We start from the raw sequence: 57,807 nt of genomic DNA, 5'->3' as shown, positions 1-57,807 counted from the left end.
CTAACCAAAAAAAGCCCAGGGCCAGATAGATTCACAGCTGAGTTCTACCAGAAACACAAAGAGGAGCTGGTACCATTCCTTCTGAAACTATTCTAAACAATTGAAAAGGAAGGACTCCTCCCTAACTCATATTTTGAGGCCAGCATCATCCTGATACCAACCCTGGCAGAGACAGAACAAAAAGAGAAAACTTCAGGCCAATATCCCTGATGAACATCAATGCAAAAATCCTCAATAAAATACTGGCAAGCTGAATCCAGCAATACATCAAAAAACTTATCCACCACGATCAAGCCAGCTTCATTCCTGGGAGGCAGCTCTGGTTCAACATGTGCAAATCAATAAAGGTAATCCATCACATAAACAGAACCAAAGACAAAATCACGATTGTCTCAATAGATGCAGAAAAAGCCTTTGATGAAATTCAACATCCTTCATGTTAAAACTCTCAATAAACTAGGTATTGATGGAACATATTTCAAAATAAGAGCTATTTATGACAAACCCACAGTCAATATCATATTGAGTGGGTAAAAGATGGAACCATTCCCTTTGAAAACTGGTACAAGACAAGAGTGCCCTCTCTCTACACTTCTATTCAACAGAGTACTGGAAGTTCTGGCCAGGGCAATCAAGAAAGAGAAAGAAATAGAGTGTACTCAGATAGGAAGAGAGGAAGTCAAATTGTCTTTGTTTGCAGATGACATAATTGTACATTTAGAAAACTCATGATCTCTACCCCAAAACTCTTTAAACTGATAAGCAACTTCAGCAATCTCAGGATACAAAATCAATGTGCAAAAATCACAAGCATGCCTTTACACCAACAGTAGACAAGCAGGGAGCCAAATCATGAATGAACTTCGATTCACAATTGCTACAAAGAGAATAAAATACCTAGGAATACAGCTAACAAGGGATGTAAAGGACCTCTTCAAGGAGAAATACAAACTACTGCTCAAGGAAATAAGAGAGGACACAAACAAATGGAAAAACATTCCATCCTCATGGACAGCAGGAATCACCATCGTGAAAATGGCCATACCACCCAAAATAACTTACAGATTCAATGCTATTCCCATTGATATTCTTCACAGAATTAAAAAAATTATTTAAAATTTTATAAGGAATCAAAGACGACCCGGTATAGCCAAGACAATCCTAAGCAAAAACAACAAAGCTAGAAGAAACACACTACCTGACTTCAAACTATACTACAAGGCTACAGTAACCAAAATAGCATTGTAACTGGTACCAAAACAGGCATGTAGACCAACGGAGTAGAACAGAGACCTCAGAAATAACACCACACATCTACAACCATCTGATCTTCGACAAACCTGCCAACAAGAAGCAATGGGGAAAGGATCTCATATTCAGTAAACAGTGCTGGGAAAACTGGCTAGCCATATGCAGAAGACAGAAAGTGGACACTTCTTAAGCCTTATGCAAGAATTAACTCAAGTTGGATTAAGTACTTAAATGTAAAATCACAAACCTCAAAAACCCTAGAAGAAAACCTAGGCAATACCATACAGGACATAGGCATGGGCAAAGACTTCATGACTAAGACGCCAAAAGCAATTGCAACAAAAGCCAAAATTGATAAATGGGATCTAATTAAACTAAAGAGCTTCTGCACAACAAAAGAAACTATTATCAGAGTGAACAGGCAACCTACAGAATGGGAGAAAATTTCTGCAATCTATCCATCTGACAAAGATCTAACATCCAGAATCTACAAGAAACTTAAACAAATTTACAAGAAAAAAAACAAACAAACCCCATCAAAAAGTGGGCAAAGGATATGAACAGACACTTCTCAAAAGAAGACATTTATGCAGCCAACAAACATGAAAACAATCTCCACATCACTGATCATTAGAGAAATACAAATCAAAACCACAAAGAGGTACCATCTCACACTAGTCAGAATGGCAATTATTAAAAAGTCAAGAAACAATAGATATTGGCGAGGCTGTGGAGAAATAGGAATGCTTTTACCTTGTTGGTGGGAATGTACATTAGTTCAACCATTGTGGAAGACAGTATGGCGATTCCTCAAGGATCTAGGACCAGAAATAACATTTGACCTAGAATTCCAATACTGGATATGTACCCAAAGGAATATAAATTATTCTACTGTAAAGACACATGCACACGTTTATTGCAGCACCATTTACAATAGCAAAGACATGGAACCAACCCAAATGCCCATCAATGATAGACTGGATAATGAAAATGTGGCATATATACACCATGGGATACTATAAAAGGAATGAGATCATATCCTTTGCAGGGACATGGATGATGCCGAAAGCCATCATCCTCAGCAAACTAACACAGGAAAAGAAAACCAAATACCATTTGTTTTCTCTCATAAGTGGGAGTTGAACAATAAGAACACATGGACACAGAGAGGGCTACAACAGACACCAGGGCCTGTTGGGGGTTAGGAGTGAGGGAAGGGAACTTAGACGATGAGTCAATCAATGCAGCAAACCACCATGGCGCATGTATACCTATGTAACAAACCTGCGCGTTCTGTACATGTATCCTTTTTTTTTAGAAAAAATTTAAAAATGATACCATGTAATACCTTTTGTATTCATTACAAACCCCTTAGGCAGACTCAAGATAGAATTCTAAGTGATATGATAGATATGATAGTTTCTAACTTACAGTTGCAGGCTTTGTCACAAATGTTTATCAAGCTATAAAGATGTTTAAAGAAATTCTATAAAAGAAAAACATAAAAGTGGCTATTTCCTCCAATCTTCAGATGGCAGATTGTGAGTCACTGAATCACCACTACTGGCACTAGTAAACTCATTTCAAGCATGATAATTGGCCTTAAGTAGGCTTGGTTCTCCCTCCAACTCCACTTTCAGTGCTTTCATCCTAAAGGTGGGTTCTCAGAAAAAGAAAAATAATAACCTCGAGGTGTAAGGAACAGACGGAATTACTTCCTTTAATGTGTGGCATTAAAAAACAAACACACTCACATTTTAGAGTGACAGGCATCTGTGGAGAAGATCTGTGTAGGTAGGGGACCTTTGATGCTTTGAGTGTAGCAGGAAGTTTTGAGTTAGGGAATTGTGTTTGTCTTTGTTTTTTGTAGAGAGAAAAACAATTGCATGGGGTGGGTCCAATTTTCAGACTAAGTAAATTCTATGCTCTCTTTCAGCTCTAAAATTCTATGGCTCTAAATGTGAATCAGAGAAGTGAAATAGAGTAAGGGAAGTGAGACTGAAGAAGATGGTTCACAACTCAAGATGAATGAAAGACGAATCTAACACCTGAAACCATAAAAATACTAGACGATAACATCAGAAAAACTCTTATAGACATTGACTTAAGCAAAGACTTCATGACCAAGAAGCCAAAAGCAAATGCAACAAAAACAAAGATAAATAGATAGGACTTAATTAAATTAAAAAGCTTCTGCACAACAAATATAATAATTAGCAGAGTTAACGGACAACCCACAGAGTGGGAGAAAATCTTTGCAATCTATACATACAACAAAAGACTAATATCCAGAATCTACAAGGAACTCAAACAAATCAGCAAGAAAAAAACAAACAATCTCATCAAAAAGTGGGCTAAAGACGTGAATAGACAATTCTCAAAAGATATACAAATGGCCAACAAGCATATGGAAAAATGTTCAACATCCCTAATGTTCAGGGAAATGCAAATCAAAACCACAATGCAATACCACCTTACTCCTGCAAGAATGTCCATAATTTAAAAAATATAAAATTATAGATGTTGGCATGGATGTGGTGAAAAGGAAAAACTTTTACACTGCTGGTGTGAATTTAAACTAGTACAACCACTATGGAAAACAGTGTGGAGATTCCTTAAAGAATTGACAGTAGTTCTACCATTTGATTCAGCAATCCCACTACTGGGTATCTAACCAGAGGAAAAGAAGTCATTACACAAGAAAGATACTTGCACAAGCATGTTTACAGCACCACAATTTGAAATTGCAAAAATATAGAACCAGCTCAAATGCCCATCAATCAATGAGTGGATAAATAATTAGCGATATATATATATATACGCACACACACACACCATGGAACACTACTCAATCATAAAAAGGAACAAAATAATGGCATTTGCAGCAACCTGGATGGAGTTGGAGACCATTATTCTAAGTAAAGTAACCCAGGAATGGAAAATCAAACATTGTATGTTCTCACTCATAAGTGGGAGCTAAGCTATGAGAATGCAAAGGCATAAGAATGATACAATGGACTTTGGGGACTTAGGGGAAAGGGCAGGAGGGAGGTGAGGCATAAAAGACTACACATCGCGTACAGTGTACACTGCTTGGGTGATGAGTGCACCAAAATCTCGCAAATCACCGCTAAAGAACTTCTTCATGTAACCAAACACCACCTGCTCCCTAAAAACCTACTGAAATAAAAAATATACTTTTTAAAAAAGAAGATGATTGAGAAATACAATGAAGGAGCCAAGAAACGTCCCTCCAGTGCATTGGTCAATAAAGACTTGGTATGATGCATTAACAACCAATCCCCAAACCTCGATACCTTGAAATAAAACAAAGATTATTTCATGTATGTGTCCATTAGTGTAGGCTGTGCTCATCACATTCACCAGGTATTCGGACTAATAGAAGAGACATCTTGAAAGTTGCTGATTACCACACTGAAGGAAAAGAAAGTTCTATGCAATCTTACTGGCAATTAAGTGCTGTAGCCCAGAAAGGACATCTTACTCTAGCTCACAGTTCTTTGACCAGAACGAGTCACATTCCTCCCAACCAACCACTAGAGGGCCAAGAAGAACAATCCTACCATCCATCTTCCCTGAAGGTTGGAGGTCCATAATATTTCCTAAAGAGCATTATTGTCTACCAATTCAGCTTCTTAGGGTCTAGGTCCACTCGAATAAGGGGACTATATATCTTTCCTTATCCCATGGCCTAGAGTACAACTGACTAACAAAAATCCCTAAAAATAGCAGAAACTGAAGTTGCCACCTAAAGCCAGTCTTCTCATTTTTAATTACTACAAGTCTCTTGCTGATTATGGAAAATGAGATGATATAACAAAATCATCAGGTTATTCTCAACCAACACTTTAAAGCCCTATGATTCTCCTTATGTTAGCAGCATGCCTGGTAGGGCCCAGGGACAAGTTAAGTCCCACCATTAGCGTACCAAATCCCAGTACTTACATACTTACCTTGATGTGTATATGCTGCACACCAAGGTAAATTACAAATCAAACATATTCTGATATTTAAAAACATACTTGAACTAATAGTCATTTTAAAGGCTTACTCTCTGGGTATAATTAAGCTTGAAATCATCCAAATATTATTATTTTCATAGCTGCAGCAAAGCAGCTGAATTTCACAGAGCTAACAATGCTGTCTCTATGCCGAATACTTAATAAGCCAGAAATGAGGCAAAAGGTGAGCCCGATGAGCAAGCAGTATACTCAGTGATACACAGGACCTCCAGGTCAAAGGGTTATACCACGTTGAATATCAAGGGAAAAGACATATTCTTTCAGAAATTTCTCTCTGCTTCAGTCCACCAACCTCTCATGGAATTTATTCTCTGTACCTGTGGGAGTCACTTCAATGTTATGAACCAGCAATCGAGACACCTTATCTGGTCCAGCAATGACAGCATCATCATCATCATCATCATTATTATCATTACAATCATACACAGTATTTACTATGTATACACAAATCTCTTGACATAGATTATCTCGTCTAATCCCCACCACAACTATCTGATGCAGATGTTATTATGCTTGTTTTATTTATTTTTTAGAAATTTTTATTTTATTTATTTCAATAGCTTTTGGGGGAGCAAGTGGTGTTTTGTTACATGGATAAGTTCTTTAACGGTGATTTGTGAGGTTTTGGTGCACCCATCATCTGAGCAGTGTACACTATACCCAATGTGTAGTCTTTTATGCATCACCCCCCACTCCAACCCTTTCCCCCAAGTCCCCAAAGTCCATTGTATCATTTCTATGCCTTTGTATTCTCATAGCCTAGCTCCAACTTATGAGTGAGAACACAGAATGTTCAGTTTTCCACTCCCAATTTACTTCACTTAGGATAATGGTCTGCAACTCCATCCAGGTTGCTGTGAATGCCATTATTTCATCCCTTTTTATGACTGAGTAGTATTCCGTGGTATACATATACCACAGATTATTTATCCACTCATTGATTCATGGGCATTTTGGCTGGTTTCATTTTTTGCAATTGCAAATTGTGTGCTGCTATAAATAAGTGTGTTCAAGTATCTTTTTTGTATAATGACTCTTATTCCTCATTTTCAAGAGAGCATGAGCTGTGGTAGTATAGGGAGAATGCAAGATTGCCCTAAGGTCTCCTGGATAAGTATTCGTATTTCTCAGGCTAATAGTCAAAACTATCACAAAGTTCAGCTGGAAGTTTCCTTCTCCCTGTGGTCCTTCCCCAATTTCACTGGCAGTCCTCCCCCAGAACCCCTGTGAGATAAAGTCAGAAATGACTTCTCTGGGCACCAAGAGTACCTACAGGACTCTTCCCACTGCTTCTACTTTTATATTTCATTTTGCTCTCTAAATTCATCTCAGCTCTAGGTAAGGTTAAATCCTTCTCCTGTGATCTGGATTTTTAGGTTCGCTAGTGGGTTTGTGTGTTTGGAGGCAGACTTTTCCCCCTCTCACACTTTGGGCACTCACAGTTTCTCAGCTGTCTCACGGAGTTTGCAGCAGCAAGCCACCTCTTTCAAAGGTTCTGTGAATTCTTTTGGTTTTCCTGGTATGTTCATGCAGTACTTCTTGGAGGAAAATTTCACTGTGTGAATCTCCACATGCTGTTCTGTCTGTCTGTGTGGAAACTGCAAGTTAGTCCTGCCTCTATCCACCATTTTCCAACAATCTGTCATTAACCATTTCAAAGTATAGAATTCAGTGGCATTTAGTACATTCATAATGCTGTGTAACCATCACCTCTATCCAGTTTCAAAACACTGTCATCACACCTAAAAGAAAACTCCATACTCATTAGCAATCCTTCCCCATTCCCTTCTTTCCCCAGCCCCTGGCAGCCACTCGATTATGCCTATTTTAAATTGAGGAAACTAAAGCTGAGAAAAGTTATACAGTGTTTCCACCATGATTCTGATAACAGCTGGTGAACACAATACTTGAACCCAGGACTAGTGACTCCCAAGGTCATACTCCTCCCATATACCTGTCTTTTATTTCCCAAGTGCTTGGGCAATCAGCTGCACTTAAAAAGCCTTTACAAATAGAGTTTACTAATGTGAGTAATATGTGATTTTTTAAAAATAATAATTGTCTCTAAAGGTGAAATGGATCAAAGCCCTTAAAAGTGAATCTGTGGTGTAGTAACTGTTAACATAATTGTCTTATTTTATTCTCATCCCCTTAAAGAATAAAATTGATGAACAAGTGAGGATGCTGGTGTAACTCCCTAACTTAGTTTACAGTCTGTAAGCAGAAGAGTGAGTCTAAAGTGCATGTCACCAGACAGTGTTTCTCCTAGCATTTCACTGTTGCATTAATCAACAAGTTAAAATATAAACAATGGCTAACCTTGGGTTTCAAATTTAACATTCCTTATCCCTTAGACCAGGTCTATCCACTGTGCTGGGGACTCCCAAGCCAGCACTGGCTCATACTGATTCATTTTGATTTCTGCTAATACCAGAGTCCTGTGTGGCAGAGCCATTGGCACCAGAAATTACAAGTACGTAAGGTAAGTAACCAGATATAATCTCTGGTTTCTTTGGATGAGGAAAGTGGGGCCTGGATTTTTCCCGTTTTGTTATTGTGCTCCAGGGAAGAACCACCTTATCAGAAAGCAGCTTTCTCTGTCCAACCCTGGAGGAGCTATAAAGCTACTCCTTGGCCCAAAGTATAGGAGTAGTAAATGTTTGGATACTTATAATGGGACAATATCATTGATTCAACCACTTAATAATCTACCCAGCAGTATACTTACCTGTCTTCCATGTACACAGGTAAGTATACTGTTGGGTAGATTATTAAGTGGTTGAATCAAATGGGAAAAACTTGAATTTTTAATGCAAGAGGAAAAGTCTTTTTTTTTTTAGTGCTTCCATCAGCAGCTTCTAACATTGTCTGAGATCATAGTTTTTGAAGGGTGACTACCAAATGTTGGCATTTGGCACAAGTGGGAAGCAAAAGGCAAGCCCCTTTAGAATTTGACTAATCTCTCTGTCATGTCATCTTTTTTTCTGTTGTTAAAAGTGTTTCATGCTTCATTCTATGCATTATGTCAAAATTTATTGATTTCCATGTGATTGGCACATCTTTTTTACTAATCCCCCTCCAGGTAAATTCACAAGATTATAAACATCAAGGGTTTGAAAATCATTTTTAGATATTCAGGTCTATGCCATCTGTTCTGCAGATGGAGAAACTGCATCCTTGGTTATTTCTTAGAGTTTCCCCTGCATCCTACGGAACCTGCTATGGCCTTGTAACTGGCACAGAGGACCTAAAGCCTGGGAGAATTTTTGTTATTTGCTTGTTGTGGTTAGGAACGTTTGAGTAAATGAGGAGCTGCTGCTAGAGGACAGAAATCCCAGAGTATGGCCCTCCTTGGACCCAAGTTTCTTACCAGCTGTGCTCCTTTGTTCCCAGGGGCTAAGTAGGCACCTTCACCCACCCCAACCGCCATCCAGCTGAATCTCTCTCTGATTACTCCTGAAATGTCACAACCCACTTGAGGATAGGGTATCATTGTGCAGTCTGTGCTAACCAGTATTCTGAAGTATTTTCATGCACTAAGGTGTAGGGGTGTGTGTGTGAGAGAGAGATAGAGGGAGTAGGGAAGGAGGAGAAGATGGGGAATGCATAAATAGAGGGCTGGATACAAATCTGACAGTGCCAATGGCTTCCTAGTAAATGCATAAGTGAGTCACACTGGAAACGTTAAACATTGGCTAATTGATACAATGCTAGCCTCAAATATAGTATAATATGCATTTTCTTGACACCAACAAATAAAATCTCCGGGTCAATAAAATAAACTCAGAAAATAAGACTCTTGCCCGGAAGTTTTCAACTTTCTAGGTTCAAGGAGCCCTTGCCGTGGTGTGCGATTTCTTCACGGTTCCCCCAGACCATAGTTTCTCTTATTAAGTAGACAAAAACTTAATAACTATTTGTGTTCTAACAACTTTGTAGTTGTTTAAACAATATACAAACCAAAAGAAAAATAATATTTTTATTTCATTCTTAATCCCAACTACTTAATAATAAAGTTTATGTGCCTCCCTGAGCACTGCACAACTTCTCAAACCTTGGAATCAGATCAAACATGAACCCTTCATTTCTGTTCCACCTCAGTTTTCATGCAATACTTGCTTTTTGTCATAGTGAGAGGTGACAGCTTGCTGGCAGTCCTCACAGCCCTCGCTTGCTCTCGGTGCCTCCTCTGCCCGGGCTCCCACTTTGGCGGCACTTGAGGAGCCCTTCAGCCCACCGCTGCACTGTGGCAGCCCCCTTCTGGGCTGGCCAAGGCCAGAGCCGCCTCCCTCAGCTTGCAGGGAGGTGTGGAGGGAGAGGCGCGAGCCGGAAACGGGGCTGCGCGCTGCGCTTGCCGGCCGGCTGGAGTTCCGGGTGGGTATGGGCTTCGCGGGCCCCCCCACTGGGAGCAGCCGGCCGGCCCTGCTGGCCCTGGGCAGTGAGGGGCTTAGCACCCAGGCCAGCAGCTGCGGAGGGTGTACTGGGTCCCCCAGCAGTGCTGAGACCCACCGGCGCTGCGCTCGATTTCTCACCGGACCTTAGCTGCCTTCCTGCAGGGCAGGGCTGGGGACCTGCAGCCCGCCATGCCTGAGCCTCCCACCCCCTCCATGGGCTCCTGTGCCTCCGGAGCCTCCCTGACGAGCGCCACCCCCTGCTCCACAGCGCCCGGTCCCATCAACCACCCAAGGGCTGAGGAGCATGAGCGCACGGTGCGGGACTGTCAGGCAGCTCCACCTGCAGCCCCAGTGCAGGATCCACTGGGTGAAGCCAGCTGGGCTCCTGAGTCTGGTGGAGATGTGGAGAAACTTTATGTCTAGCTCAGGGATTATAAACACACCAATCAGCACCCTGTGTCTAGCTCTAGGTTTGTGGATGTACCAATCGACACTCTGTGTCTGGCTGGTCTGGTGGGGCCTTGGAGAACCTTTGTGTCCATACCCTGTATCTAACTGATGTGATGGGGACGTGGAGGACTTTTATGTCTAGCTCAGGGATGGCAAAGGCACCAATCAGTGCCCTGTCAAAACAGACCACTCGGCTCTACCAATCAGCAGGACGTGGGTGGGGCCAGATAAGAGAATAAAAGCAGGCTGCCGGAGCCAGCAGTGCCAACCCGCTCAGGTCCCCTTCCTCACTGTGGAAGCTTTGTTCTTTCGCTCTTTGCAATAAATCTTGCTACTGCTCACTCTTTGGGTCCACACTGCTTTTATGAGCTGTAACACTCACCGCGAAGGTCTGCAGCTTCACTCCTGAAGCCAGAGAGACCATGAGCCCACCGGGAGGAACGAACAACTCCAAACGTGCCGCCTTAAGAGCCACCTTAAGAGCTGTAGCACTCACTGCGAAGGTCTGCAGCTTCACTCCTGAGCCAGTGAGACCACGAACCCACCAGAAGGAAAAAACTCCGAACACATCCGAACGTCAGAAGGAACAAACTCCGGACACACCGCGTTTAGAACTGTAACACTCACCGAGAGGGTCCGTGGTTCATTCTTGAAGTCAGTGAGACCAAGAACCCACCAATTCCGGACACAATAGCAATTGTCAAACACCAGCTTGCGCAAAAAAAAAAAAAAAAAAAAAAAAAAAAAAAAAAAAAAAAAAAAAAAAAAAAAAAAAAAAAAAAAAAAAAAAAAAAAAAAAAAAAAAAAAAAAAAGATATCAACGACCACAGAAATACAATCTACCATCAGAGAATACTACAACACCTCTATGCAAATAAACGAGAAAATCTAGAAGAAATGGATAAATTCCTCAACAAATACACCCTCCCAAGACTAAACCAGGAAGAAGTTGAATCTCTGAATAGACCAATAACAGGCTCTGAAATTGTGGCAATAATCAATAGCTTACCAACCAAAAAGAGTCCAGGACCTGATGGATTCACAGCCGAATTCTACCAGAGGTACAAGGAGGAACTGGTACCATTCCTTCTGAAACTATTCCAATCGATAGAAAAAGAGGGAATCCTCCCTAACACATTTTATGAAGCCAGCATCGTCCTGATACCAAAACCTGGCAGAGACATAACCAAAAAAGAGAATTTCAGACCAATATCCTTGATGAACATTGATGCAAAAATCCTCAATAAAATACTGGCAAACCGAATCCAGCAGCACATCAAAAAGCTTATCCACCATGATCAAGTGGGCTTCATCCCTGGGATGCAAGGCTGGTTCAACATACGCAAATCAATAAATGTAATCCAACATATAAACAGAACCAAAGACAAAAACCACATGATTATCTCAATAGATGCAGAAAAGGCCTTTGACAAAATTCAACAACCCTTCATGCTAAAAACTCTCAATAAATTAGGTATTGATGGGACGTATCTCAAAATAATAAGAGCTATCTACGACAAACCCACAGCCAATATCATACTGAATGGGCAAAAACTGGAAGCATTCCCTCTGAAAACTGGCACAAGACAGGGATGCCCTCTCTCACCGCTCCTGTTCAACATAGTGCTGGAAGTTCTGGCCAGAGCAATCAGGCAGGAGAAGGAAATAAAAGGTATTCAATTAGGAAAAGAGGAAGTCAAATTGTCCCTGTTTGCAGATGACATGATTGTATATCTAGAAAACCCCATTGTCTCAGCCCAAAATCTCCTTAAGCTGATTAGCAACTTCAGCGAAGTCTCAGGATACAAAATTAATGTACAAAAATCACAAGCATTCTTGTACACCAATAACAGACAAACAGAGAGCCAAATCATGAGTGAACTCCCATTCACAATTGCTTCAAAGAGAATAAAATACCTAGGAATCCAACTTACAAGGGATGTGAAGGACCTCTTCAAGGAGAACTACAAACCACTGCTCAATGAAATAAAAGAGGATACAAACAAATGGAAGAACATTCCATGCTCATGGGTTGGAAGAATCAATATCGTGAAAATGGCCATACTGCCCAAGGTAATTTATAGATTCAATGCCATCCCCATCAAGCTACCAATGACTTTCTTCACAGAATTGGAAAAAACTACTTTAAAGTTCATATGGAACCGAAAAAGAGCCCGCATCGCCAAGTCAATCCTAAGCCAAAAGAACAAAGCTGGAGGCATCACGCTACCTGACTTTAAACTATACTACAAGGCTACAGTAACCAAAACAGCATGGTACTGGTACCACAACAGAGACATAGATCAATGGAACAGAACAGAGCCCTCAGAAACGATGCCGCATAGCTACAACTATCTGATCTTTGACAAACCTGACAAAAATAAGAAATGGGGAAAGGATTCCCTATTTAATAAATGGTGCTGGGAAAACTGGCTAGCCATATGTAGAAAGCTGAAACTGGATCCCTTCCTTACACCTTATACAAAAATTAATTCAAGATGGATTAAAGACTTATATGTTAGACCTAAAACCATTAAAATCCTACAAGAAAACCTAGGCAATACCATTCAGGACATAGGCGTGGGCAAGGACTTCATGTCTAAAACACCAAAAGCAGTGGCAACAAAAGCCAAAATCGACAAATGGGATCTCATTAAACTAAAGAGCTTCTGCACAGCAAAAGAAACTATCATCAGAATGAACAGGCAACCTACAGAATGGGAGAAAATTTTTGCAACCTACTCATCTGACAAAGGGCTAATATCCAGAATCTATAACGAACTCAAACAAATTTTCAAGAAAAAAACAAACAACCCCATCAAAAAGTGGGCAGAGGACATGAACAGACACTTCTCAAAAGAAGACATTTATGCAGCCAGAAAACACATGAAGAAATGCTCATCATCACTGGCCATCAGAGAAATGCAAATCAAAACCACAGTGAGATACCATCTCACACCAGTTAGAATGGCCATCATTAAAAAATCAGGAAACAACAGGTGCTGGAGAGGATGTGGAGAAATAGGAACACTTTTACACTGTTGGTGGGATTGTAAACTAGTTCAACCATTGTGGAAGTCAGTGTGGCGATTCCTCAGGGATCTCGAACTAGAAATACCATTTGACCCAGCCATCCCATTACTGGGTATATACCCAAAGGACTATAAATCATGCTGCTATAAAGACACATGCACACGTATGTTTATTGCGGCACTATTCACAATAGCAAAGAGTTGGAACCAACCCAAATGTCCAACAACGATAGACTGGATTAAGAAAATGTGGCACATATACACCATGGAATACTATGCAGCCATAAAAAATGATGAGTTCGTGTCCTTTGTAGGGACATGGATGAAACTGGAAACATCATTCTCAGTAAACTATCGCAAGGACAAAAACCAAACACCGCATGTTCTCACTCATAGGTGGGAATTGAACAATGAGAACTGATGGACACAGGAAGGGAACATCACACTCCGGGGACTGTTGTGGGGGGGGGGGGGGGGGACAGCATTAGGAGATACACCTAATGCTAAATGACGAGTTAATGGTGCAGGAAATCAACATGGCACATGGATACATATGTAACAAACCTGCACATTGTGCACATGTACCTAAAACCCTAAAGTATAATAAAAAAAAAAAAAAAAAAAAAAAAAAAAAAAAAAACACCCAGCTTTGCAAAGATATGACGTCAGCAAATGGAACACAGTCTTATATAATATTAAATATTACTTTCAGCTAATACCATAGTGTTCAACTGACATCAAGAATCACTGTGCTTCTTCAAAATTTTAAAATAACTCAGAATGCCGCTGCAGTTTGGGAATGACATGCCTCACCTCATGTTTTGACCTCTCATGATCTATTGTCCTACTAAACCAAAGCGGACACTCAATCTCACTTCAGTAAATTATATATTTGCATTTTACAACTTTAAAGAAGGGGAAGCAGTATAAAATTCACAAAAAAGCATAGTAGTTTCTAACCCTGTAGTTAAAAATCAGTCACTTTTATACAACCAATAGTGATTTCCTAACTCATTTAGTAATTTTATGTTGCTTAAGTTATTTTACTTGTTTTTTTCACTCAATTTCACCCATTGACATCTACCTTCCTAATTTAGTCCTATTTTCTTATTTTTATCACTTATTTCTTTTATATTTAGTCAGCTTTACTGAGGCTTTTCTCATTAAAATAATAATTTATTTTAAAACTTCCAACAAAGGAATGGCCAAATTTTTATTAAATATCTATGCTGGGGTTCAATCAGGCTGGTGGGAAAAATATTAAAGATAGTTATGGAGATAGACACAAAGCTTCTTGGAAGGCGAGAAGTTTGCATAACTTCAGTAATAGATTGTTGAGGCATCTGATCTTACCTTTAGTTAAAAAATTAAAGTAGTAAAAGGAAGCAGGTGTTTACCTAGTACTTTTACTCATATGATTTAAACTAACTTTGATGTACGAGTGCTTAACTGCTTTTTACTCAGGAAGTCCATAATATCAATTACCCTCTAATGGTGTTGACTCAAGCTTCTGTTAATTAATCTTACTGAATAAATGTGAGTCTGACTAGCTGATCAGGGATAAGTCGCAACTGTTTACAGGACTCAGCAGGCAGCCCATAAGTGGCTCGGACCCTCAGCTGGACTGGCAGAGCAGAATATCTGTGTGTCAATGTACGTTTATTCATCCATTGCTGGGTCAGGGGTCTGCAAGGGACAGACTCCCCGCAGCTGCTGCCCCCTCGAGAGGAGCACTGCCGCAGTTGGTACCCCGTGTAAGGGGCACTGCCACAGTAATGACTTACTGATTACTCACTGACTTGACCGTGCTGGTTCTTTCTTCACCTTCGTTTTCGGGTGGTTCGTCGCGTTTCCTTCACAGCATTCCTCACAGTTCCTCACACAGTGCCTCACATGGGGCACCAGCTGGGGCAGCACTCCTCTCGAGGGGGCACCAGCTGTGGGGAGTCTGTCCCTTGCAGACCCGTGATCCAATGACCGATGAATAAAGCACGCAGACACACAGATATTCTGAGGGTCCCAGCTGTTTACAGGCTCCCGGCCGAGTCGCAACTGTTTACAGGGCTCAGCAGGGAGCCTGTAAGTGGCTCGGACCCTTAGCTGGACTGGCAGAGCAGAATATCTGTGTGTCAATGTACTTTATTCATTCATCCCGTGGTCAGGGGTCTGCAAGGAACAGACTCCCCGCAGCTGGTGCCCCCTCGAGAGGAGCACTGCCGCATATCCACACAAGGAGCAATAACATTTTTAATGTTGTCTTTGCATTTGCACGTGAAATCACACTCCAATAAACAGTGGTGGCATGTCAGTGTGCTTTTCACCCCAACAAAATCCCCCATAAAGTGCTATCCATCACTCTGTCTAAATGCAAAGCAGTCACTAACAAGAAATTATTTTTAGTTTAAATAAGTGGCGTAGAGAGACAAAACTTTTTCTAAAGAAGCACACTTAAATGTTTTAAACCACTTTGGTTTCCTCCAGGCCTCTCAGGTAGGCATGACCAGCTACGGGATGTGATGCCAGATCCTCTGATCCCACCCCAGGCCCTGCCCCTGCCCTCCCACGAATGGTTAATATATATATATAAATATCCATTTTAGTAGTGACATTCCCAGAGAGCCCCAGAGTTGTCAAGCTCCTTTCTGCCAGGGTGGGGGTTCAGCCTGTCCTGTCACCTGTGGGGTGCCTGTTGGCAGCCTCTCACCCTGTGCTTACTAATACACTCCCTTCCCCATACCCATCAACACTGGACCAGCTGGCCTCGTCTCTTTCCCTGGGGCCAAAATTTAGGGGCCTCAGCCCCCAGCCATGCCACTCCTTCTTCCACCTGGCCTGTTCTGTCCCTGAGCCCCGTGCCCTCCATCCATTCCATGGCTGAGAGTCAGTGATGCTGCCTCTGCCTTCTGATGCTGAACTGGCCTTGCTTCTACAAGTACACTTCTCCCACAGCTGTGGCTGCAGGTGAGAGGTGACAGCGTGCTGGCAGCCCTCGCAGCCCTTGCTCACTCTCGGTGCCTCCTTGGCCTTAGTGTCCACTCTGGCCATGCTTGAGGAGCCCCTTCAACTGGCTGCTGCACTATGGGAGCCCCTTTCTGGGCTGGCAGAGGCCAGAGCCAGCTCCCTCAGCTTGCGGGGAGGTGTGGAGGGAGAGGTGCGGGGTGCTTGCGAGTCAGCGGGAGTTCCGGGTGGGCATGGGCTCGGGGGGCCCCACATTCAGAGCGGGCTGGCTGGCTCCACCTGCCCTGGGCAGTGAGAGGCTTAGCACCCGGGCCAGCAGCTGCGGAGGGTGTGCCAGGTCCCCCAGTAGTGCCGGCCCACCGCGCTACACTCAATTTCTCACCAGGCCTTAGCTGCCTCCCTGCGGGGCAGGGCTCGGGATCTGCAGCCCGCCATGCCTGAGCCTCAACAAACCGCCCCCTGCCACTCCCAGGCTCCCGCCTCCCGCCGTGGGCTCCTGCCCCCACGGAGCCTCCCCGACCAGTGCTGCCCCCTGCTGCATGGCGCCAGGTCCCATCCACAGCCCAAGGACTGAGGAGTGCCAGCGCACAGTGTGGGACTGGCAGGCAGCTCCACCTGTGGCCCTGGTGCCGAATCCACTGGGTGAAGCCAGCTGGGCTCCTAAGTCTAGTGGGGACTTGGAGAACCTTTATGTCTAGCTAGGGGATTGTGAACACACCAATCAGTACCCTGTGTCTAGCTTGGGGTTTGTGAATGCACCAATTGGCACTCTGTATCTAGTTAATCTGGTGGGGACTTGGAGAATGTTTATGTCTAGCTAAGGGATTGTGAATGCAGCAATCAGCACTCTCTGTCTAGCTCAGGGTTTGTAAATACACCAATGGACACTCTGTATCTAGCTAATCTAGTTGGGAGGTGGAAACTTTTGTGTCTAGCTCAGGGATTGTAAATGCACCAATCAGCACCTGTCAAAACTGACCAATCAGCTTTCTGTAAAACAGACCAATCAGCTCTCTGTAAAATGGACCAATCAGCAGGATGTGGGTGGGGCCAGATAAGAGAATGAAAACAGGCTGCCCCACCCAGCAGTGGCAACCCGCTTGGGTCCCCTTCCATGTTGTGTAAACTTTGTTCTTTTTCTCTTTGCAATAAATCTTGCTGCTGCTCACTCTTTGGGTCCACACTGTGTTTATGAGCTGTAACACTCACTGCGAAGGTCTGCAGCTTCACTCCTGAAGCCAGCAGGACCACGAACCCACCAGGAGGAGCAAACAACTCCAGATGCGCCACCTTAAGAGCTGTAACACTCACCGCGAAGGTCTGCAGCTTCACTTCTGAGCCAGCAAGACCACAAACCCACCAGAAGGAAGAAACTCCAAACACATATGAACATCAGAAGGAACAAACTCTGGACACACCGCATTCAAGAACTGTAACACTCACCGCAAGGGTCCGTGGCTTCATTCTTGAAGTCAGTGAGACCAAGAACCCACCAATTCTGGACACACGGAGACTTACAGGGAGGGGCCTGTGGCAGCTGCCACCACAACCACAGCTGCACTGTGCTCACCACACATCTGGGGCAGCCTTTTCTGGCAGAGGCCCTCATGTTTTCTCATTTTCCATTCCTCTCACTGTGGCTAAGGGGTGGGTGTGAGGGGACAGAAGAGGGAGGGCTGCCTACCACAGTCTGGGGCTTCAGGAATATGAGTTTGTTGATTTAAGTGAATCTCAGTCTTTAAAATAAAAAAATCAGTTTGATTTCATATAATCGTCAGTACTTGAAGGAGTGGTTGGAAGCATGAATTTTGATCTGAGAGTGAAGCTGATACTGATATTGTGCGCCTCCCCATTCATGTGCTCTCATGTTGGCTTTTCTCACGTTTGACAACTCAAATGGGAACATCGTGATATACCAAGCAGATCTGAACTGAAAACTTATAAAAACAAAAAACCTTTCAGGGTGTCTTTGAAACCGACTTGGTGTCCTTTTTTCTTTCCCTGTCTTATCATCATTCTTATATTTTCCTACTCATTTCCTTCACTTTCTAAATCACAATCATTAAATACACATTCCTAGTTTACCCCATGGCTCTGATTCCAGATATACTGTGACTTTGTCTTCATAAATAAACCCAAAATTTTCAAGGCAGATATCCACAAAAATACCAAATTAAACCCTCTACCTGTCCCATGAAAAGCTCAAAAGACTGCCAGGCATGGTGGCTCATGGCTGTGGTCCCAGCTACTTTGGGATGCAGAGGCAGGAGGATCACATGAGCCCAGATGTTCAAAACTAGCCTGGGCAACATAGTGAGACCTCATCTCCTTAAAAAATAATAATAAAGGAGGCCGAGGCAGGTGGATCACCTGAGGTCGGGAGTTCGAGACCAGCCTAACTGACATGGAGAAACCCCGTCTCTACTAAAAATACAAAAGTAGCCAGGCGTGGTGGTGCACACCTGTAATTTCAGCTACTCAGGAGGCTGAGGCAGGAGAATTGCTTGAACCCAGGAGGCAGAGGTTGCAGTGAGCCGAGATCCTGCAATTGCACTCCAGCCTGGGCAACAAGAGCAAAACTCCATCTCAAAAATAATAATAATAAGGAAAAGCCCCAGGGAGATTTACTGCTCAGAGAAGTCTGACTACATTGGTCCAGCTGAGGTATGGTGGTGGCCCAGGGAGAAGGCTTCTGTTTATTGGATGTTTAACAAAAAGTTGTGTACTTTTTAAGACTAGTCAAGTACAGTAGTGAGAAGGGGGGAAGAAGTAGAACAAGGAGTTCAATCTGTAACTCTGTAACTGTGAACAATCAATTGAATTAGCGCACTACGTTTGGACTAGCCAATAAAAGGTAATTTTGAGGAAGGAATCTTTGACCTAGGATATTAGCTTACAGCAAATTTTTACTGAGTTAACTCTTTTTTTTAATGGAGTCTTGCTCTGTCACCCAAGCTGAAGTGCAGTGGCACAATCTCGGCTCACTGCAACCTCCATTTCCCAGGTTCAAGCAATTCCCCTGCCTCAGCCTCCCAAGTAGCTGGGATTACAGGTGCACACCACCATGCCTAGCTAATTTTTTTGCATTTTTCGTAGAGACAGGGTTTCATCATGTTGGCCAGCTGGTTTCGAACTTCTGACCTCAAGTGATCTGCCCACCTTGGCCTCCCAAAGTGCTAGGATTACAGGCATGAGCCACCACCCCTGGCCTGAGTTAATTTTTAAATTGAAATGGATATAAGATGATAAATGAATTCATTTTACCCATCACAAAATCAACCCATTGCCAAATAGTAACACAACAACTATTATAGACCAAGTGTGTTGTTAGGAGCTACAAGAAAATAAGATATGAGCCAAAGAAAATGCCTACTTTGGGGAAACATATACCTTATACATAGAGAAGACTAATAGACATGATCAGTTCATCAACAATGTCTTATGGATGATACACTGTGGTTGGTCTAGTAGTCAAGAGTAAGGCAAGCTTACTGTGGGGTCAACCAGCTTCACACACCTCTGTGACCACCTCCAGCCCCTACTCTCAGTGCTCCCTAACTCTAGAGCCCACTTTCTTCCCTTCTCTGCCCACTGAAGTCTATTCATCCTTCAAAATCTGGAGCAAATAGTAATCCTCTGTGTTGTTTTCCTACCAACCCATTGTCAGAATTGGCACCTCTTTCTTTGTGCTCTTATTGCAATTTGTACATAAGACATACTTCTGTCTTAGCATCTTACACAGAATCTTCTAATTATATATTTTCACGTCTGACTTCTCTACCAGACTGATTGCTGCTCTAGAGAAAGCATCATGCCTTATTCTTCCTTTGCAATCCCAATACACAACCTTGGGCTTAGCAATATAGAAGCCACTGAGTGTTTGATGCCTGAACTCATCAGAGAATGAATCACAGATCTGAGTTGATAGAATCTTATAGGGCATTTCGTTTCACCCTCTATATGATCTGTTAATCTGCTTATAATACCTCCAAATAGTTGTCATCTAGATGCTGCTTGAATAAAGCCAATTTTAGAGCTTGAAATGCTGGAAGGTGCTATAAGCAAAAATGCACCTTTTCAATTCCACCGCTGGCCATAATTCTAATCTTTCTCTCCACGTTGATCCTTCAAATGTTTAAAGGCAAATGTTTACATTACTGAGTCAGGTGCTTAGATTAAGAGACTACTTAGATCCTCTTTTGCAAAGTGAGCCCAGGGCAGTTCAGTCCCTTGCTCAAGGTCTCCACAGCTAGCTCACAGCAGATCCAGGTCTCCAGCTGTACTTCCCTCTGCTCCAGGCACTTAGAAGCACCAGCCAGGTGCTTTCAGTCAACAGTGAGTAACTGAAACTACATTCTAGTCAAGGAAATATATAACACTGGTCCTTTCTACACTAGGAGCCCATTCCTTCTGTCTGGGACACCCTTCTGGACATCCTGGCAGGATAAACACTACTAGCCTTTCTCCAGGGGAATAACACCCCCCTCTACTGGCCTCCTCTCTAGTTTCAGGGGAGATAGGAAAATTGCCTCACCCTCTTTCTCGACCCAGCTCATGGAAATGGCTCCTCACCCTCCCCTAACACAAAGAACCTGCTTTCTTTCCTTCTGTCCTGCTGTGGGCACTAATGTCATGCTATGGTCAGACCTGCTGTCTTTATAGAGCCAGCATGCTTCTGTGCACAACTGCCAATATCATATGTATATATGCAATACTCTTTTTCCTGGAATTGTTTTTCTCATAAAAGTGGATATTCTTTATCGAATGGCTACTATGTCGTTCAAAAATGAGTAGCATTCGGCCAGGCGCAGTGGCTCACACCTGTAATCCCAGCACTTTGGGAGGCTGAGGCAGGCGGATCATGAGGTCAGGAGATCGAGACCATCCTGGCTAACATGGTGAAACCCCGTCTCTACTAAAAATACAAAAAATTAGCCAGGTGTGGTGGTGGGCACCTGTAGTCCCAGCTACCCAGGAGGCTGAGGCAGGAGAATGGCGTGAACCTAGGAGGCGGAGCTTGCAGTGAGCCCAGATCTCACCACTGCACTCCAGCCTGGGCAACAGTGCAAGATTCCATCTCAAAAAAAAAAAGAGTAGCATTCTATCCCACCTTGCGAGTGAGTAAATTGAGGCTCAAAAGGGGTAAGTCATTTTCCTATATCACCAAGTTGACTCATGATAGAGCAGGATTCTAAAACACATTTGTCCACCCCCAATACCCATACTTCAACTGCCTCTCTAAATGTGGGGTCACCTTACTCCTGTTGGGCCCAGAGAGGGGGAAATTATACAAAGTTTTTTATTTTATAGTGCCCTTCAGGGCCTAAATCATGACTTCCCCTAGAAGGGATCCACTAGTTCTTCCCCAGTAAATTATATCCAGTTGCTATGGAAAGCAACCAGCCCTGCTACACTTTTACATGTTGCTTGAAAAAAGAGGACCTTTTTATTTCATTAAAAAAAGTTGAGTATTTTAGTCTGTATAGTTAAGACTAAAATATTGAATATTTTAGTCTCTATAGTTGAGCTGCTTCTCTCAGGTTCCTAATCCAAAAAAAACAAAAGAGGCATATCCAGCTTTGAGAAGAGAGTTCACCTGTGAAATAAAAAATAGCAAATTTTTAGAAAAATTATGTCTTTGGGGGCACTGCACTTAAGAAACTTAGGGAGATAAAACTGTCACAAAAACATATTGGGAGAAAAGCTAACATCACATAATTTAGTGATAAATGTGTACGCTACTGACCAGAAATGCTATAGGAATTAAAAGAACAGAGGCTCATTGATGTGAAAGGCAGATACCAATTCTTGGAAATGCTTTTAAAGTTTCAATAACTTACAGCTACTGAGCACTTACTATGTGCCAGGAGCTATTCTGAGACACTTTACATTATTAACTCACTTGATTCCCACAAAACACTTCAAGGAAGCTACTATTGTTTTCTTTATATTTGTGATGCACAGAAGGGTTAATCTGTCCAAGATTACACCATCGTAAGTGATGGAGCCGGGCTTTATCTCAGGCAGCCTGGATCCAGAGCCTGGTTGCTTAATCAATGCACTCTATTGCCTCTCGGTGTTCTTACACATGTGTGTTATTAACACATGGCCTGGTGCCAGAAGATTCTCTGGCCCATCCCAGTGGTGACTGTGCCATGTGCCCTGGAGGTGAATCAGTATCCAATTGAGAGGGGAGGGATGGCTCTGCATGCCTACCTTTCTACCACAAACCCTCCCTGGCAGACACGCTCTCTCTCTCCCACTGGTGACCATCACTGGTGACCTGTGAAAGGGACACACCAACAGCACAGCTGGGGCCCTGGCATTGTGCCAGGGGCAGGATCACACAGGGCAATGCCGCAGTAGCACCTGTGGTGCCACAGGTGTGGTGACTCCTGATCTCAACTCCACCCCACCAGCTGCTGTGTGGTGTTGTGTCAGGTCACCACACCAATCAGAGCTTCACTTTTATATGTGATAAAGAGATTGTGTCTGACAAGGTGACCTTTTCCTAGTCTGCTGATCTATGCAGTTCTAGGGCCGCAGAATGGAAACTAGAGGCAGCAGCGCAATCTGAAGTGCAAGACTATCCAGTAAAAGGTCCAATTCCAGCAGCTCTGTCAGAAGCTACAGCCTTGACAACTGTACTAACATTTGGCACCGGTGCTGCATGAGGGTCGGGAACGTACCAAGCACAGGGTTAAACAGTGACCTGAACATTTTCCTTCCCACATTCACACACCAGAGACCCGCTACAGAAGATTCAAACTGAGCAAATCGCCTAATCTTCCAAATTCTTTTTCCTGGCTTGTTAGAGCAGCCAAGGATGGGGTGGAGCTTGTGAATAAAAAGCCTGCTTCATTTTCCCCACGCAGGAGAACATGGCCAAGCGAGTTGCCATTGTGGGAGCTGGGGTCAGCGGCCTGGCCTCCATCAAGTGCTGTCTGGAAGAAGGACTGGAGCCTACCTGCTTTGAGAGGAGCGACGACCTTGGCGGGCTGTGGAGATTCACCGTAAGTGGGGTTTCAACAACTTTGTCTGTCTATTGGAGAATGGCTTGGCAGCTGGGAAATTATATCTGTGCTTCTTTCACAAGGGTTGGTGGCCTTGAGGAAGGTTAGAAATGTCTGCTGAACAGGGGGCCACGAGGAGCCATTGAAATTGTAAAAGAAACAGGACACGGGTGAGCTTGGGTGGAAGTCAGGACAGACTTGTACACTTTATCTAGAGCCAAGGGGAAGAAGTGTTTCCAAAGATGCCCACGAAATGTGGAAGAGAATGGAGTAACTGGGCCAGGCCAGGAAAGCACAGGGGGAGAGAAGCAGGACCAGGGCATCTGAAGCAGGGCCAGAGACAGCAGTGTTAGGAGCAAGAGCAAGAATTTCAGCCTCTGCCTGAAAGACTGAGCTGCTTGTACCTCCCTCTTTTCCCAGCCTGGCTCCGTCTGCATTACAGACTCAGGGCTCTGTGTAGGATGAGCTCCATAATCAAGGTCCTGCTGACCTGGCAATCCCAGTGCAGGCCAAGAACAAACAGAAGTAAAGAATGTGAGTTTCGAGTCTTTTTTTTGTTCCCTGAGCAGAAGAAAAGTAATATACTCAAGTCTCAGCAGGGTTACTGCCTGGATCGGAGAAAGGAATGAAGGCGTGAGGACCGAGGAAAGGGGACTATAAAGCCCAACCTTGCCTGGCCTGGGGCCCCACGAGATCACAAGGGCCCTTCTTAAAGCCATTTAAACCCTGAAGCCAGGCAGGGAAAATGTTCTCTGAACTCCATGGCTCAGTCAGGGAAACGTTTGCATCCAATCTTTCCAGAGTTTCTATTTTCCCTCCTTTTGAGCAAAAACATTTCCCATGAGCTTTAAATTTGCTGAGGAGAAAGCTGTCAGAGTGAAAAGAAGCAAGGTATCAGATAGCCCTGCCTCAGATCCCCGAGGGGCTGAGAGAAAGACACAGCATTTCTCTATTACAGAAGGATGGAATTTGGAACTGAAATAAAGTAATTATTTTCTAGCTCAGTGAGTAAAACTCCAGAGAGGACAAGGTTACTAGTTTAGTCACAGTCCTCCAGCATAGGCAGCTTGGCTCACATAAAGAACTGCATATCTTAAAGTGTACTCACCAAATGTGATCATCAATGCATGGAGACCGCCAAAGAGGACGAGGTAAAAAAGCATGCCTCTTCTCAGGAATCAAACCACATATGTTCCAACAGGATGGCAGAAACCTGACACCTAGGCCAAAAATCTCCCCACTCCCATGTCCATCGAAGACATTACTAATCAAACATGATGGCTTTCCCCTAGGGAGCCTCAGAATCCTTCTTAACATTATTCCAAACAAGCATACCTAATCAGTCAGGGTCAGGAGTTGGCTTGAAAGATGAAACTGCCTAACTAGATTAGCAGAGTTATTTGACTAAAGTAATCTCAGTCAAAACAAACTAAACCTAAAGATCAAAAGCAGTACTTAGCCTCTTGCAACACCAGACATAAATGCTCCTTGTATAGGTCACAGTCACCTAATCATTAACACTAAAAATCATTGATCTAAGAATCAAGAGAAATGGGTCTGGATCCAGCTGGGCCCGTTTCCAGCTGTGTGACACAGGTAGGTCAAACACCAGTGCACAAAGCACAAAACACTGTGGGGGACACAAAAATGAGAAGGATTCACCCTGCCCTCAGGAGCTGTCAGGTAGATGGAAGAAGGCTAGGATTCTGCAAGTCAGAAACAGCTCTGTGAGAATTTCATTGAGAGCAGGATGATAGCCACATTTAGGAAGCCAGAAAAGGCTTCACTGAAGAGGTAGTGTGTGACGGACTTTGAAAAATTTCAACAGGTAGACAAGATTGAGCAGAAGACACCAGGGAGGGTAGGGACAGTAAAGAAAAAGTACTGGGCATATTCAGAAAATAAAAATAGCTTTTTGGTGCATAAGGTACATGTTAAGAGGAAGAATAGGAGGGAAAAGGGTGGCTGCATGTTTGGGCAAGGGGTTTATACTCAGTTTTAAAAGCAATAGGTAATGAGGAACAAAATTCAGGAGATTTCCTGGTTGTTGTGTTTGTTTTGTTTGCATGATAGGAAGACCCAAAGATTTTTGTAGGCAAATAGAAACTATCTGGATGGCCAGAAATAACTGAGCACATAAATCCAAATTGAGACACAATCCTGGCAGGAAAAGGGAGGAGTGGAACTGTAGGTACCAGTGGAAGGGTTAACCCTGGCAAGGTGGGGAGACAAGAGATACACCCTCCCCAGAGATTGGAGGGGAAGGGAAGATGAACATGGAAGAGAAATTTTGAGGTAGAGGAAGAAGATATAAGAGCATGCACACCAGAGTCCTCAATTCTATCGAGAAAATATGGCACCTGCAGAGGGTGAAGAGGGTGTGGAGGTGGCAAATGGGGTTGGAGAATTAGAAAAATAGAGAAGGTCAGCCAGGCATGGTGGCTCACACCTGTAATCCCAGCACTTTGGAAGGCCGAGGTGGACAGATCACCTGAGGTCAGGAGTTCGAGACCAGCGTGGTCAACATGGCGAAATCCCATCTCTACTAAAATATGAAAATTAGCCAGGCATGGTGGCATGCACCTGTAATCCCAGCTACTCAGGAGGCTGAGGCAGGAGAATCGCTGGAACCTGGGGGACGAGATTGCACCACTGCACTCCGGCCTGGGTGACAGAGAAAGACTCCATCTCAAAAAAAAAAAAAAAAACAGAATATTGTGGAGAATGCAATAGGACATCAAAAAGATGAGTAAGAGGAACATCAAGCAGTAGCCAAGGTAAGATGGCACCCAATTTACAAGTCATTCCAGCCCTATTACCTCATTTATAAAATGAAAACATGGGACCAGTATGAAACACATATAAAAGCTGAATTAGTAAGGGGCTTAGGAAAATCCACCCTCACCTTCATGCAGCAGCCTTCTCTTGACACTGCAGCCTTTTTAGGTGCCTCTGTAATACCTTGAGATTTCTCTAAAGCTTGACTGGAAATTCCTAAACTAGGCAACCTTGAAGGTGCCTTCAGCTCTAATATGCGATGAGTCTCCTGAGTCTTTCTAGAGACATTGGTTTCCCTCCTTCCCCAACACACACAGGCACACACACACACAGGCACACACACACACAGGCACACACACACACAGGCACACACACACACGACACACACACACACACAAAATGTTAGAGATGTCTTTGCACTCAAGGTAGATGGCCCATTTAAAACCTGTAGAATCAAAAACCCTGCCCTGGCAATGGCTGTGCTTGCTAGAAAGTGTTCAACAGGGAATTCTTACTGCCTTAGGGTGGAAGGGACCATAATGCAAAAGTAGAAAGGCAAATTGCAGACATCCAATAAAACACATGTGGTGACAGTTTCCATTTCCAGATAGGGAGAGGGCCCAGAGAATATAGACATTATAAATTACTGCATTTTGGCCAGGGGCGGTGGTTCACGCCTATAATCCCAGCTCTTAGGGAGGCAGAGGCAGGAGGATAGCTTGAGCCCAGGAGTTCAAGACCTGCCTGGGCGATATAGCAAGACCCCGTTCCGTTCTCCATAAAAAGAAAAAAAAAGACAAAAATAAATAAATAAATTACTGCATTTCATCAGATACTCACAGTGTCGTGACTCTGGCCTCTCCCAGCTACCACAGTTTTAAGGAAAAGAGAGATAAGGCATGAGTTACAATGAAAACGAAAGAACATCATACACTAGGGAAGGAGAGAGGGTGGAAACCACTGAAAAGAAAACTGCTGCAGTGATAAAGAACCACTTCTGACCCAAGTAGAGGCTGGACATGTGTGTGGAACACTTCTCAGACTCTTGAGAGGGAGGGGAGGCTTAGGAAAGTAACACTGTAGGTTGACTATCACCGTTATAAAGTGATACTTGAAACAAAATTTGAGGAATTATCATCAAATATTACTTTCAGAGAATTTTAGTATAGGAAGAGAACTTGGAGAATTAGAAAAATAGAGAAGGTCAGCCAGGCACAGTGGCTCACGCCTGTAATCCCAACACTTTGGAAGGCCGAGGTGGACAGATCACCTGAGGTCAGGAGTTCAAGACCAGCCTGGTCAACATGGCGAAATCCCATCTCTACTAAAAATAAGAAAATTAGCCAGGCATGGTGGCACGTGCCTGTAATCCCAGCTACCCAGCTACCCAGCTACCCAGTCTTCAGGTAAAAGCACACAGACATCATCTAGAGGTGACTAACAGTACTGTGGGCTAGAAGCACACTGTGCTACATCCTTCACCTCCCTGTAACATTTGCTGGGGCCCAGTAACCCTCCCTAGAATGATATCTTCCTCATGTGCATCCAGTTCTTTTCCTCGGCACATGCACGCTTTCATTTATTCAACAAACATTGATTGAAACCCTACTATATGCCTTACATACCACATTTTTTACATTCAGTGAGGGCAATGATGAAGTGTAAAAATACTTCACACTTTTAAATCACTGAAGAATAGTTCCTCAACTATTTCTTCTTTAGGTTTGGTAAATCTGATTCCTGTAAACTTTCATTAAAAGCCTTATTTCTAAAACATCTATTCGTATATTCAATAAACATTTTTTAATTACTATCATCCTAGTGGGGTACCCCTGACAGGCCCCTATCCTCATGGAGCTTGCATTCTTGGAGGTTCCTCAAATTTCCTCTGAGGTTTCCACAGCTCTCCTGCGATATAGACCCAGAAACTGGATCCTGCCCTCCAGTGAGAGTCTGACTCTCACTAAGCAGAAGGGGCAACAAAGTAAAATGGGTGCCAGCTGTTTTAAGGAAATGAAAAGAAGGAAGAAATTAACATTCTTGGAGAACAGGAGACGTGAATGTTGTGCATATAGAGAGAAGGTCTCTATTTAGGGGTGAATTTTATTATCAATTTATATCTGTTTTTAAAATGAGAAAGAAAAGAACTGACCTGACAAAATTTTCTTCCCATTGCCTACACTCCTGCCTGAAGGATACAAGCTCAAGAAAGTAAATTTCTATGGTAGCTGTGAAAGAATAATACAAATAATGATTAATATTATTGACAGCCTAGAGGCATTGTTCCATTAGTACCATTAGCATGATACCATTGCTTCATTGTTCCATTTGCATGATAGCTATCACTCCAATTTCTCCTAGGGGCTATGTAATATTGCAGTTCCAGCATATAGATATGGCAACTGAGAGAAGTTAAGAAAATTCCCAGATCACCCAGCTAAAAACATAGAGCTTGAGTATGAACTCAGGCAGTCTGACACTGAGGCCTATTCTGTTAAGAACTACATTGCATGCATTTCTGGAGTCTGTTTCACAGCTCAAGAATCAGGCAAATCCTGGGCTGTGTCTCAAGAAGTCCCAGCAAGTGTCCCAGTGGTGATGGTGACCTCCCCACTGTGCTGCAGGACCAAAGCGGACAAAAAGGACAGAAACCCCTCTGCTCATGCTCTTAGTCTCTTCCCTCCTTCCACAGTTCAACCCTCCTCTCCTTTTTTCTCTACTCACTCATTTTTCTCTTCATGAAAACAAAAATCTTCTCCTAAGTGGCTCCATCCATTTTTAGAAGGCATGTGCTTCCACACTCAGAGTTCAAGGCAACTGGTGGACTACCCCCACCACCGGGTACAATTCCCAGAGTGTCTGCAGCACAGGTGGGAGGGTGCAGGGTAGGTGTTGAAGTCTGGCAGGGCCTGGGAATCACTGGGGCAGATTGCACAATGAGGCGAACACTGGAGGTAAGGGGCCAGGTCCCACCAATACCATTCAGAAGGGGCATGGGCTCATACTCCCTGTATATATGCTAAATACTCCAGACCTTTTCTATTGCCAGGAGAAACAATCAGTAGAAGGAAAGAGAGACAAGAGTAAGTATTGGTCTTAGATTTTATCCTAAGGGCTAAGTTTCCTCTCTAAGCTACAGTTTCTCATATATTAACATCTGTGATACATTATTTCACAACAGGCTTCAGTGTTTCCTGGAAGCGCTTCATCTTTCTGCCTTGAAAATTATCTTGCTACGTTTTGAGAAACAGAAGGGTTATTTTTCCCTCTATTTTTGTTAGTTCATTGGCCTTAAGTTCTCATAAAATAAATGGTTCCCTGGCTTATTCAGTTCCAATGAATTGCTGATATTTAAATATGCTATTACAAAATGCTTTAAAATTTTTAATTTGTATATATATATATATATACACACACAAAAATTTATATATATATATTAAATTTATATTTAAATATATAGAGAAAAATTATATTTTGGGTATATTGAGTTAAATAAAATATACTCTTAAAATTAATTTCACCTGTTTCTTTTTACTTTTTTAATGTGGCCACTGGTAAATTAAAAAGTGTTTATGTAACTGGCTAGCCATATGTAGAAAGCTGAAACTGGATCCCTTCCTTACACCTTATACAAAAATTAATTCAAGATGGATTAAAGACTTAAATGTTAGACCTAAAACCATTAAAACCCTAGAAGAAAACCTAGGCAATACCATTCAGGACATAGGCATGGGCAAGGACTTCATGTCTAAAACACCAAAAGCAATGGCAACAAAAGCCAAAATTGACAAATAGGATCTAATTAAACTAAAGAGCTTCTGCACAGCAAAAGAAACTACCATCAGAGTGAAAAGGCAACCTACAGAATGGGAGAAAATTTTTGCAACCTACTCATCTGACAAAGGGCTAATATCCAGAACCTACAATGACCTCAAACAAATTTACAAGAAAAAAAAACAACCCCATCAAAAAGTGGGCAAAGGACATGAACAGACACTTCTCAAAAGAAGACATTTATGCAGCCAAAAACCACATGAAAAAATGCTCATCATCACTGGCCATCAGAGAAATGCAAATCAAAACCACAATGAGATACCATCTCACACCAGTTAGAATGGCCATCATTAAAAAGTCAGGAAACAACAGGTGCTGGAGAGGATGTGGAGAAATAGGAACATTTTTACACTGTTGGTGGGACTGTAAACTAGTTCAACCATTGTAGAAGTCAGTGTGGCGATTCATCAGGGATCAAGAACTAGAAATACCATTTGACCCAGCCATCCCATTACTGGGTATATACCCAAAGGACTATAAATCATGCTGCTATAAAGACACATGCACACATATGTTTAATGTGGCACTATTCACAATAGCAAAGACTTGGAACCAACCCAGATGTCCAACAACGATAGACTGGATTAAGAAAATGTGGCACATATACACCATGGAATACTATGCAGCCATAAAAAATGATGAGTTCATGTCCTTTGTAGGGACATGGATGAAACTGGAAAACATCATTCTCAGTAAACTATCACAAGGACAAAAAACCAAACACTGCATGTTCTCACTCATAGGTGGGAAATGAACAATGAGAACTCATGGACACAGGAAGGGGAACATCACACTCCGGGGACTGTTGTGGGGTGGGGGGAGAGGGGAGGGACAGCATTAGGAGATACACCTAATGCTAAATGACGAGTTAATGGGTACAGCAAAACAACATGGCACATGGATACATATGTAACAAACCTGCACATTGTGCACATGTACCCTAAAACCTAAAGTATAATAATAATAAAAAAAAAGTGTTTATGTGGCGTCTATACATCCTATTGGGCATCCTAAAGCACTCTCACTCAAAATATGGTCCATGGGCCAGCAGCATCTGCATAGGAGCTTCTTATAAATGCACAATCTCGGACAGGGGCAGTGGCTCACGCCTGTAATCTCAGCAATTTGGGAGGCCGAGGCAGGCGGATCACGAGGTCAGGAGATCAAGACCATCCTGGCTAACATGATGAAACCCCATCTCTACTAAAAATACAAAAAAAAAAAAAATTAACAGGGCGTGGTGGCAGGCGCCTGTAGTCCCAGCTACTCGGGAGGCTGAGGCAGGAGAAAGTCGTGAACCCAGGAGGCGGAGCTTGCAGTGAGCCAAGATCGGGCCACTGCACTCCAACCTGGGCGACAGAGCGAGACTCCCTCTCCAAAAAAAATAAATAAATAAATGCACAATCTCAGGCTCACCCTGACTTACAGAGTCAGCATCCACACATTAATAAGACTACCCAAGCAATTCCTAACAAAATTAAAAGGCGCTGAGCTACAGAGCTGTGCTTCTCAAACAGTGAAGAACAATCAAGTTTTTTTCCAATTAATTGTAGACTATTGTCAAATATAATAAAAAAGAATACGACCAGGTGAGGTGGCTCACGCCTGTAATCCCAGCACTTTGGGAGGCCGAGGCGGGCAAATCACGAGGTCAGGAGATTGAGACCATCCCGGCTAACACAGTGAAATGCCGTCTCTACTAAAAATACAAAAAAATTAGCTGGGCATGGTGGTGGGCGCCTGTAGTCCCAGTTACTCGGAAGGTTGGGGCAGGAGAATGGCATGAACCCAGGAGGCAGAGCTCACAGTGAGCAGAGATCAAGCCACTGCACGCTAGCCTGGGCGACAGAGCAAGACTCCCATCTCAAAAAAAAAAAAAAAAAAAGAAAAAGAATCCTTAGAAAAATGAAAATGAAACAAACAAAAAATACAAAATTTAAATTTGAAATTTATAGAGTCGGAAATTATAAAATTAATTTCAGTAAGTGTCATTAAACAACATAGATATAAGGGAAAACAATTACAAAAAATGAACACATTGTTCTTTGAAAGTGTGCACATAGAGAATTGACACAGAGTCATCATTACCCTTGTAACTTTTTGCCAAACAAACAAATATTTTGTATGAAATTGCAGTTCTCCATGTTAAACACTGGTAGACATATTTTAAATACACATTTTTTTATATTACTATTTAAGGTCTTTAATATGACAATTAATCTTGCTTCCTGGTTGTCAATTTACCTAACCTGGTTTGAATGGTTGGCAATGCTCTTTGCAGGGGATAATGTGTATCTAAACTATTTCTAAACATTGCTTAACAGCAGTCAAAGTAGAGAAAGGAGGCTCACAGAGGTATGTTGATTGAAATGAGGAAGAGATTTTTAAACCAGTCTCAGCAAGTTCAGGGTTTTTTTTTTAACTGCTATCCAAAATGAAGCTGATAGTGCTACATTTTTTTAATGTATCTTCAGTCTTTTATCCATAGCCAGTTCAAATAACTTATACTGTAAGATTAAATATAAATAATCTTTCAATGAAAGAAAATGATTCCAGATTTTATGCACTTTTGGATAACAGTTTTCAAAATAACCTTAAAACATCGTACATGATAATACAGTCCTATGGCGTATGACTAGTACGCAACTCAGACTCATCACACAAGTTAGACAAAAACAAGACTGATTTATATCCTGTTCAACAAAACGGTGTCCACATGCTTACACACTGAGCAATGTCAAATTATTGCTATGAAAGTTTCTAAATGCTTACTCTTGATTTCTGTATTTATCCTGTAACAGACTAGTAACAAACCATTCATATCAGTATTGCTCTGCAGACTATATTTGAATAACACTGCTTTAGATATTCCAGCTGAATAAAATATCAAGATTTAAATAGTCATCTTTCTCAAGCATTTTAGCTGAGTCTGTGTGACAGGTGGGCCACAGACAAGCAGGTTGTAATCAACTCATCAGTCAATGAGATAAATAACATTAATTTAAACCACAGAGATATGTTTATAATTTTGTTATCTGTGATTGCTGTATATTTCAGACAGATACATGAATCTATATATGATATCAATTCATATCCTTTGCAGAAACAGAGAAAGCCCTCTCCATATGTGAGATTTATGTTCATGTTTCTACTTGTTCACATAAATTAAATAATTTTTATTTCACAGGAAAAATGAACTATACATATGCAAGATGGTAAATAATGTTAAAATACAAGAACCTTGCCACTGAAATCAGAATAATCCTCCATACTACTCTCCAAAAGACAGAGGCAATGTATATTAAAGACATTACTAAAACTGCTTACCATTCAACTTTGCAGTAGTCTTATGAGATATTGGTATTTGCTAGTTATTTGAGTAAAAACTGGGGGTGGGAAATTTGTTAGTGCTTTGCCACACATAGTTGTCCAATCTGGAAACCTTTGAGTGCTTCCTCTCTCAACCCGTAAATCTAATTGGGTTTGCAATCCTATGTGTTCTGCCTTACTGCCATCTCACAAATCTCACCTTTCTGGGTTCCAGCTGTCATTGCCTCTGCTCATGTCCTCATTAGCAATCAAGTGGATTTGTGTATTAGGCTCCTGGCTAGCGACCCCTTCCTTCCTTCCCAGCTCCCTCTAATTCACCTTTTGTAGAACCAGAGTTATCTCTCCAAAATTTAGAAGTGATATGAATCACTTCTATATTTAGAACATTCAGTAGATTGGCATAACCTTCCTGTAAAATCCAAATTCCTTAACTTTGGATACAAGATCCTTCATAATCTGAAACATCTTCTCCATAATCATTTCCAGAATACCCCATAAAACCAAATTACCTAGCAATTGTCCATCATTCAAATAAATCCTACTTCCTGATTCCCATGTATTTCTATATTCTCCTGTGCTTGGCAATGATACTGTGTGCATCTGGACAGGTGAGTTCTTCCCAGGCTTATTTATGAGCATGCAATGAATGTTCATGTGTGTGCACTGTTTGTACAGGAACATATTGAAGAAGGCAGAGCCAGTCTCTACAAGTCTGTGGTTTCCAACAGCTGCAAGGAGATGTCTTGTTACTCAGACTTTCCATTCCCAGAAGATTATCCAAACTATGTGCCAAATTCTCAATTCCTGGAATATCTCAAAATGTATGCAAACCACTTCGACCTTCTGAAACACATTCAATTCAAGGTAAGACACAAAACATCAATTAGTAGTCAGAAAGTATTTCCTACCTATTTTCTCTTATCTCTCCAGCCTAGCCCTGGGCTCTGTAGATGAGCTACTAAACTGGCAATATTAATGACACCTGGCTGTATTTATTTTCTCCCTATAATTACTCCCCACTTCAAGTAAATCTGGAGGTGGGGGTGGATACTTTGTGTAAAGATTCACAAGTGTAAAATTTTAGTTTGCAATACTTATATCCAAGTATCTTAGGGAACCTAAAAAATATCAAGCCACGTTTTCAGCTTCAGCCAAATGCCTGCCCACATGGACACTGAGAACTACCAGCCCCCTTCCCCAGTCTCCTGTTTGCTTTTTGTTTGTTTGTTTATTTGTTTGTTTTTGAGACAGGGTCTCACTTTGTTGCCCAGGCTGGAGTGCAGTGGCATGATCATGGCTCACTGCAGCCTGGACTTCCTAAGCTCAGGTGATTCTCCCACCTCAGCCTCCCAAGTAGCTGGGAACACAGGTGCACACCACCACACCCAGCTAGCCTTTTATATTTTGTAGCATTGGGGTCTCACCATGTTGGCCATGCAGTCTCAAACACGTGGGCTCAAGCAATCCTCCTGCCTTGGCCTCCCAAAGTGCTGGGATTACAGGCATGAGCCACTGCTCCCAGCTCCCGCTCTCTTCTTGACTATCCTTTTATAGGAATGGACATGTGCAGCGGCCCATACACAAGAGAACCTTGCTATGAGAAAGAAATCTTTTCTAGATATTCTTGAGAATAGAAAAATCTTCGAATATTGTTATTCTACAATACCCCCTTCCTCTCCCATTTCAGAGGTTGGAGACAGGAGGAAGGTAGTAGGACAGGGACAAATGAATAATATATCCTTTTTGTCCTTTTTTTCCCCTTTTTTTCCTCTGTTTCCTCTCCAAGAAACATATGAAAATCTATGTTTCCCTTCTCCTTTCTCCCTCCCCTATCAGAGATAAGGATGATGAGGAATTCACAGAGAATTATACACAGAAAGCAACACAAATGGAAACATTGACCAAAACAAGTGGAAAATAAAATTTGCATTCACATTCACGACCTTAAAAGTCCTCTGATATGGTTTGGCTGTGTCGCCATCCAAATCTCATCTTGAATTTCCATATGTTGTGGGAGGGACTCAGTGGGAGGTAACTGAACCATGGGGGCAGGTCTTTCCCATGCTGTTCTCCTGATAGTGAATAAGTCTCATGAGATCTGATGGCTTTATAAGGCAGAACTTCCCCGCACAAGCTCTCTCTTTGCTTGCTGCCATGCACATAAGATGTGATTTGCTCTTCTTTACCTTCCACCATGATTGTGAGGCTTCCCCAGCCACGAGGAACTGTGAGTTCTCCATTAAACCTCTTTCCTTTGTAAATTGCCCAGTCTCTGGTACGTCTTTATCAGCAGCATGAAAACTAATACAGTAAATTGGTACCAGTAGAGTGGGGAGCTGGTGAAAAGATACCAAAAAATGTAGAAGTGACTTTGGAACTGTGTAACCGGCAGAGTTTAGAACAGTTTGGAAGGCTCAGAAGAAGAAAGGAAGATGTAGGAAACTTTGGAACTTCCTAGAGACTTGCTGAATGACTTTGACCAAAATGCTGATAGTGATATGAACAATAAGATCCAGGCTGAGATGGTCTCAGATGGAGAGGAGGAACTTGTTGGGAACTGGAGCAAAGGTGACTCTTGTTATGGTTTTTTGTTTGTTTGTTTGTTTTAAAAAAAACCTCTGCAATTATTAGTTTATTAGTATCATCCAGGACTCAGATGTTCAGTATTCCTCCTGAAATTACATAAACAAATGCAAATGGAAAGAATCCAAGTCAAAATTATATAACAAAACAGCACTCCATCACAAAAGCATGTAAAATTACAATAACACTATTTTAAAATACTGGCACCTTAAGAAAACCATAATCTTGAAAATCAAAAAATTGCCAAATTGTTCCCTAAACTGCTAAGCAGATAAACATGACTAATGAATGAGTTTGTTTTGTAAAGAAAAATCATTCAAATAAATTGAATAATTCATCCTTAGATGCAAAATTTAAGTGTCTTCTTTCCTCCTATTTGGATTTATGAGGGGGCAAACCATAATATAGGAAAATATACGCTATTTTGAATGTGGCATCTTTGTTTCAAAAGCTGGCCCAATTAATTAAAAATACTTTTAAAGGAAAGTCTCATTTCCTGAGCAGTCCATATTTAAGGGATAAATGGGAAAAGACATCTATAGCCAGCATTTTCATAGTCTTCACTGAGACTAATGTCAACAAAAAATTTAATATGGCAGTCTTGTATTTTAAGTTCATGCTTTTGGGGATACATTCTCAGGTCTTTTCTTTTTTTGAGACGGAGTCTTGCTCTGTCCCCCAGGCTGGGGTGCAGTGGCAAGGTCTCGGCTCACTACAAGCTCCATCTCCTGGGTTCAAGCGATTCTCCTGCCTCAGCCTCCCGAGTAGCTGGGACTACAGGTGCCCGCCACCACGCCCGGCTAATTTTTTTGTATTTTTAGTAGAGACGGGGTTTCACCGTGTTAGCCAGGATGGTTTAGATCTCCTGACCTCGTGATCCACCCGCCTTGGCCTCCCAAAGTGCTAGGATTACAGGCATGAGCCACTACGCCCGGCCATTCTCAGGTCTTCTTTAATATGGGAACTGCAAAATATAACTGCCATTACACGGTAACAGGAGTTAAAGAACAGAGTCCTCATGTAAAGGCTAGAATATACTTTTCTATTAGTCCTTCAAGGACAGACTTTCAAAATGTTTGATTCTAGTAATCCCATGCTTTGAGTAGATTGATTACTCTTCAGTTTGTAAACGTAAGTGGGCTATGTGAAATTTCTTAACTGATCAAGATTTTGAACGTTCAGTTATGCACGAAAACGATCTCAACTTAACTTTACCCCCATATGATATGCAGGGTGTGTAGACAAAAGCTTTTTATTAGCTAACTATGTCAAAGGATAAATACTGTAATAATTCATGTGATTCAAAATGGGCAAAAGCAAAGACTAGCTTCCCCTCAAAAAGAAAAATTTCAGACCTATGAAAAGGACAACAATCCTAATAAAAAATTTGTATTTACTAAGAAGCATTCAGAATGTAAACAAAACAGCTGCAACTTTTTTTTTGGCAATTACAGAACGGTATTCAGTTAACAGAGCAACAATTAGTTCCTATAAGCTGCATCAGAGACGGCTGAAGATGAACAAACTACCATCCCGATATATAACTAATTTGTGCTGTGCACCAACAAGAACCTGCTTTGTTTCCATGCCAATTTACAACCCCCGTACTGCACCAGGAAAGGTTAGTGGCTATTGAAAATACCACCAGGACAGGGCTATCTAAAGACACATTTGGTAGTGTGTTAACTCTATAAAAAAAGACACTGTACAGTTTAAAAACAAATCCTACACAGCCTTACATTTCAATTTTTTTCTTTAAAAGGAGTGACTTGTGTACAGAGGGGTTAAATGCTTTATAGACAAGAAAAAAAACTGCGCTAGAACCAACTTATTCATCATCTTCTTCATCTTCCTCCTCCTCATCATCCTCTTCATCTTCCTCATCTTCCTCCTCTTCCTTCTTTTTCTTGCTTTTTTTGGCCTTGATAAATCCCTTTTTTGCTGCATCAGGCTTTCCTTTAGCTCAATATGCAGCAATATCCTTTTTGTATTTTTCCTTCAGCTTTGCAGACTTCTTTTCACGAGGCTGCTTGTCATCTGCAGCTGTGTTATTCCACATCTCTCCCAGTTTCTTCGCAACATTGCTAATGGGCAAGCCAGGATGTTCTCCTTTGATTTTTGGGCGATACTCAGAGCAGAACAGGAAAAAGGCTGAAGGAGGCCTCTTGGGTGCATTGGAATCCTTGAACTTCTTTTTTGTCTCCCCTTTGGGAGGGATATAGGTTTTCATTTCTCTTTCATAATGGGCCTTGTCCACCTTTGCCATATCTTCAAATTTTCCTTTCTCTTTAGCAGACATGGTCTTCCATCTCTCTGAGGCTTTCTTAGAAAACTCTGAGAAGTTGACTGAAGCATGTGGGTGCTTCTTGTTACACTCTTCCCGACAAGTTTGCACAAAAAATGCATATGATGACATTTTGCCTCTTGGCTTCTTAGAATCTCCTTTGCCAATGTTTAGTTATTTTTCCTCAGCAAGGCTCAGAGTCGCCCAGTGCCCATCTGGCTCTCACTTGCCCCAGTGCTGTCTCTGTGGAGCTCAGTGTACTGCCTCTGCTTATGTTCTAGCAATGAGACTCGTGGCATTTTACTCCTGCCCTAGAGATTTATGGAACTTTGAACTGGAGAGAGATGATTTAGGATATCTGGCAGAAGAAATTTCTAAGCAGCAAAGCAATCAAGAGGTGACTTGGGTGCTGTTAAAGGCATTCAGTTTTAAAAGGGAGTCAGAGCATAAAAGTTCAGAAAATCTGCAGCCTGACAATGCAATAGAAAAGAAAATCTTATTTTCTGAGAAGAAATCCAAGCCAACTGTAGAAATTTGCATAAACAACGAGGAGCCAAATGTTAATCCCCAAAACAATGGGGCAAATGTCTCCAGGGCATGTCAGAGGTCTTCACCACAGCCCTTCCATCACAGGCCTGGCGGCCTAGAAGGAAAAAGTGGTTTCATGGGCCAGGCCCAGAGTTCCCATGCTGTGTGCAGCCAAGGGACTTGGTGCCCTGCATCCCAGCTGCTCCAGCTGTGGCTAAAAGGGGCCAACATAGAGCTCAGGTACTGGCTTCAGAGGGTGCAAGCCCCAAGACCTGGCAGCTTTCACATTGTGTTGAGCCTGCAATACACAGAAGTCAAGAATTGAGGTTTGGGAACCTTTGCCTAGATTTCACAGATGTATGGAAGTGCCTGAATGTGCAGGCAGAAGTTTGCTGCAGGGGCAGGGATCTCATGGAAGACCTCTGCTAGGGCAGTGCAGAAGGGAAATGTGGGGTGAGAGCCCCCACACAGAGTCTCTACTGGGGCACTGCCTAGTGGAGCTGTGAGAAGAGGGCCACCATCCTTCAGACCCCAGAATGTTAGATCCACTGACAGCTTGTGTGTGCCTGGAAAAGCTGCAGACACTCAATGCCAGCCTATGAAAGCAGCCATGAGAGAAGCTTTACCCTGCAAAGCCATAGGAGCAGAGCTGCTCAAGACCATGGGAACCCACCTCTTGCATCAGTGTGACCTGGATGTGAGACATGGAGTCAAAGGCGATCATTTTGGTGCTTTAAGACTTGACTGGCCTGCTGGATTTCGGACTTGCATGGGGCCTGTAGCCCCTTGGTTTTGACCAATTTCTCCCTTTGGAATGGCTGTATTTACCCAATGCCTGTACCCCCACTGTATCTAGGAAGTAACTAACCAGCTTTTGATTTTACAGGCTCATAGGTGGAAGGGACTTGCCATGTCTTAGTTGAGACTTTGGACTGTGGACTTTTGAGTTAATGCTAAAATGAGTTAAGACTTTGGGGGTACTGTTGGGAAGGCATAATTGCTTTTGAAATGTGAGGACATGAGATTTGGGATGGGCCAGGGGTAGAGTAATATGGTTTGTCTGTGTCCCCACCCAAATGTCATCTTGAATTATCATATGTTGTGAGAGGGGCCCAGTGGGAGGTAACTGAATCATGAGGGTAGGTCTTTCCCATGCTGTTCTAGTGATAGTGAATAAGTCTCACAAGATCTGATGGTTTTAGAAGGCAAAATTTCCCTGCACAAGCTCTCTCTTTGCCTGACATCATCCATGTAAGATATGACTTGCTCCTCTTTGCTCCTGCCGTGATTGTGATGCTTCCCCAGTCACATGGAACTGTGAGATCTCCATTAGACCTTTTTCCTTTGTAAATTGCCCAGACTCTAGTCTGTCTTTATCAGCAGTGTGAAAATGGACTAATACATCCTCCTAAACAGATTTCCAAAGAATGTTTTATTCCACTTCCTTATTTTGCAATGGACACAGTAAAAATAAAGCATTATCATAATGAATATATACAACATATAAAAATCTTCTTTTTAATGCATCAAAATTTCTGAATTTGAAGCATTTCCTTTACCACATGCTGCCCAAGACCTTTTTTATTTTGTTGTTGTTGTTTGAAACAAAGTCTCTGTCACCCAGGCTGGAGTACGGTGGCAGGATCTTGTCTCACTGCCGCCTCTACCTCCTAGGCTCAAGAAATCCTCCCACCTCAGCCTCCCAACTATTAATAGCTGGGACTATAGGCACATACTACCATGCCCGGCTATTTTTTTTTTTAATTTTTAGTAGAGATAAGGTCTCACTATGCCACCCAGGGTGGTCTTGAACTCCTGAGCTCAAGCTATCCTCCTGCCTTGGCCTCCCAAAGGGTAGGGATTATAGGCATGAGCCACTGTGCCAGGCACAAGGCCATTTTAGAACAATTTTTAAAAAGCTAGATGTTCACCAAAGTTTTAAAAAGTAAACACAAGGCCAGGTGTGGTGGCTCATACCTGTAATCCCAGCACTTTGGGGGGCCAAGGTGGGTGGATCACGAAGTCAGGAGATCAAGACCATCCTAGCTAACATGGTGAAACCCCATCTCTACTAAAAATACAAAAAATTAGCCAGGCATGGTGGCATGGGCCTGTAGCCTCAGCTACTCAGAAGGCTGAGGCAGGAGAATCTCTTGAACCAGGGAAGCGGAGGTTGCAGTGAGCCGAGATTGCACCACTGCACTCCAGCCTGGGCAACAGAGCAAGACTCCATCTCAAAAAAAAAAAAAGTAAACACAAATAGCTATTACTCAAATGTGATCTGTAGTTGATTTTGTTTGGTTTTGCTTCTCGTTCCTCTGTATATATTCCAAATTTTTAATGACAAGCTTTTTTTTTTTTTTTTTGAGACAAGGTCTCACTCTGTTGCCCAGGCTGGAGTGCAATGACACTATCATGGCTCACTGAAGCCTTGACCTCCCCAGCACAGGTGATTCTCCCATATCAGCCTCCTGAGTAGCTGGGACTACAGGCGTGGGCCACCACACCTGGTTAATTTTTTGTATTTTTTTTGTAAAGATGGGGTTTTGCCATGTTGCCCAGGCTACACATTTATTATTTATTTATTATGATTTAAATAATAAATTACTTTTGAAAATATTTTAAAACATAACCTGAAAATATTACCTTTTAGAAAAGGACAGGTTGGCACCTACAAAATGTAGAAACACAATAAGCACTTCAAATAGTATAAATCAGATAGTGAAACCTCTCAAAAAAAAAAAAAAAAAAAAAAATAGTATAAATAGATAGTGAACCCATTAAGAGGGACTTAAGCAGCCTGTATTCTTTAAAAACTTTAAAAAAGGAAAGAAAGATAGCAAGCCTCTTGGTCAGTGAATAATTTATCCTTTTAAATTTGACTTGTCTGAGATTTATTGTACATATATTTCCTGAACCAAAGCCCAGTAATCATGGATATGTATGTACTCACTAAGAGCAAAATTAGATTCTTTGAAATGTGGACTACTCTCAAAAAAATTCAGGCCATAATGTTGGCACTTTTCAATTGCTTTCTAGTTCTGGAAAAACTTCAGCAACATATTCTATAAAACCTCATAAGCTAATATACACAGGACCAAATTCATGTTTTCAATTATATCTTACCCATGTATCTGCCAAAGAAATTTTTGTTAAAGACACAGCCCTGTGAGAAATGAGGTTGCATAACAGAAAGAATAATGAAAAAGGCATCAGAAACTTAGGTTCTAATTCTGATTCTATCACTTTCTGTGAGAATTTGAGCAAATCACTTAAAATTTTTGGATGCCACCACTTGTCTTAGATATCTCTCCAAGCTTAGACTACTTCCATCTAGGGAATCATGATTAGTCTGGTAACCTCATTAGGTTTCTAGGGTTATACTTATTAATTATGTTTATTCTGGGTTCTAGAACTTTTAAAATATCAATGGTACATCAACTGGCAAGTGCTTAATGGAACATTGACAACTGCTAATCATATCTGTGATTCCTTTTTCAGACCAAAGTCTGTAGTGTAATAAAATGCTCAGATTTTGCTGTCTCTGGCCAATGGGAAGTGGTCACTATGCATGAAGAGAAGCAAGAGTCAGCCATCTTTGATGCTGTCATGGTCTGCACTGGCTTTCTTACTAATCCTTATTTGCCACTGGACTCCTTTCCAGGTACAGCATTTTCTGTAACTAACTTTAAGTTTTCTCATGGGAGCCATTCTGATGCTTGATTGGTCTGGGAATGAATTCCTATGGCTGTTCCATTAAATAGTTAAAGTTGGGAGGTAGGAGGAGGCTTTTTTGTTTTGTTTTGTTTTGTTTTGTTTTGTTTTGTTTTTTTCTAGCCAGCATTTTCTGGCCAGTTTTTGGCTTTCATTTGTTCCAAACAATCTGTGAATATATAAGAGCAAAATGGATAACTTTATAAGCAGTTTTATGCTTTACCAAGATTCAATGTCCCTCAAGTGACTGGTAGCACTCAGAAAGTCTTCTAAGACATGGGATGCTTACACAAGTCATTAACCTCTGCAGCAGCTACACACTGCCAAAGTTGAGTTTAGAGGCCACAAAAGTCAATGTGTGAATAAAGAAAAAAGTAATTTTTTCTATTTGTTTCTTTTATGTGAGTGATAGCAATTAGATTAGAGGTTTATGGCACTGGTCAATAGTCAAGAGGGAGATTAGTCTTGGGAGACAAGTTAAGACATCTTTGGGTCTCAGTTTTCTTATCTGCCTTTTGCAACCATAGTCGTGTTAATCTATGCCAAATTTTAACTGGATTTTAACTCAATGGAACAGAAAATGAAATGGTTTGGTTTATTTCATCTGTAACAAGCATTCAAAAAGTTAAAACTTTAAGAAACTTTTCTCCAAATCATCGAATGATTGCCTAGAATGATCCCAAGACTCATCTTACCACAATAAATTTATGAACATGCTATGGTTCTGGATCTGCCCCCAGAGGTCACTCAGATCAGGTTAGATTAGGATAAAGCATATCCTGAAAATTGCCAGAGAATAGAATCATTGAATTGGAAAGAACCAAGTTCAGTCTTCTTCCCAATGCAGGAAATTATTTTTCAGCAATTCTGAGAGAGGCTCCATAGCTTCTTCTTGAACCCATTCAATAATGGAATCTCATCATCACAGAAGACAACCCAGTTTTTTGTCATTCTTGCCTGTAGAGCAAGGCTCTGAGCAGCCATCCACTCCAAAATTCCAGAAAGGAGTACCTAGTCACTGCAAGAATCCAGAAAGTTCCATGGCATAGGGAGTAAACTACATTCGTTCAGCACTTACAGTATATTGCACTAGGTGCTAAGAATATAGAGGTGAATAAGGCAATATGTAACCTGTATTGGAGGAATGAATAGAGTTTTATGGAGTCCAGTGGAGAAATCACAGTCTCCATATGACCTGTAGGGATTCCAATACCCTAAACATACACCTCTCATGGTCCTAGATTTGCCCCCCAAAGTCACACAAGTTTACATCAGATTAAAATAATAAAGCATACCTAAAAGCAGTTGAGCCAATATGCTCAGTTTGAGTAGAAGAGGTAGGGACCCAGCAGGTATGAATTCTAGCATATACAACCACCTAGCTGATAGTCTTGGGTCTCCCACTTAACTTTTCTAAGCCTCAAATTCACCCACAAATTGAACAGCTTGGATTACTTTAACCAACAGTATACATCACAAATCAAGCAAGAAGAGCTCTACAAGGCTTGCAGTCTTTCTTAAAACCCATCTTATCAACCACTACCAATTTAAAATCCCTGGCTAAATGATTAAGGAGTCTTTGAGCTCTAAAATTCTGTGATTTTAGACTTGAAGAGGAGTTCTCCCAACCTCTCTATCTCCTGACTTACAGCAGACTTGCTTAGATGGCACATACTCCTTGCAATGGTTGTTAACTGTCAAAAAAATTCAAATTCACTGAAGATATTTAAAAATATGTATCACAAGCTCTAGAAGCAATATCCAAAGAAGGTGCACTAAAAATTCGTAGTAAAAATAATAGGTATCACAGTTAGAATAAACATATGATTTCCCGAGATGACTACTTTTATCATTCACATATATACATTCTGCTATTTACCTTTTTTCTTTTTTATATTATAATTTTTTTCTTAGATAGGGCATTCTGCTACTTACTAACACAGCCACATTTACCTAATGTAAGTTCTTACTCAGTCTTCCTGTGAGATAAGAGAAAGTATTAGTCTGTTAAGAGACAGCCAGAGTCTCATTTTTGTCCATTTGTGACCCCCTAAAACAAAGCCCATCCAAAGAGAATCTAAAATAACATGAGATCCAGAGATAATTCTATGTTTCTGCTTAGGCTTTCCAGCTCCTTCTTCTCAACAGTTCTCTGATCCATATTGGGTTCCTGTACTGAGTAAATATTGGAACTTGGTTGCATCCTTGCTAAATTCCAAATGCTCTGTGTTGTGGTTAGGTTTTAACTTGGATTCGTGTTAGATTTCTACTAATTCAAGGTGAGCTAAAGAGCCAGCAGGCCTTGTAAGGCCACTCCCCGCAAGTATATACATTTTCCCTCTGAGAATCTAGAAGTCTTATTACTTTTTTTAAGAAAACAGAAGTTCTTTGTTTAGCACATATTACTTCTGATTATGTAATGTTGTCTTAAGAGTATTTTCTGCTTAAGTTATTGCTGTTAAAAAAAAAAAAAGAGTATTTTCAAACCTTCTCCATACATGTGATTTTCAATAAGAGTCAGCATCACTGCCTAAGGTATCCTATCGAGTTAGCCCAGTAGATTGAATCCTGGTGTAACTGACATCATTCCTTTTTCTCTGAGCCAACTCTGGCCGACCCAGCAAACTTAGCCTGAGTTACAGTCAGTCACCAAGTGAACTTCCCCAACTAACATGAAACTTTGTGAATAGGGACAACATTTTATTTACCTTATACCCCCCATACCATCTAGCACAGTACCAGGCACATAGCAGACGTCACAAAGTTTTCTGAAAAGAGATACTGACTCACAGTTCCCTTAAGCTTCTTTGTCCTTGCTCCTTGCTTGTGAAAAGCTTATATAAATCAAGTATTAATCAATAGGATATTATTGTCCTATTGACTTTTATCAACCTTTAAAATGATAATGACTCCTTATACTTTTGCTTAATATGTCTTTATGCCACAGTATTTCAGCTCAGTAGTTGACTATCTAGTAAGTAAAACTGGAGGCCTATCTAGTGAGATGGAGTAATAACCCCCATTAAATAATTACCTGCCAATGTCTTGTAAAGTCATGTATTCATATTTTCTCAAACTTGAGAATACTAGTAAAAATGACCAAAATCATCTTTCAAAAGAATGTTATCAACTGAAAAATAGTTATGTTTCATTCACTGATCCTGTAAATTCTCTGTGTGACTTCTCTTTTATTTTCTATAGGTATTAATGCCTTTAAAGGCCAGTACTTTCATAGCCGGCAATATAAGCATCCAGATATATTTAAGGACAAGAGAGTCCTTGTGATTGGAATGGGAAATTCTGGCACAGACATTGCTGTGGAGGCCAGCCACCTGGCGGAAAAGGTACATTCCTGATGTTACTGGGTGAAGAGCTTTATCTTAAGATGCATGCCTCAAGCAAATGGTGTTTGACACCACGATAAATGTTAAAGGAATAAAATGCCTCACATGCAAACAACAGATTACTAAGGAATTTAATTTTTACTGAATGTTCACAAATTTTTCTATGAATTACAGTTGTCATCTTTCCTCCAAAACTAACTTCTCTGACTTCTTTTTACTTTTTTTTGTCATTTTCCCAGCCATCCAACAAGAGCTACAGGACATATTTCTTCCCTACTCAGTCCCATAGGTCAGAAAATTCTACCAACTTTTTCCTGCTACTATCTCCCATTTGCCCCTTCCTCTCCTTATTAATTACCAACACTCTCATCAGGTCCATGCTACCTCACACTGAGGATATTGCATTGTCCTCCTAATAACAGTTGTAGAAATTGTTACTATTTATTAGGATTATTCTGTGGCTGGCAGTGCACTAAATGTGTTTTTACTGCACTACTTTAACCAATCATCAAAACAAGCCACTGAAGTAGGTACTGTTAGTATCCTTGACTGCACATGAGGAAACCAAGGCTTAGAGAAGTTAAAAAACCGGCCTAAAATCTTATCACTAGCATGTGGCAGAGCCAGTTCTCAAACCCAAGTCTCTTTGACTCAAAGCCTACGTTCCTAACTACCCTCTTCTACCTCCTACCTTCAGGCTTCTCAAGGGTTTTGCCCTGGATTTTATTTTTGCCTTGTACCACTACCCACAGGTCACTGCCACCCACAACAAGCCATCTAGACCCTAACTACCAATAAACAAATCCTCAGAAGAGCCTGCTCTCATTATAGCACTCTCATGCTGAAAAACCTCTAATTATTCTCTTTACCTGAAAAAAATAAATGGCAGATATAGCAGCTCTGCATCAGAGAGTTTTCTATAATCTGGACCAAATCTGCCATTTTAATTTTAACTTCTGTTTCTTGCATGATAATCAACTGTAGCACTTTCCAGTTCCTGTCTTTAGTTCCCCTTTGCTCACGCTACCCCTCTCTCTTCTTCAGAGCCCCTTTCTCTTCTATTACAATCTACCTTTACCTTCCCAGATATCTCACTCCAACACGAAGTGATCTCTCCCTATTCAGAATGTATGTGATATTGTAATTTGCACCCCTCAGTTTTCACTTTTAAATTCTTAATTTGCAAATTACCTTTTATCATATATATCTTCTTTTCAACTATGCTGTAAACTCATTGAGGGCCATTCAGTTAACTAATATATACTAGTTGCTGGCTCCCCAGTTTGGTGGGGGAAGAAACAATCTGTTAAATCAGCTGTTTGTATCAGCAAAGTAACAGATTGCTTAACTAATTATTCTCTTTGTAAACAATTGTACAGGAAACTCCTTACTGTGTAAGTACTAAAACTATTAGCTTCGTGAACTCAGTCAACTGGTAAACTCAAACAGCCAATGTTAAAAAGAACAAATACCAAAAGTAATTGTAGTACTGAATTTTGCTGTCATTTAAGCCAATAGTTTGCACTGAAACTCTGTAGACAACTCTGATACTGCCATGCCCTGTTCTTACTGCCTACAAGGATAGTGAGCACACAAAGTAGCAATCACCTATTCATTGTTTTCTTACATAGACTTTATGCCCCTATGGTTTGCTAAAGGCTGGCAGATAATAGGTATTCGATAATATGTCTTAAGGCATTTTAATACTCTAGATGCTCTGAATTCTAATCTCAAAAGGATTAACTTTAAAATAGAAGTTAGAAGAACCAATACTATCTTGTCAGGGATGTATTTTGAGAGTGGCAGACTTTTCAGTGCCTTTCCATTCATGACAGTTCTTGAATCTCTAGCAGAACCAGCTAGCCCTGTTCACAGTGTCAAATGAAGGGATGTCTCTGATTGCTTCCAGGTGTTCCTCAGCACCACCGGAGGGGGATGGGTGATCAGCCGAATCTTTGACTCGGGCTACCCATGGGACATGGTGTTCATGACACGATTTCAGAACATGCTGAGAAATTCCCTCCCAACGCCAATTGTGTCTTGGTTGATGGCGCGAAAGATAAACAACTGGCTCAATCATGCGAATTATGGCTTAATACCAGAAGACAGGTATATATAATGTGACTGCCAAGGGCTTTTAGGAAGAAGGAGCCTCTGCCTTTCCAGCAGCCTATACAAGCCAGGCAGTACCACAGCAACGTGGCTGAATGTGTTGGAACACTTGATACAAATTTGCTTGATAATAACAGCTAACTGTTCTTAAGTACTCAGAAAGTGAAATTATGTATTTCACCTTGTCAGCAATACTTTAAGTATTATTATAATAATCCTTTTATTATGGAGAAACTGAAACAGCAAAATTCAGCCACTTACCCAAGCTCACTGAGTAGTAAGTGAACTCTGTCACCTTGGCATGTTACTTGATCCTCAGCTGTAGCAACCAAAAGAGAATGATTTGTCTATGACTTTGTTGACAAAAGAAACACAATTGCCTAGTTTCACTGTGTGGGAAAAACTGAATCCCATAGTTGCCCCTCACCATCTCTCTAATGGTAGAGCCTTCTTCCCGTTGTCAAGATTGACCTTGGCCCAAAAAATGGCTCAGCTTATACAAGATCAACTCACAAAGTGTTTGTCTTGTGATTCCAAAGGTATAGCCAGAAAAAGACGATTCTGCCCTTGTTCCTTTAAATACATGCATGTTTCCCTTATACAACTTTTTCCAAGGAAGAGACTGGAGCTTTCAGAAGTTCTCATCCAATCTAGAAGTCCCTGGTTTCCCTTGTAGCCCTTCAGCTCTCAGCCCTTTCTAGAATGACAGTGATAGATGAATGCTAAAAATCAGCAAGAGAAACAGAAGCTAGAGAAGGTACTGGCTTCCTCCTCAGGCTTCCAAACTCTAGGAAATGGCAAGCATATTTTATAATCCTTCTTAAACATTCATGAATCCCCTTCCACTGAAGTAACATCTCCCAAGACTTGCAGCAATTCTTGTGCAACCAAGGAGAGGGCCCCAGAATGAGAGAGGAAGGTAAAGAGATGGGAGAGCTGGCTGTATTGTTCACTGACAAGTCTCCTCCCTGTTCACGTTTTCGCTTAGGACTCAGCTGAAAGAGTTTGTGCTAAATGATGAGCTCCCAGGCCGCATCATCACTGGGAAAGTGTTCATCAGGCCAAGCGTAAAAGAGGTAAAGGAAAACTCTGTCATATTTAACAACACTTCAAAGGAAGAGCCTATTGATATCATTGTCTTTGCCACTGGATACACATTTGCTTTCCCCTTCCTTGATGAGTCTGTAGTGAAAGTTGAAGATGGCCAGGCCTCACTGTACAAGTATATCTTCCCTGCACATCTGCAAAAGCCAACCCTGGCCGTTATTGGCCTCATCAAACCCTTGGGCTCCATGATACCTACAGGAGAAACACAAGCTCGGTGGGCTGTTCGAGTCCTGAAAGGTAAGTGTAAGAAATAGCAGGGCGTGTGTTTTTGGTTTGCCATGTGATTCTGGATACTGGAAATGTTGAGACTGTTATTCCTCCGGCTTCTATTTAAAATAACAGAATCTTTAAGAGCAGGATGCATTCTATTGTTTGCTGAATTAGTAATACTGTCATAATAATTTGTTCCATTACTGCATAAATGGTATATCAGGGTCAAAAATATAGGCTGTATCTATGTCAACTGTTATATTTTTTCTTTCTTATTTTTAAGAGACAGGGTCTCACTATCTTGTCCAGACTAGTGTACAGTGGCTATTCATAGGCATGATCATAGATTACTGCAGCCTCAAACTCCTGGTCTCAAGCAATCCTCCTACCTCAGCCTCCTGAGTAGCAGAGACTACAGTCATGCACACTGCACCCAGCTACCTGTTATTTTGACCAAAACAAAATGACAGTTAACAGTTCTGTCAGTTGACTGAATCAACTGGCTCAGTTAAAATTTTTAAACTCAAGCAACTGAGTGACAACATTCAGCCAAACCAGTTGTGAGGTTCTGCTATATCAAATAATTAGTGAGATGACCAGATGCTTATCTTTTCAGCTGATGGCATTATTACCAGGGGCATACAACCAGTCAGCTCAGGCTGCTAACACTTTTGCCAGAAGGATCAATGTGTAGCTGGTATTAGACATGAAAGGAGAGCCATAGTAAAGCATCTTTATCCATAAGTCAACAGCTAGACCTAAACTTCAGATGCATTTGGGGTTTTTACTTTAATCCTACAGGTGTGAATAAGTTACCTCCACCAAGTGTCATGATAGAGGAAATTAATGCAAGGAAAGAAAACAAGCCCAGTTGGTAAGTTAACTACTTAATGCACCCTTTTTAAATTATAACTGAAATTGGTAAAAAAAAAAAAAAAAAAGAAAAGAAAAAGAAAAAAGAAAAACAACAGCAGAGAGATGAAAGTTACATTGGAGAAAAAAAGAAGCATCTGAGACTTAGAAGAAAAATACTAGGAGAGCCTATTTAAGAAGAGAGAAGGGAAAGGGGAATTTAGAATTTTTAATGTACTGAAGTCATCACTTCAGCCCATGGTTTTCTAGCATCACGTAGAGTTTGGATTCCAAGTCAAGTGCTACATAATTAACCCTAATCTACCAGGTACATTATTCCATATCATATCCATAATGAACAGGCAAGCAGTTGTACCTATTTACTCTGACACTAGAAGTGTCTGCTCATTCATTCATTGAACAAGTTTTTGTCAGCTCTATTGTTTTTATTCAGAGTGTTGCTTTTGCTCTTCAATTATAATAGGATGGAAAAAAGGAAGAAGAAAAATAAAATTTTGTAATATGTGAAAAATCATATGAAATGGAAACCATACTGGCCATAAATAAAATTTTATTAGAACACAGCCATGTTTATTCATTTACATATTGTCAATGGCTGTTTTTGTGTTACAGTACCAAAGTTGTTTAGCAGTTGAGATAGAAACTGTAATGTGGTTCTCAAAGCCTGAGGCATTTACTGTCTGGCCTTTTTCAGAATAAAATTTATTGAGCACTTCTCTATGGGAAAGGTTTTCACTTATGCTGTGCTCTGTGGCTACCACTCAAGGCTAGAGACAATGGAAGACTGACGGCCAGCAAAGTAAAGAGTCTTGGCCCTCCTCTCTCACTCTCAATCCAACCAAAACATTTCTGATTGTACCCACTTTGTTTTATCTGTTCATCTGTTTCTGCATTTGATATACATTTTCACTTGAAATAAAGGTTCTGTGGCAAAAAAAAAAAAAAACCCAGCAAGTTTTAAAATCATTGCATCTAAGGAACTTATTATCACTCTCTTATTCATATATATTCCCAAACTTCAAGGGTTGATCTATCCTTGTCAGGGTACCAAATTCCAAAACAATAATAGCATTTTAGATGTCTCTTCTTTATCCTCAACCTGGGATATGATTTGATCTTCATTATGGAACTCCAGTGTAATAGATAACTGATTAGAACTGCTATACAATGAAAATCTTCTTGTCACGCATGTCAGCAAACAATTTTAAGGGCCAGGTGCAGTGGCTCACGCCTATAATCCCAGCACTTTGGGAGGCTAAGGCAGGAGGATCATTTGAGCTCAGGACTTTGAGACCAGCCTGGACAACATAGCAAGCTCCCATCCCCACAAAAAAAATAAAAGTTATTTAGGCATGGTGGCTTATGCTTGTAGTCCCACCTATTCCTGAGCCAGGAGGATCGCTTGAGCCGAGGAGTTCAAGGTTGCAGTGAGCTATGATCATGCCACTGCACTCAAGCCTAGGTGACAGAGCAAGACCTTGTCTCAAAAAAAAAAAAAAAGAAAAAGAAAAAATTTAATTAATTAATTAAAGCCTAATACCAGCATTTCAGGGAATTTTACCCTATAGATTTTTGTGGCTTTTCACATTATACAAATCACTGGATTTGTTATTACTGAATAATGGAATTTTATAAAGATTTAGAAATTTTAAAATATATTTTCCTCTAGAAATTGCTAATTATTTCACAAAAGAACTAAGATGTATTATGAGCACTCAGAGCACCCATTAAAAGCCATATGTATAAAGTATCTTTTGAAGGGACTCATCTTGATTTAAGAAACAGAAGGAGACCGTTATATAGGTAGGGAAATAAAGGGGAATATGTAGAAACCATCCCAAATTCTGCAGCAGTATTTGTTTGCTTTGGGCACTTGTACTTGTTCTAAGATTATCATTATTAATTTTTTTGTCTTCACCTTTTCCCCCAATCTTCCTTTTATAAAGGTTTGGCTTGTGCTACTGCAAAGCTTTACAATCAGATTATATCACATACATAGATGAACTCCTGACCTATATCAATGCAAAACCCAACCTGTTCTCTATGCTCCTAACGGATCCACATCTGGCTCTGACCGTCTTCTTTGGCCCATGCTTACCATACCAGTTCCGCTTGACTGGCCCAGGAAAATGGGAAGGAGCCAGAAATGCCATCATGACCCAGTGGGACCGAACATTCAAGGTCATCAAAGCTCGTGTTGTACAAGAGTCTCCATCTCCCTTTGAAAGTTTTCTTAAACTCTTTAGCTTTCTGGCTTTGCTTGTGGCTATTTTTCTGATTTTCCTATAAGTAAAAGATTTCCTAAATGGAAGATGCACACAGTAGATTTACAATGCTCCAATTCCTCTCTTACAGCAATATTGCCTTCACAGTTATAAACCATTTCAAATGGTAAAGGCCACCCTCTCGCTTCCCTGGCTGGCCCCAGGGCTACCACTGGTATTCCTGAGCCTCTCACAGCTCCACTATATCTCATGCTAGAGAATGATAACTAAGATTTCTGTGCATTTGAAGGTTGTTGGAAAGTTACAGGTTCATTTTAGAAAGAAAGCTGTTCTTGACACCACTCTGAGCCATCATACCTCTTTCCCATATAAACTATTTTCACAGATCTCAGTTAAAACCCCTTACTTCACAAATGATTGTGTTGTGCTGAAACGGTGCTCTTATAGTATTGGCTTATTAAAAGTAAAAAATAAACCTAGAAATTGATTGTTTCAAGTGATCTTTTGTTCTCTTATTAAAGGTTGGGAAAAGGGAGAAAAAGATGAGGATTCTATGAATAAAGCTCATAAAGGGATAGGGGGTTCGATGAGTTACTTTGAGAGTTTCCCAAAGGACTGTACCTGACTGGGACTGCTCATTCCTCTAGAACACTCTTTATAACAAAGATGGTACTCTAGCTGGCCTCCCAAAGACCCAAATCAGATTCCACAGAAAACCTCCACCTCCATGGGCTCTTAGAGCCAGCCTCCAGCAGCCAAAGGAAAAAGCCTACCTGCTTAGATCCTTTGTCACAGCCCTGCTGTAAGAGGCAAATGGAGCTGCCTCCTTTTAAAGAGTCAATAAGAACCAATCAAATTCAATCAGAATTCATTAGATAAAGAGCACAGCCAAGAAGCTTTTAATGGAGAGAAAGCAGGGAGAGGAAAAAAGGGAAAGAACAAGAGGAACAAAAGCAAACATCATGTCAAAAGCAGCAGTTTTCAGTGAAACTAGACCCAGCCTATCTCACAGTTACATCTGATGAAGATATGATTCATAACCAGGAAAGGCTTTGCTTCACTTCTCGTGGTTTATATGGAAAACCCTGTGGGTAAACCTCACCTCACAGAGAGGTCCAGAGTTTGGATGCAGGGACAAGATTCAAAAACTGTGGCATCAGGAAAGAGTGATTTCTGTAGGGCCAGTACAGATACAGATCATTTCTCCCCAACTTTGGTTGGCTCTGCCAACTCTTCAGTATTGTTCCATTTCTTACTTTTCCTCGTGACCTGTTTCACTCTTACCATAGAAACTGATGATGAAGAATTGCCCCCACTGCATACAATCTAGATTACTCCTAGAAATGCTTTTCTTTCCATTGAAACAAAGCTGATATTTTAACTTTCCTCATGAAGCTGGCTGGGGAGAAATTTAGTGCCCAAGGTGAAACAGGGAAGGATAAACTCCTCAGGCCACAGTGGCAAATCATGACACAAGCGGCCACCTGAACCTGATCATATCTACTGCACTGGGAGACTGAATATACATATGGTCAATGACCAGACCATTTACAGCAATAGATTTATAACCTACAATCCCTGCAGCAATCAGCTCAGAATAGTCAGGACTTGGTTAATGAGTGCCAGCTTCTCTACTTGTTGCCCCTGCTTCCAACTCAGGAGTGATGAAAGAAAGCCAAATGAGCTTCTCAAACCAGTCCCATCTGATGTCTTGCTTCTAGTTAACCTACCTCCACCTTCCCCATGCCAACAACCATCAATGAGAGTACCTGAAGCCTTCCCTTTCTTTCACTATAAACACACAAACACACACACACACACACACACACACACGAAACCTCCCCTGCTGCCTTTGAATCTGTGCCAAACATTAGTGGTGGTGCCAGCAAAAAAAAAACATATTATGTAAAGACTACAGCAGTAATTATAATGCTGCACATTTTGTACTACTTTGAAATTAATAAAATGCCAACTGTTATCTCACTTAATCCTTACAATAATGATGTGATTGGGAAGACGACTGTACTACATACACAATTTGACAAGTAAGAAAACTCAGACAAAGAGATGTCAATTGATTTGTCCCAGGTAACAGGTAAAATGTGGCTGAGTCAGAACACGAGAATCCAGAACATACATCACAGGCTCTTTACCATTTAAGCCCACTGTCTCCAATGTTCAAATGACTCCAGAAGCCTTAGTAGTGAATTGCAAAAGCCATATTACAAGAATGTTTCTCCATGAAAGTATCTGTAGGTCTCTCTCCCTTTCCCACTCTCCCTATGAGTGTGTGTGGACCTGTCTGCCTGTCAATTGTCAATTGTTCATGCTGTGCCTAGAATTTCATATCTTTCCCTTTATATATACCTTTAATTTCTGAATCCATGGGTTTGAATCTCCACATGCATCTTTTTCCCTGTTTATTCCTCCCTTTTTTTTTCTTGACTATGGCTGTGCCAGGCCTCCTCTATGACTATATTATAGAACAGACTCAAAAGTCTGTAAGTCTCTAAGACTATATTATAGAACAGACTCATTTCTAGTCTAGAAATTATTCCATGCACACTCTTGAAAAAAGTATCATTTTTTTCTGTTCAGGAAAAAAATTGAGTGAATTCTCATAAATCTAGCAAAATAAGAAATATGTAAAACATTTTGACATTACATTACTTACTCTGTTTGTTGCACACTATTTAAACCAGAAGAGCTTCTGAGGCATTTCATCACCAAGAGTAATTTTACGTTTTCTGAAAATATTTTTAATGTCTATTAATGGTACCCTCTGCTAGACCAGTCTTAAGTAAAGTTACCTATCTTCTCATGTACCAATGCTCTGGGTCTTTCAACATGTCCCATCATGTGGAGATGCTTGCAGAACCAAGCCCAGTGCTTAAGAGCAAGGGCCCTGCCACTTAACTAGCTGTGTGACCTTGAGCAAGTCAGTTACTTTTCCTAAGCCACAGTTTTCCCTTCTATAACATAGAAGTTATCTTCTGAGAATTTATTTTGACTCATAAGGATGTTATGAGGATTAAATGGCATGATCCACATAAAGTACTTAGCATAAATACTGTACAAGGTATGTGTTCAATAAATGATAGCTATTATTACTATGTTACCTAAGCAAGATGTACGTTTTATCGCCTGATTTATTTTTTCTAGGCCATAGACCTAGCTCCTCATAGAGCATTGACACCACAGTATGTCACAGGCCTCTCAAATGCAGTATGCTCAAAATTAAACTCATTTCCCAACAGTCTTTATTTTCCCCAACAGTCCTTACTTAACTGCGGATGTCATCATCCATATCCTCTGTAGGGAAATGAACAATTTCCGTGAATAATTACACATCGACTAAGGACATTAATGAGGTTATCTGATTTTTATTCTGTGGTAACTATTTTGGAGCTCAGTAAATTATAGATAACTAATAGCAATGCAAAATAATTCTTGTCTATAGACACGTAGATAACGTCCAGTAGAAGTCTCACTGGCGTCCCTTCCCCACTGTGCGAAAAACTAGTTTTGCCTCCATTTGCACATTCATTTCAACATTCCTGATTTATACATGTGTATTTTATCTTTAAATTTTCTTTTGAACTGATCGTAACATCTTACCAATTTCCTTTTTAATAACAAGTGAAATAAAATCTCTAATATGTGTCTATCTTACATTTGTGTGAATCACAATTCTACCTTCTTTGAAAATTATCTTTTAACACCTCTTCCAAGGAATAGCAATACCACTTACCAATGGTCATGTTTCCACTGAAACACATCACCTTTGACACTCTAACCCTCACACCTCATATCCAACAGCCTATGAGCCTTATCAAGTGTATCTCTGACACAGAGCAAAGACCACTGTGGTACTGAGTGCAAATACAGGGGCTGTAGAGTCAGATGGCCCAGGTTCAATCCTACTTTGCTGCACAACCTTGGGCTAGTTTTTTAATGTCTTCTAACTTCAGTTCCTTTATCTATAAAATATGGAAGTAACACTTTAGCATTGCTGTAAGGGAGAATTAATGAAGATAATCCATGTAAAGCATTTAGCCCGGTGCCTGGCATGTGGTCAGTGCTCACCTAAAGGTAACTATTAATATCTCACAGACTCATCTGTCTCTTACCCTCCCTCCTTCCTCACTGGCTAGTTTAGGCTCATTTAATTTCTTCCCTAGGTTAGTGCTACCTGGCTTCCCTGGTCCCCTTACCACCATTTACTCCCTCTACCCCTGTCTCCCTGCTTCCCCTAGAATAATTTGTGGGTGATGCCATTCTCAGAAGCAGTCATAGTAAGAGGAGATAAAAATGAAGAGCTTCTTATGTTCTCCTACCCTCAGTGTCCCTGTCTCAATCACTGCTTCCCAATTTAGGAAGTTTCACATGGGGGCTGTAAACAACTGAGAAAAACAGCACCTTTTAGGGTTCTCCTGTCCCTCATGAGATAGAATACATTATTATCTTAAAATATTCTAACTTGAGAGCACTTTGATTAAAAATGAAAGAAGACTGCATTTAATTCTTTCTCTGAAAAAAAAAAAAAAAACACACTTTGTTAGACATTTTTAAGTGGACCTAAATATTTTAAGCCAAAAGGAAAAATGTGAGATCAGCCTCTATTATTGAGTGAATTTTCCTACAGAGTAAAACTTATACTACTTAACTATGCATTTTTTTTAATTTCAGACATTCATTTTTGTGGAAGTATAAGCGGCCTTTATAAAGAGTATGCTTCTTATTAGAGTTATAGCCAGATTAGTAAACAGAGAAGGAGCGAGTGCAATATGAGGTTAGAAATAGGAGCTCATCTTAAATGCTGGCAGCAAAGGAGAATCCATGTTAGCAAAATGCTCCTCTGCAAAAGCCAAACTATAATATCAAGACATAAAAGGAATCAAAGGGACATATTCCAGGCCATTAGGGGAGGAAAGTGGTCATCATGGTATAAAAATTATATTAAATGCATTTGGGGGCAATTTGGCAATATCGTCCATAATTTTAAATGCATGTATCCTTTGACACAATTACGTATCTCAGAGTCTATTCTATAGAAATTGTCATGTGTACAAAGATATCTATACAAAGATGTTCATTGCCATATTGTTCGTAAACACAAAGAAGTGTTGTCAGTGGAGGAAACTGATGAGACAAGTCTCATTTCAAGGTTGTGTGAAATTTATTTAGTTACTAAAGGGTGTTAAATCAGACAAGGTAAGTGCTCTGTTTTTATAAGACTGCTGTTGCCAGCATATCTAGGACAATAATTGTAATGGTTATTGTACAGTAAACATAGGCATTCCTTTGTATACAGGCCTGGTTCTATGTCTTGGGTTTAAGCAGTCCACGACAGCTGTCGTCTGCTTCTAATCCTGCATTAAAAGTTGATGTTTAATGAACTGGAGGCAAAGGTCTTTGGTGGGAGTTACTGTCTACTCAGGAGGTTGTGCCTTTTTAAGATGACAGATGTGAATCCATGAGTCTATACCCTCTAATTTTGTGGCACATGGATTAGTCAATAATACCTGGTATAGTACCCCTTCCACTGGGGTTGAAGGAAATCCTTTATTAGATGTCCTTCCCAGTAGACAAAATCTCTGAGTTGCAGATCATGACCAGGCACCTTATCTTCAGGGAGCATACTGTGAGAGGAATTATTTACCAAATCTTGATTTTTTTTTTTTTTTGAGACACAGTCTCACTCTGTCACCCAGGCTGGAGTGCAGTGGCATGATCTCAGCTCA

At 41.1% G+C, this 57,807-nt stretch overlaps 1 protein-coding gene and 1 pseudogene across 3 annotated transcripts; one reads left to right on the top strand and one right to left on the bottom strand.

Moving 5' to 3' along the window:
• The first annotated feature begins 7,623 nt into the window (after positions 1-7,623).
• Positions 7,624-52,563, top strand: FMO1 (flavin containing dimethylaniline monoxygenase 1). 3 transcript variants are annotated; one of them, XM_003258870.3, is made up of 9 exons: positions 7,647-7,767; positions 23,004-23,141; positions 33,759-33,947; positions 41,980-42,142; positions 45,394-45,536; positions 47,446-47,645; positions 48,637-48,992; positions 49,767-49,839; positions 51,785-52,556. In XM_003258870.3, exons 2-9 carry the CDS (start codon positions 23,010-23,012, stop codon positions 52,125-52,127), a joined length of 1,599 nt encoding a protein of 532 aa, XP_003258918.2. In that variant the 5' UTR covers positions 7,647-7,767; positions 23,004-23,009; the 3' UTR covers positions 52,128-52,556. The 3 variants fall into 3 exon arrangements, with proteins under 3 accessions (XP_003258919.2, XP_003258918.2, XP_012366450.2); XM_012510996.2 differs by having other exon boundaries at positions 7,647-7,776; positions 51,785-52,542; XM_003258871.3 differs by lacking the exon at positions 33,759-33,947 and having other exon boundaries at positions 7,624-7,776; positions 51,785-52,563.
• LOC105740561 lies at positions 37,407-38,124 on the bottom strand (annotated as a pseudogene).
• Positions 52,564-57,807: the final 5,244 nt, after the last annotated feature.

The sequence above is a fragment of the Nomascus leucogenys genome, chromosome 12 (genome assembly GCF_006542625.1).
Source record: "Nomascus leucogenys isolate Asia chromosome 12, Asia_NLE_v1, whole genome shotgun sequence".
Classification (NCBI taxonomy): domain Eukaryota; kingdom Metazoa; phylum Chordata; class Mammalia; order Primates; family Hylobatidae; genus Nomascus; species Nomascus leucogenys.
This window is presented reverse-complemented; position numbering and strand designations above follow the sequence as displayed.

Excerpts from the sequence above, each read along its gene's own strand:
- FMO1 (XM_003258870.3), top strand. The coding sequence starts at position 23,010 with ATGGCCAAGCGAGTTGCCATTGTGGGAGCTGGGGTCAGCGGCCTGGCC. Across the intron at positions 45,537-47,445 it reads CCAGCCACCTGGCGGAAAAG|GTGTTCCTCAGCACCACCGG; the intron begins GTACATTCCTGA and ends GATTGCTTCCAG. Across the intron at positions 47,646-48,636 it reads GGCTTAATACCAGAAGACAG|GACTCAGCTGAAAGAGTTTG; the intron begins GTATATATAATG and ends GTTTTCGCTTAG.